Source organism: Fukomys damarensis, unplaced genomic scaffold (assembly GCF_012274545.1).
Source record: "Fukomys damarensis isolate Sample0158 unplaced genomic scaffold, DMR_v1.0_HiC HiC_scaffold_14, whole genome shotgun sequence".
In the NCBI taxonomy this organism is placed as follows: Eukaryota; Metazoa; Chordata; class Mammalia; order Rodentia; family Bathyergidae; genus Fukomys; species Fukomys damarensis.
The window spans coordinates 48,478,591-48,540,957 of record NW_022900926.1 but is presented as its reverse complement, the minus strand read 5'-3'; the positions used below and the strand labels follow the sequence as shown (position 1 = coordinate 48,540,957).

At 35.7% G+C, this 62,367-nt stretch overlaps 1 long non-coding RNA gene and 1 pseudogene across 1 annotated transcript; both read right to left on the bottom strand.

Annotated features, from left to right (window-relative positions):
• Positions 1 to 3,926: 3,926 nt before the first annotated feature.
• On the bottom strand, positions 3,927 to 15,801 carry LOC104866931 (annotated as a pseudogene).
• A 9,637-nt stretch (positions 15,802 to 25,438) lies between these two features.
• Positions 25,439 to 29,455, bottom strand: LOC104866892. Its single transcript, XR_781599.1, has 3 exons — positions 29,381 to 29,455; positions 27,688 to 27,811; positions 25,439 to 27,001 (listed from the first exon to the last, which is right to left on the bottom strand). It is a non-coding gene; the product is annotated as an uncharacterized LOC104866892 (long non-coding RNA).
• Positions 29,456 to 62,367: the final 32,912 nt, after the last annotated feature.

Here is a 62,367-nt window from a genome sequence, read left to right as displayed (position 1 = left end):
ATTTTTTTTTTTTTTTTTTTTTTTACTGAAGGATGGTAAAATCAGGTAAGAAAAATAATAGCCCATAATAATAAAATTTCATATGTACTAATATAAGGTTAAATATAAAGTACTAGGGGAGCCATAGAACACCACCTACCTCAATGTAGGGGTTTAGGTGTTCAAAGATAGCATTTCTGAAATTTGAAGAATGAAGGAGGTCTGGCCAAGGAAAGAGGAGAGAATAATGGGAGTGTAATCTAGAAAAGGGCAGCAGTAAATCTAGGTGTCAATAGAATGGCAAAGCTCAGGGTAGCTGTAAAGGGTAAAAGACCATAAACTGTAAAGGGTAAAAGAGGTCTTGTTTGCAAACTTGGGAACAGATTTCTTTGCAACTTTCAGGATGCCAGTTTAAGTGGTGGCTAGAGACTAAAAAGCATTTGGGCTTAGGATTCCTGAGCACAAATTTCATGGCTGTATAAGCCTGTCTATAGAGGAGGAATAAAGTTTCTGCTGAGATTTCTTTCTAGATTGGTTTTACTAGATATATTTCTTTCTCACAATCTTGTAGCCAGGAGCATAGAATCTATTACGTAGCAAAATGGGAATTTTCCAAGATTCTTTGTGTTGTGACAGATTGAAGGAATTTATGAAAGTGTTTCTATATGTCCCAAAGATCTAGGTATTTTGCCAGGGACTTTTGTAAACAAAGAAATGAAGACCAGGTAGTATGAAGCAATAGAAAGATAGCTATAATTTGTCTATTTGATTTTAGGAAGAATGTTCATGGAGTACCATGCCAATGACCTTCAAGGTGGAGGAGCTGAGTGTCCTAAACACTATTCCTGTGATCTGGAGCATGTGTCCTGCCAAACAGAAAGAAATGAAGATGAAATAGCAGCCAGAGTATCACAAGTGAGGATGTATCTTGGTGGCCCACATTTTGGCATTTTATAATATAAACCAAACATTTTTTAATTGTTCAAATAAACATAGTTCAAGAAAGGCCAAATTAGTTACTTTGATCATCTGAGCAGTTATAAATAACTTATAAACATTTTGATCAATTTTTGTTATTTACAGAAAGCCGAAAACTTTTAATTAGTGCATCTCATAATACTTCATTGAAAATGATGCATAGCCCCCAAAGCAATGTATCATTTAAATTACTTATGAGTAAAGCCATTCACCTCTCTCAGCTTTGTGTTTGAGTATAAAATAGCCTTTTTCTTAGGATAATTTGTACATATGTTTGTGTATTAGTTTTCAAAATAGAATATGAAGGGAAGGAACAAATAATCCTAAGTTCTCCACCCCTTGGTGACTAGGTGTTTGCAAAAACATTGAGGTATATTAGAGTGATGGTCATGAACATCTGTCAGGCTCAAATCTCAGCTCTGCAAAGTTGAGCAGGTTACCTAAACTCTCTGAGAACCTTAGTATTAGTTTGCCTATGAGATAGGCAGTTTTTAAAAAATTTAAATAGAATATATTGGTACATTCTAGGTAGATAGTACAGTTACATTCATTACTGGGATCTTGTACCTTTACATGCCAGGTCTTGGTTCTCATTTTTTCCCCTTGTCCCCACCCTCCCTTCACCCCCTCCTCCCCTCCCCACCTTCAAACACTTTAATTCCACTTTTACATTTTCTCATATATTTTCCTTTTCCTTTGTTCCCCTTTCCCTATCCTTCTCACTGTCCCTACACCTTTGGTCCTTTTCTTCCTCTTTCACATTGCTAATTGTCACATTGCTAATAGGATCTTGAGTGCTATTTTAGCTTTTCACACCGGAGAAACTATTCGGTATTTGTATATGTGTGACTTATTTATTTCACTTAGGAGTATATCCTCAAAATGTACCCATTTACCTATAATGATATAGGCAGTTTAATAGTACTTTCATCATATGATTGTGTTGAAAATTGACCAATTTATACTAGCACTAGAAACATAATAAAGGCTCAATAAGTGATTAAAATTATTATTCATATATCCTAGAATAACGGGGCTATGTTTTTTAGTTCTCTGTGATTTTATAAAAGTTATGGATGCTTCCTGAGGAATAGATATAAATAGGCAAAAAATTCTGTATATACTTTCAGAAATCTTTCAGCTTCTTGAGAGGCTTTTTCATTTCAGGTGGTCTGACTTTCTGACCAGATTCTGTATTTTATTTCATGGTAAATCCTTTCCTTGGCATATTTACAACTCAAGACTGAAGTTCCTATTGAAAATGCCTGTACCATGCCTAGTAAATCACTCCTTATAGAAACTTATCTGCTTTTTAAAAATAATTTTATTGGTACATTTTAGACATACATAATGATAGCATTTATCATATGAAATTTATATCTGTAACTGATATATATTGATTCTTTTTTCCTCTTCCCTTCCTTTCCTTTCAACCCTTCTTCCCCTCCTTATTTACATAAAGCTTTGTTTCCATGTTTTTATTCTATTCTATTTTTTCCTTTTTCCTTCCTTTTACCCTCCTCCCTCCTAGTTCCTCTTCCCACTTGAACATTTTCTTCTCATTTCATAATATCTGTTATACATTTTGGATCTTATTTACACTTTTAGTTTCTCATACTAGAGAAACCATGTGATATTTGAACACGTGTATCCACTTTATTTCACTTAAGAGTATAGTCTCAAGGGGCATTCATTTACCTAGAAATGTCTTAAGCTTGTCCTTCTTTTTACAAAGTAGCACTGTATTAAAAAAAAAAAATCTAGGGCTGGGGATTTAGCTCAGTGGCACTGTGCCTGTTTCACATGCACAAGGTCCTGAGTTTGATCCCTGGTACAAAAAAAAAAAAAAATCCATATTTTCTTTATCCAGTCACCAGCTGAGGGTCATTGAGCTGTTTCCAAGATTTAGTTATTACAAACTGTGCTGCTGCAAACATGGATTTACATATATCACTATGGTAATATATTTTAATTTTTTTGTCTTCCATATTTGAGATTTTATTGGTTGTGTTGAGGATCAGAACAGACATTTCACTTTGTACATAATTCTTAACATACATACTGAAAATCTAAAAAAAAAAAAAAAAAACAAACAAAAAAACCAAACCATGTATTGTTTCTTTTTCCGTTATTCCAGTGACTTTCCAGCTTCAAATGTGCAGGCAAATTTTCTGTAAGAAGATTAACTACCAGTATCTTTGAATGTTGATAAAATGATACTTAAATCCCACTGATTCACAATTTCATATCATATATACTACATAGGTAATTTTTTAATCTTTTATAGCACATTAACAAAATCAGGCAAACTGGACTACCACAGCAAAAAAGGTGATACAAGTTGGGTGTGGTGGCGCATGCCTGTAATCCCAGCACTCCGGAGGCTGGGGCAGGAGGATCACTGGAAGTTTGAGACCAGCCTGGGCTACATAGTGAATTCCAGTTCAGTCTCAACTACATAGTGAGACCCTGTCTCAAAAAACAAACAAACAAACAAAAAGCAAAAAACAAACAAACTGGTGTTATAGAATGAACATGATTCTGACAGGACAACAATTAGGAAGTAGTTTTCTTTAGGAAACAATTCTACTAAAAACAACATGGGAATAGAAGTCATTTAAAATATCCAAGACATATTAAATGCATGACTTTAGCTCCAAATTGCCACTTAGTATGCTTTAAACTACAGGATATAAAACTAACTCTCATCTATGGAATGTTAAACTGACAGCCATGACAGTCAAAGCCTGCCATAATTCAATATCCCACTATTTTTGTGTTATACCAAAAAATGAACAACCAGCAAATGATTTTACCTCTAAAAAAAGTCATTTACACTTTAAAAATGTAGTAAGGTAGGATTTACTTCTTTAAAAAACATTTCTAGAGCTACTAAAAAACTTGCATTTACAAAATAGTTGGTAAAAATGTTCCTCTGGATTGTACAGGAAGGGAGACAGGGACTACTGCTAAGACATGGAGTGTGATTGATCATACTTGGTTTCTTTCTCCTCAGCTTCTTCAGAGGCTGCACTCTCCTCATTTTTAATTTCTCCATTTTCTGAGGATCAGTAGTCTTCCTTAGTTTCTTGATCAGCTACTTTGGCCCTTTGCTTCCTTTTTCCCTTTTTCTTGAAAGTTCTTGTCCAAAGTTTTATTATTTCCCACTGTCTTTTTTGGCTTTGCTTCCACGTTTTCAGAAGCAGATTTAGCCAACAACCTTGTTGCTCTCCTCTTGGGCTCCTCCTTCCCTGCCCCTTCAGCTGAGCTGATCTTCCTCTTGGGTGTCTAGGTAGTGTCAGGGAGCCTTGCGAAGCTATGCTGCTCCACTGCTGCCGCTCCCCCACTGCTGGAGCTGCCTGATGCTCTTAATTCTTTTGAAACCATACCAAGAATGGAAATAGCTGGGTCAAATGGATCCTCTAGTTTTTTTGTTTTGTTTTGTTTTTGAGGAACCTCCACACTGATTTCCACAATGGATGCACCATTTCACATATCCACCAGCAGTGGAGAAGGGTTCCCTTTCCCCTTTTCCAGCATTTGTTATTGGGTGATTTCTTGATACCAGCCATTTTTTTTCTTTTTCTGGAGTGAGATGGAATCTCTATGTTTTTTTCATTTGTATCTCTCGAATGTCCAGTGATGTTGAACATTGTTCATGTATTTGTTTGCCATCTCTGCTTCCTCATCTGAAAGTATCTATGCATTTCAGATGCGCATTTTTTAGATTAGGTCTTTACATTTTGGGGGCCTGATTTTTTTGAGTTTTTTATATATTCTATATATTAATCCTTTGTCTGAGGCAAAAAAAAATTCCTGCTTTGTAGGTTGTCTCTTCATTCTGTTGGTGGTTTCTTTTACTGTGTGAAAGCTTTCTAATAAGCTGAGATACCAGTTGTTGATTCTATCTGATAGTTCCTGTGTGATTGGCATTTTGTTCATAAAGTCTTTGCCTGCGTTTATATCTTCAAGAGTTCTACTTATTTTATCTTCCAGAAGATTTAGTGTTTCTGGTTTAATATTTAGATCTTTAATCATTTCAATTTCAGTTTAGTGCATGTGAGAGATGTAGATCTAGTTTTGATCTTTGGCATGTGGAAAGCCAGTTTTTCCAGCACCATTTATTAAAAAGGCTATCTTTCTTCCAGTAAAGATGTTTGGTTCCTATGTCAATGATCAGGTGGCAGAGTATGTTTGGAGTTGTTTCTGCATCTTCTAATCTGTTCTATTGATCCTCAGGTCTGTTTTTGTTTTTTTCCTGAACACCATGTGGTTTTTATCACAGTAGCTTTGCAGTGTAATTTCAAGTTAGGGATTGTGATGCCCCCTGCTTTGCCTTTGTTCTCCAGAATTGATTTTGCTATTTTAGGTCTATTCTGGTTCCAAATGAATTTTAGGATTGTTTTCTCTAATTCTGTGAGATATGATATTTATATTTTTAATTGAGATTGCATTAAATCTGTATAACAATTTTGGAAGTATGGCCATTTTCACTACATTGGTTCTTCCAACCCAAGAACAAGGGATATCTTTCCAGTTTTTGATATTTGCTTTAATCTCCTTTTTCAGAGTACTATAGTTTTCAGTGCAAAGGTCTTTTACTTCCTTCATTAGATTGATTGTGAGGTATTTATTTTTTGGGGGATGCTATTATAAAAGATATTGTTTCCCTAGTTTCTCTCTCATTGAGTTTGTTTTTTGTGTATAGGAAGGCTGTTGATTTTTGAGTGTAGACTTTGTATCCAGCTATGCCACTGAATTTGGTTATTAAATCTAGAAAATTTTTGGTGGAATTTTTGGGGTCTTCTATGTAGAGTATTAAGTCATCCACAAGTGATATTCCTTTTATTTTGTCCTCTTGTCTAATTGTTCTGGATAATGTTTCCAGAACTGTATTGAGTAAGAGCGGTGACAGTGGGCATCCTTGTCTTGTTCCTGAATTTTGAGTGAAAACTTTCAATTTTATTTTCTGCTTAGTATGATATTGGCTGTTGGTTTGTCATAGGTGGCTCTATCAGATTGAGATAAAGACCATACATTCCAATTTTCTGTAGTTTTCTTTTTTTATCATGAATGGGTGGTGGAATTTATCAAATGCTTGTTCTGCATCTATTGAGATGATCATATGGTTTTTGTCCTTGGCTCTCTTACTGTGGTGTATTACATTTATAGATTTGCATATATTGAACCATTCCTGCATCTTTGGGGTAAATCCTATTTGGTTATGATGTATAATCTTGATGGCTTGCTGCATTATTTACCAGTATCTTATTGAGGATTTTTGCATGAATTTGGAAGTATTGCTTTCCTTTCAATTTCATTAGGGAAAGTGGGAAGGGTAGGGGAAAGGTAATAAAGGAAAAGAAAAAAAGTATGAGAAAATGAAAAAATGGAAATAAAGTGTCTGTAAATGGGGATGGGAGGAGGGGGTGAAGGGAGGGCAGGTACAAGGGGAAAAAATGAGAACCAAGGCCTGTCATGTAAAGGTACAAGATCCCAATGATGAATGTAATTGTACTGTATATCTAAAATGTACCAATAATTTCAGCGAGAGAAAAAAACGAATTAGAGAAGTGCAGCATTAGGCTTCTAATTTTCTTGTAGAACTCATCAGTGAACTTATGAAAAAGTTAGGGCCTGAACTTTTCTTTATTGGTAGGTTTTTAATTACATTGTCAATTTCATTGACTGATATTGGTTTATTTAGGAGTTTTATATGTTTTTGATTCAGCTTTAGTAATTCATATATATCTAGGAATGTGTCCTTTTCTTCCATGTTTTCCAGCTTATTAAAGTACAGGTTCTTGAAGTCTGATGATCTGGATTTCTCCAGGATCTTTTGTGATTTCACCTTTTACACTCCTAAGTGCCTGAATTAAGTCTTTTATTCTCTTTTTTTTTTAAAATAAGTTTGAATAAGAGTTTGTCAATTTTTGTTTAATCTTTCAAAGAACCAACTCTGATCCATCAATTCTTTTCTTGGTCTCCATTGCATTGATTTCTGCTCTGATGTTTATAATTTCCTCCTTTGTACAGGCTTTGGGTTTGACTTGCTCTTCTTCTAGAAGCTTGAAGTTTAACATTAGGTTGTTTATTTGAACTTGCCCTGTTTTTCTGTTATGAAAATTCACTACTATAAATGTCCCCTGTAGGACTGCTTTCATTGCATGCCATAAGTTCTGATATGTTTTTTTGGTATTATTGTTTAATTGTAAAAACTGTCTAGTTTCTTCTTTAATTTCATCTGTGATCCATTGGTTATTCAGGAGAGTGTTACTTAATTTCCATGTATTTATGAAGTTCTTCTGGTTTCTATAGCCGTTGATTTCCAATTTCATTGCACTGTTGATAATATGCATGGGATAATTTCATTTCTTTTTCATGTGCTTAAGCATGTCCTACAAGCTAGTATGTGGTCTGTTTTGGAGAACATCCTGTGTGCACCTGAGAAGAATGTGTATTCTGATGTGAGGTGGAACACTCTGTAGACATCTACTAAGTCCATTTGTACAAAATTTGCTTCAATTCCACTTCTTTGTTGACTTTTTTGTCTAGTTTATCTGTCTCTTTGTGATAGTGGGGTATTAAGGTCTTCCATTACAATTGTATTAGTGTTCATTTGACTTTTCATGTTTTTATATAGTTGGGGTGCTGGTATTTGGTGCATATATAGTTATTATTGTTTTATCTCCCTCTTGGATTATTCTCTTTACAAGGATGTAGTGACCTTCTTTGTCTCTCTCTCTCTCTCTCTCTCTCTCTCTCTCTCTCTTTCTCTCTCTCTCTCTTTGGTACTAGGAACCAAACTCAGGGCCTTGCTCTTTCCAGGCAGGCATTCTGCCACTAAGCTTAAGCTACATCCTTGGTCTCCTTCTTTGTCTTTCTTAATCAGTCTTGGCTTGAAATTCACTTTGCATGCAAATAGAATAGCTAGCTACCCCTGTATTTTTCAGAGTTCCTGTTGCATGTAGTATTGTTTTCCATCCTTTGATTTTCAGTCTATGAATTTCTTTTTGAATTAAATGTGTTTCTTTTATGCAGTCTATTGTTGGATCTTGCTTCTTGATCCATTCTGCCAGTCTATTTCTTTTAATTTGTGAGTTGAGATCATTTACATTGATGGTTATAACTGGATGTATTTACTTATCCTTGTCATGTTATTTTCCTGTTTTTTGTTACCCCCCCCAATTTAATTACTTGCCTAGTCTGATGAATTGATTCTGTTGGGCTTCATTGAGTTGTATTCCCCATTATCTCTTTCTAGAATGTCCTTCAGAATATTTTAGAGTTCTGGTTTGGTGGTCATGAGTTTCTTCAAGTATTCTTTGTCTTTGAAGTGTCTTACTTTTGAAAGATAGTTTTGTCAATCTGGGTTGGAGTTTGTTTTCTGTTAGGACCTGAAATACTTCACTCTAATCTCTCCTTGACTTCAGGATTTTTGCTGAGAAGTCTGCTGTGATTCTGATAGGGATTCCTTTATAAGTGATTTGTTTCTTTTTCTCTAACAGTTTTTAATATTCTCTTCTTATGCTGAATTTCTGAAATCTTAACTACTATATATGCCTTGGGGTAGATTTTTTTGATCATGGCAATTGGAATTTGATATGTTTCACTTATCTGTATGCCAAATTCTTGTTCATTGCTTGGGAAGTTTTCTGCCATTACTTTTGTGAACAGATTTTTAAATGTTATTTGCACTATCTCTTGTTTCTTCACTTTGATCATTCTTATGTTATTCTTCTTTGTATTATCTAGCAGCTGTTGGATTGATTTTTTTTTATGCTTACTTGCTACTTTTAAGAAATCTTTCTTTTCATGATTGCTAACAGCAATCCTGTCTTCTATATCTAATATTCTGTCCTCACATTGTTTCACTCTGCTGTGTATACTTTTAATGAAATTTTAAATCTCTTGGATATCTGATTTAATCTGTTCCATGGATTTTTTTTTTTCTTTCCTATGTTGGGCATTCATGGTTTCCATCATTTTCCTAAGCTTCTCTATTTAAAAAAAAAATCTGTATTTTCTCTAGATTCACTAGTCATGCCTTTTGTTATGGTCATCATCTCTAAAGTTATCTGAGATTAAGTCTGATTTGATTTTTTTAATAGAACATCATTCATCTGCTTTGTTATTTCTGCTATCACCACTCAAAAAGTCCAGATGTGTGACTTTTGATTTGTTCCACCTTATTGCTCAGTAGGTTTGCCTTTGGCAGGCTGAAAGTTTGATATTCTATCTTGCTTTTGTGTTTTTTCATTTTCTTTTTCTTTTTTTTTTCTTTTCTGTTTTTTAGTTTAATTCCTGTGTTGATGCTTGTGAATGTTGATGGTAGGTAACTTTATTGCTAGGATTGTGAGCTCTTCAGAAATGACTGTCTCTCAGAGATGCCTTCCTAGTGTGGCTGGTTTTTGGGTTTTGAGTCTGTTGCAAGATCCTACCTTTTCAATTTATTAGGGATGAGAAATTGTTGCCTGTTTGGCCTAGTCCTTGCTTCTTTGGCTGTGGCTTATAGTATTGTTTATGACCCTCAGGCAATCTCAGTCTTGACATATGAAGGAGAACAACTGATTAGACAAGATTGGGCATGTTCAGGGTGGTTTGGCCGTAGATGAGAACAACTGATTAGAACTGATTAGTTATATGATGTTGGCTAACATAGTACAGTCAGTAATTACAACAGCATCAAGCCCACCCTAGAAAATGACAAACTGACTGTTATTAATTTGCTACCTTTAACCATATGAACAGGATTTGTACTTATATACAAAATCTAAAACAAACTGTGTACAGTAAATGTCCTCTCAGTATGGTGAGTTTACCCTCAGAGGAGAAAATTTAAAAAAGGTTAGAAGAAAAATGGAGAAATAAAAGAAGAGAGAGGGATGAGAAGCAAGGCTGCAGGATAAAGAATGACTGTGCAAGATTTGGGAACTGGTGAAGAAGAAGGAAGAAGAAGAAGGAGGGAAAGAAAGAAGGAAGAAACAGAAGCAAGAACAGAACAAAATAGCAACAATAAGGAAAAACCCTAGAAACAACGTTCTCCCTGGTATAAAAGCAAGAACAGTCAACAAAAACAGAAAAAATAGAAAAAAAAAATAGGAAGCAAAGAAAGGCAGAGAAGCAGAAAAAAATATTCCACTTCAGAGCATATTTCTGCTGTCACTGATTGACAGAAAGGGCAGAAAGAGCCCAGATCCATGTTGATTGATCCCAGCAAGGCAGTAGTAGAATTGTGTTGGTAGATAATCCCAGCAACCTAGGAAAATTGGTAGACTAAAGTTTGGGCTGATTCTGGTATCTGGCTGTGAGGCTGGGACCTGAGAGTTTTCAGCCCACAACCCTCCAACTGCCTCCTGAAGGCTTGAACTCAGCTCTCTGATCTCCTGTCAGCTTGAAATTTGTTACTTCCTCTGACACTTGGAGGCACTAAATGGAACCAATCTGCAGCTTCTTTGAGTTCTGGCTTCTGGTTGACCCCTTTCTAAAATGACTCTTGGGCCAAGTGCCCTCTCCTGGGGTTACGGGTGTCTGAACTCATTAGCCACTGCAGTCTGCAGCATCTGGGGTTCCATTCCACTGGTGCATGACTCTGTGCATTGGGAGGCCTCTGGCATTGCCAGTAGTCACTGTGCCTCTGCAGATCCAAGTTGCCTCCCCACTTCCCTGAGAATTGTGGCTCAGGGAGAAAGTGCCACTTGCCTCCTCACTCTTCTGCTTTGTGGTCCCTCTCTTTACTCTCCTGTGGGCTCTAATTCATTTTTCAGATCTTTTCTGGATCTCTGGGACTTACTTCCCTCCTTCTCTTCCTCACCATTGCTATAGTCCAGTCTAGATTTCAAATATTGGAGAGGGTGTTTCTTTGCTGCTCACCATTCCACCATCATCTTGTATCACTCAGGAACCCATCTTTTTATCTTTTTAAAAAAATTACTAACATTGGCATTGACTTTGCTAAATCCAAAACTCAATAATGTTCAGTTAATCCCTATACATTTGTCCAAATTCTTTTCAATTCCTGTTTTATTTTTACCCTCATCATGCAGGATCTGTACTCAGTGGAGGAAATGAGGTAAGGGCAGAGGAAGCAGTCTGTGTATGTTCAGTCTGAGATGCTTCAAAGAAAAGCCAGAGTTATAGTTATGTTAATTCCTTAAGAATGATGCTATTGAGGAAAGGCCTTAGTTTACAGGTTGCTCCTCATCTTCAGCAAGAAAGAGAGGGGACATTTGCTTTGTTTTGTGGAGTTTCTGCTTCTGAGGAAAGGAGAGACGTTATGTTCCTGTAATCACATTCTCATCAGTGAATAATTGCAGAACTTTGAAGCATAGTCCAATTTTTCAAAAACACAAATTAAAATGGATTTACTGTTTTTCTCTCCTGACAGCTACTATATGTCATAATCTGTCAAATTCTTTCCCTTTAGACAAGGAACATGTGTTACCATGGAGAGGATAAAATAGGCTCCTTTTCTACATTCTCTTGCAAAGTTAATCTCTATCCCTACTTGGAGAGAATAATGACATTAAATTTGGCATCTATAGATGCCAATTTTAAAACATTTCATGTGCATTCAAAGTACTAATAAGAGTAAAAAAATCTAAGTGACATTATTATCATGATCTTAGCCAACACTGGTGGAGTACATACTATGTACCAGATATTGAGTGCAGTTTAACTTGCTTAGTCTTAAAAATCTGTTAGAGAGTAAGTGATCTTATTATTCATTGTTGAAGCTGCGCTTAGAGGAGTTAACTAATTTTCTTAAGTTTACTCAGTCAACAAACATCAGGACTATACTCAACTATGCCACTCTGTCTCCCTAGCTCCTACTATTAACCACTTCCAAAATAGTTGGGATCCTTCCACACTTAGCAATACACTCTGTGGACTCTAGGATAGTACATAAATAGTATTACCTCTCTTATCTTGATAACTATTCATTTACTGTTTCTTTGCTTGGCTCATTTTTCACTCTCCTATTCCTTTTCATAATTTCAGAGTCCTGTCTACTTGGAGGGAGGTGCATACTAGCAAGGATAGGTTTGATGAAACGAGAGTGGGAAATTGTATTTTATGAATTAAATGAGATCAATTTTAGAGGGCCAAGAAAAATTCTGGGAGGCCTAGAAAAGAGGGACCCATGGTCTTTTCAGACAAAAAGTTGCATGGTGCCACCTTAGTAATAAGTCAATACCACTGTTAAGTCATATATGAGGGAATGGGGCTGTGGACACTCACAAAGATCCTGCTCCTTGTCTTCATTGGTGAATTCTACAAATGTCTAAAGTAAGAATGAATCCCAATTCCTTTTAAATTATCCCCCCAAATGAAGAAGAGGTAATACCTTGATACCAAAGCCAGACAAGAACACTATGAGAAAGGATATTGTGTTTTTTCTATTTTGTCATTTTTTATATATGCATATTTTTAGTTTCTCATATAAGAGAAACCCATGATATTGAAGCTTGTGTGTCTGACTTATTTCACTTAACATTATGTTCTCAAGTTGCATTCATTTTGCTGCTAATGCCTTAAATTTATCTTTATGACAGAGTATACACCATTATGTATAAATACAATGTTTTTTTTATCCATTCATCTATTGATGGACATATGTGTTGTTTGCAAGGTTTAGCTATTATAAAATTGTGCTGCTATAAACAATGGCATGCATGTATCCATATAATACAATAAATCATTCTTTTGGAAAGATAATTGGAAGGGGGAGAGCTGGGTAAAATGGAATTTCTATTTTTATGTTTTGGATGAATCTCCACATTGATTCCCATAGTGGGTGTAGTAGTTCATATTCCCACCAACAATATACAAGATTTCCTTTCTTCTCCATATCCTCACCAGCATTTGTTATTATTTGAATTTTTAATGATAGTCTTTCTTTCTGAGGTAAGACTATATCTCAATGAGTTTTAATTTGCATTTCTCTAATTGCCAGTGAGGTTGAACGTTTTTTCAACTTCAGTATATTTATCTTTATACTGCTTTCTACTTTTGCTGAGAAGTGTCTGTTCATTTCAGTTGCCCATTTTTTGGATTGGGTCTTTTATTTTTGGATGCCTAAATTTTTTGAGTTCTTTATATATTCTGGATGTTAGTCCTCTGTTCAAGGAATAGCTGGGAAAAAATTTACTCATTCTGTAGATTGATTCTTCACTCTTGGTTGTGTCCTTTGCTGGGCAGATACTTTTAAATTTGATATTATGCCATTTGTTTATTCTCAGTATTATTATTGTGCCATGGGGGTTCTATTCAGAAAGTCCTCAAGAATTTGACCTATTTTATCTTCTAGCAGATTGTTTTCATTAGAACATTCAGATTTTTTATCTATTTTTATTATACTTTAGTACTTGTTGAGATATATGGATCTAGACTTAAATCTTATTCATGTAAATATCCAATTTTTCCAATACTATTTATTAATGAGGCTCTCTTTCCTCAAGTTTATGTCTTTGGCCTCTTTGTTAAATGTGCCTGAGGTTGTTCCTGCTTCTTTTATTCTGTTCCATTGAGTTACATGCCTGTTTTTGTTCCAGTAGCATGCTATTTAAATCATAGTAACTTTGTAGTATAACTTCAAATCTGGGATTGTGATGCCTTTTGCTTTGCTTTTGTTATCCATGGTTACTTGTAATATTCTGGGTCCTTTCTGTTTCAATATGAATTTTACGATTTTTTTTTCTCTAGATCTGTGCTAAATGTTATTGGTATTTTGACTGAGATTATGTTAAACCTGTACATCAGTTTTGGAAGTATAGCCATTCTGTTATATTGGTTCTGCCTATCCAGGAACAGTGGATATATTTCTATTTTCTGATGTCCTCCTCAATTTCCTTTTTCAGAGTGGTATGACTTTCACTGTAGAGGTCTTCACTTCCTCAACTAGGTCGATTCCTACAAATTTAATTTTTCTTGATGTTATTTTGAATGGTACTATTTTCTTAAATTCTCTCTCAATGAGCTCATAATTTGTGTGGAACATTATTGATTATTGTGCATTTATTTTTATCCTACTATATTGCTAAATTTGGTTATAAGTTCTAGGAGTGTTTTGGTGGAATTTTTTGTAAGAGGATCATATCATCTGTAAATAATGATAATTTGACTTTCTCTTTTCTTATACATACCCCTGCTCTTGCCTGAGTGCTCTAGCTAATGTTTCAATGATTATGTTGAACAGTGGTTGTAGTAGTGGACATCTTTGGCTTGTTTCTGATTTTAGAGAGAAAGCTTTTAATTTTTTCTTCATTTAATGTGATGTTGGAAATAGGTTGGTCATAAGTGGCTTTCATCATATTGAGATAAGGTCCTTCCATATCTATTTTTGTTTTTTTTTAGTTTCTTTCAAAGACTTTTTTCTGTGTTTATAGAGATAATCATGTGACTTTTTTTTCTTGCTTATGTTTATGTGATGAATTATTAATTCGCATATATTGAACTACTCTTGCATCCCTGGGATGAAGCTCATTTGGTCATAGTATATGATATTTTTGATCTGTTTCATTCTGTTTGCTAGTATATGGTTGAGAATTTTTGTATTTATATTTATTGGAGAGATTGGCCTGTAGTTCTTCTTTTTGGTTGGATCTTTGTTTGGTTTTAGATCAGTGTAGGGCTTGCTTCCAAGAATGATCTTGGGAGTACTCCTTCCTTCTTGATTTCAAGAGTTTGAGGAGTATTGGTGTTATATCCTCCCTGAAGTTCTTGTAGAATTTAACAGTGATTGCATTAGGTCCTGGGCTTTTCTTAATTGGAAGGTTTTTTGGTTACTGCTTCAGTTTCATTGCCCATTATTGGATTATTCAAGATTTTAGTCTTTGGGTTCAGTAATTCATATGTATCTAGAACTCTCTCCATTTCTTCTGAGTTCTCTAATGTTGTGGCATATGTGTTTGTGAAGTAGAGGCTAATAACTTTCTGGATTTCAGCGGTGTCCATTGTGATTTTATTTTTTTCATTTTTAATTGTATGATTTGTATCTTTCCTTTATTTTGGTAAGATTGGCTAAGGGTTTATCTACTTTGTTTATTCTTTCAGAGAACCAGTTCTTCATTTCATTGATTCATTTTATCTTTTGTTCAATCTCCATTTCATTGGTTTCTACTTTGATCTTTATAATTTTCTTTCTTGCATAAGCTCTGGGTTTGGATTGTTTCTGTTTTTCTAACACCTTAAGATGTATCATTAAGTTGTTTATTTAGACTTATTCTGTTTTTCTGATGTGGGAATTCACAGCTATAAACTTTGCTTATAAGACTGATTTCATTGTATCTCATAAGTTCTGGCATGTTGTACTGACATTATCATTTAATTCTAGGAGCTGTCATTTCTTCCTTATTTTCTACTGTGACCCATTAATTATTCAAGAGTGTATTCATTAATTTCCATACATTTGCATAGTTCCTGTGTTTTCTTTTGCTTTTGCTTTCTACTCTCATTGCACTGTGATCTGATAATAGTCACAGTAAAATTTGGATTATTTTTCATTTACTTAATCAGGCCTTATTAGCTAATATATAGTTTATTTTGGAGAAAATATTCTGTGCTGCTGAAAAGAATATGTATTCTGTTGTTGGGTGGGGTATTTTGTGGTTATCTATTAAGTCCATTTGTCAAAATCTTGGTTCAAGTTTGATATTTCTTTGTTAATATTTTATTTATTTGATATGTTTACTTGTGATAATGGGATATTGTGCTCCCCCACTATAGTTATATTGATGTTTATCTGATCGTGTATGTCCACTAGTGTTTGGGTGCAGCAACATTTGGTGCATATATGTTTATAATTGTTACCTTGTCCTCTTGAATAGTTCCATTAATCAACATGTAGTATCCCCCCCCTTTTTGTTTTACCATCTTTGGCTTTAAAATACACTTTGTTTGAGTATAAGATATCTATCTACTTCTGCTTGTTTTCAAGTTCCCATTGGATGGAATATTGTTTTCCGGTGATCTTTCTGCCTTGACCTTGAGCTTCTCAGGGATCACAGGAGATCTTTGCCTAGCTCTCACACTCTCCAATCTTGTCTTCTAAGCTGTCTGTTGGCCAGTCTCTGTGGTAGAGTAACACTTCAGTCCTGGAGTGAAACTCCCTGGGAGTCAGTCTCATCCTCAGTCAGGCCAGTCTTTTGGTTGTCACCTCTGCTACCTTGTACTGTGGGGCTCAAGAGGGACCAGTGTTAGTGATGGGAGTGCAGCAGAGGCTCTCTCCTGTCCCACAGGGCCCCAAAGGTGATGATGCAGCAGCAGGGAAGGGGTCTCTCCTCACTCATGGGGTCTGTGAAGTGCTGGTGTCATATATGTGGAAAAGAAGTAAGGTGTGGTGGCCCGTGGCCTCTTTCCTCTCACACTTTTATATTTTCTCACTATTGAGTCTCAGTTGTCTCATCTATTAAATGGAAAAATTAGATTTTTAAGTTTTCTTCCTCTAATATCCTACAGCATCTGTGGTGGGACTATTCTGGGAAGAAGATCAAAGGATTTTGCTAATGGAGTGCTGCATTTTGAGTAGGAAATGAGTTTCTGAAAAAGCATGCATACAGAAAACTATTTTAAACATGCAAAAAGTGGTTTTTGATGGAATTTTTTTATCCAAAAAGGATATTGGATTTATGAAACACAAGAGGAAAGGGAGAGGACTTCTCTATTTGAGAAGGCTTGGGCATCTGATGACATCTGGAAGATGAAGACAGATATGGGCTTAGCTTATTCTAAGGAAGATTCAGTTTCCTTTATTGAAGTAGGAAGAAAAATGGCAATCGGAATTTCTAAGTGTTAAGGCCTCTCCAAGCAAACGTTGTCTACAAATTCTTCCTGGGAGTCCTACTTTAGGGACACTGGGTGCCCTAGGTCTTTGGGTTCTCACTGGGTTTCTAAAAGCTTACCATTCATAAAGAAGCAGGTATAGTGTCAGACTAAGAAATCTAGAGTCAACCAAGATCCTCAACTTTTTACTACTCAGTCCAAAGGTGAGAGCAGTTCTAAAGCAATGGATTCTAGCAACCCCAAGTTACTTCTCTTGGTATAAAAGGGGAAAAAGATAAAACTTTTTAAATCTAGCTTGCCATATTAGTGAATGCGAGGAGCCTGAAAAACATCATAAGGCCTTAGAATGTTATCTCTGTAACATAGCCAAACCATCCCTTCCATCATAGGCACTTTATTTGTAAGGAAAAAAAGTTCCTTCAATTACCTAAGTTTTAAAATGTGTTTATCAAGGCCACAGAGAAGTCCCAAGGAAGTCCTGAAAATGCTGAAAAACTAGTCATTAGAAGGAGAGTCACTGGGACAGCTTTGGGGGAGCTCAGTGAAAGTTCACAGACTTCCTATTATCTCTTTACTTAGTAGCATTCCATTTTCTTTTTCTTGCAATCAGTTTAGGTTCTGAGCTTCCTATGGCAGGCTTCTAGAAAAATTATTTGATTGTTTCCCCTCTCTACCCTATTTTAATGGTCCTTGGAACAGCCATCTCACTTGTAAGAATCACATGGAATAAGGATGGCTACCTAGGAAGGGGCGTTTATCAAGTGCCATGACAGATAGTTCCAGTGCAGCAGTCAGGAAGGCTATATCTAGCCCACTCATTTACATGTTTCACTCCTGCTACTCCCCCTCATACCTTTTCCTACCCTTCAATCTTTTGTTCCTCCATTGGTATCTCATTTTTGCTTTGCTATCTCACTTTAACCTTACCACATCTTTTCAGATACTGCTTTTCTTTTCTTCTTTAACTCACAGTGGTGAGATATTCTGCCCTGTATCTTTTTGGGGGGGCACTGTAAACTGACAGTTCAGCTCATTTCTTGTCCTTACTACCTTATACTTACTATAAGGAGCAGTAGATACTTAATTATTTCATTTTTTAAATAGCACCAGCTCTCCATTCTATAGGTGTAGACCCAATTTTGTGTCTATAAAATATCATTCTGGATGCTCTATGATGAATATAAACCATAAAATAGCAATTGACATGGTAACATGGCTATCTTAGCAACTATTACAAAGGTTAAAGGGAAATGGCTGTGGCTTAGACCAGTACGGTAGATACAGAAATTATGAGTTTATTGGAAATTATGAGAAGTGATCATATTTGCCACATATTGTGAAAATCAAGTCAATAGTATTTTGTTGTTGCTGTTGTTGTTGCCTGAATGTGCAGGGTGAAAGAGATGAATTAAAAATAATTTGACTAAAGATTAATTAAGAAATTTTTTGATTTGACTAGCTGAAAAAATATTGGTGTCATTTACTGACCAAAAAATAGTCAGGAAGAAAAAAGTTTGGAGGAATAAGAGTCGTCTCAATTGAACATTTAATATACATGATTGCTCCTTTCATGAAATGTTTTCTTTACTTTTATTTGGCTTGGGGAAACATTTTCTTTTGATTTCTTGCCTATTCACCATTAATTCTGCTTCATTTCTGAATTCTCTTCTTCCTTATCCACAAAGATTGTTGTAATTCAATGCTCATACTTTATTTTTCTGCTGATGTTATCCTTCCAAGGTACAAATATTATCTCCTTGTTATTTCTAAATTCATGTCTACAGCCTAAACATCTCCCTTTAATTACAGAATCATATACACAACTTTCTTAACATTCCAATTTCTCTACCTAACAAGTATCTCAAATGCTTGATTTTTTTTTTTGAGTAAAGATTTATTATCTCAATGAATCTAGGTTTTATGTGGTGGGCCTTTCTATTTTCTTCAAACTGTATCCTTAGATTGTGCTATGGGCTTCTCTAAATTCCTTAAACTTTATGTAATATAAGCTCACTGGTTAAGATTCTTCCTTGGCCATTATACATCAGATTTGGTTCATGAATGAAATGCTGCTAGACACCTTTGTTAGGGCTTTCATATCCAAGACTGTTCTGTAAATGGTTTCTTGAAAGTGCTGTCATGTAGAAGTAATGTGACTGATGATGTGCAGCTTGTATGGATGTGTTCATCAGGTTAATTTGATTGGAAAAGTTTAAATCTCTTCATTGTTACTGTTGGGGTTGGTAGCGGGTATTGATAATATCACAAATGTTCATGTTTGGAGACCTATCTGATTCTCTCTTATTAACTCTAATATTGAACAAAATATTTTTGCATGTAAGTCACAGGAAGTAGGTTTACTAGTAAGAAGTGTTTCTTTGATAAGTTGATGATTTTTCTTCATTGTAGGTAGACCATTGGGTTCATATTCGAATTCTGCAAGATATTAAGGTCAAGACTGATGTCAAAATATGACTCCCAGGGCACTCTACTTATGGAGTGCAGAAGGGTGCATTAATATTTACAAGAGCTTTTAGGGCTGGGCAAAGCTCCTCAAAAGGCTGCACATACTCTGAGTCAGATTTAATGCAAGACACAGAAATTTATAAGATTGGCCTACAGTGGCCACCCACAGAGTCAAATGTAGAAGAGTGGGAAAGATCGGTTTGTATGCTAGAGATCCAAAGGGTCCCGCTGAAGGTCTGGAGCAATGTCCCATTGGAGTCTGCATTGGGAGGCCAAAGGATCCTTGACAGAAGACTGACATGTCTGCACTGGGAGGTTGAAGGGACAGCACTAGAAGCTAAAAAGTCCACATGGGTAGGCTGAAAGGCCAGAGCTGGAAGCTGAAGAATCTGTGAATGCCAGGAGACAAGCCCAAGATGAAGGCAAAGACCAAAGCGCTTCCAAAGAGAGCAGCAGCCATACTTGGCAATAGCAAGGACTGGAGCTCCTCCAAAGAGAACTGCCAAATCTCCTCCGAGGAAAATCAGCAACTATGAAGGAAAATCAACTGAAATCCCTCCCTTCTTCCCTCCTATTATACTGTTCAGACAACAATCCTACTTAAAATGGGTCTTCCAAGCCCAGAACCACACTGACTCAATTCAACTAGGCATTCCCCACTCAAATTGACAATCAATTAACCATGACAAAGAGCATGGACTTCAGAATCAGAAATACCAGAATTTAAATTTTAGACTGCCATTTACCAATTATGTGAACTTGGACCAGTTGTTTCTTTTCTCCAGTTTCCTCATCTATATAAAGGAGGTAATAGGCCCTCTTGCAGTGAGGAATCACTCCATGTCTGTTAACAGACCAGCACACTGCTGGGAACCCATTATTCTCTTTTCTTTTTCATTTCCTTTGTTTTCTGCATGTGCAAGTTCATTCAAACTTCAGGGTAGAGTTTTTTTTTATCAAGATATATAAATTAGATTCCTATGCATGTTGTTTAGCTTTAGTTTTTGTTGTCAAAAATATAATTACCAACAAAAAATTAAATATTTAAATAACTCTGTTACCAGGGGTCCCAGATTAAATATGAATTACTTTCTCACTGGATCTTGGGAGAGTTGCTGATGGGTTTACTTTTTCAAACCAACGATTACATAGGAAAGAATTCAATAAACAAAAGGGAGAATAAGTGTAAAGGCCCAAGTCAGTGAACTAAGGCTTGATGGAGCTCTGGTTCAGATTTTGATATCAATCAAGAAAGAAATTTTTTTTTTAATTAGAAAGTGGGTTTTGAATAAGACCCTGAGAAAATTTTGAATATTATCTCTTTATATTATATAGTCTCGGACTGAGTGACAATTTAATTTAGAGGTCAAAATGGATAATATTTATGCTATTATGCTACTGCTGTTCTCATATGCCTATAATGTTTCATACTATAAGATTTACTCTTATCTAACATTCAATAGGATTTTCATTTCTATTTAAACTTATAGGTTGTGACTAATATTCATCAATAAATTAATATGCACACAGAATCCCTAATATACTTGAGTTTCTAGCTGTGCTTGTATACCTATGTTTCTTTGTTAACCAGTTATTTCCACTATTCCTGTATCAAGATGGTTTTCTTCAGATGTTAAAAGTTTGTGTATTTATCTCCACTTTCTAATATTGGGTTTTGGAAAACATTCTTTTGATATCATATCTATTTCTCTAAGATCTGAAATCATTTCTTTGCTTTTTAAAAATTGCCTTGGTTAAACCATCCCACTACTTTAGATCTCTATTTGAAATATAGTAATTTCCCCCTTTCTGTCACTTCAAAGCATTGGCTACCTACTCAAAAACCAAAAGGATAAATCAAATTGTATAACTTCTAATGGATTGAGACCCATCAAACACAGCCCACAGAGCAATTTAAACTTGTTGGACATAGTCACAAATTAAGCAAGCATGATTAAGCAAGACTCTCTTTTTTTTTTTCTTGAAAGAAAAAGAGTCATAGTGACCTCAGGAGGTGACTACATGTTATTGAGATTAGCCAATCTTCTTTTACATAAAAAAAGACGAAGAAATGTTACATGAGGTCTTGGCAAATCTTAAATATCTTAAAACATATTTTCATATTGTGGTATTTAGAGTTGTCCTTTCTGCACTGAGTCTCTTCCACAGAACAGTACAATAGTCCTCAATACTTACAGTCTTCTGGGGAGGTGGTAAGACATTCTGATGCTCATGCTCTACCTCAGATTAGTTAGAATTTATATCAGAACTTTCCCATATAATTCTAGTATGCTATCAGGAATGAAGGCCACTGATGAGTTGAATTCAACATTCTGATAATAGGCAAATATGTCTCACAAGGCATCTGGTGAGTTTTTCTATATCTAGATTAGTGGCTTGCCCAAAGCATTCAAAATTTTATGTAGAAAGGGCTCTAAACACTTATTGATTGGATTTCCTAATATATTAATGTATGTACATGTAGTTGTCCTCCCAAAGCCTCCTACACTCATAGGTGGGCTTTTGGAAGTGGCTGTATCATTCATGAGTGATAGTGGGTTGTGGACATGTGATAACTGATTGATTTAGCATACTTGTGGGTGATGGGATTACTGAAGAGGGAAGCTCCACCTTGGTGTAGGCAGCACAAACTGATAGGCTTGTAGTCTGAATGGAATAAAAAGGGAAGGGGAGGCTTGCTGCTTCTTTGCTGCCTGCCTTGTCATGACCTGTTTTTTCTGTTTTGCCCCTCTGCCATGCTCCCCTGCCACATTGCCCTACCCTGGAGCCAGCCAACTATGGACTGAAATCTCTATGAACTATGAACTAAAATAAACCTTTCCTCCTTTAACTTATGCATGTCAGGTATTTTCTTCCAACAAGAAAGTATCACAGACAATCAATGATTTTCTGAAGAGAATTGCTGCTAGAATGATAGTAACAGAAATACAGTTCATAGGCTTTTTTGGGTATTTCTTTCACTTGACGATGAATTCAGATTCATATCTCAGACCATTTACCCATACAATGGGAAACAACTGGCCAAAGAAAATGAAAGCTATGCACTCATTTAGTAGTTAATAGCCAGTGTGCATACCAGCAGTTTCTTCAAAGTTGCTATGGAGGCTGCTGTGTTCTATCCTGGGAAGTTTTTGGCCAAAATAAATAAGGCTCATTAGGAGAGTGAAAATGGATTGCCTATTTTGCTTCCTTCTCATATCCTTGCATCTGCATTAGTTTTACAAACATATCATTGGCTGCTGGTTCTGATTCTCACTCTTGTTTGAGGATTTCTTGCCTTTTACCTAGTTTAGCCAGTTCCATCTTTGCCTCCGCTTCGCTGCCCTCAGGTTACCTGGTAACCTTACTTTCTTGACTCTTCCACTTGTCCTCTATTCTTGCTTGCAAAACTTGCAACTCTAGTCAACCATTCTTGCTTTTGCTATTTTCTTGCTAATATATACTTTATATATTGTCTTAGTTACATTCCTGTTGCTGAGACACAATACACAACACCCACAAATTAAAGGAGGGAAGGTTTATTTTAATTCACAATTTGTGGAGGTTTCAGTTTAGAGTTGGCCAGCTCCCAGTCAGGTTGGCATGACAAAGGAGGCTTGCTTACAGCATGGCAGTCAGGAAAAGGAGAGACGGTGAAAGGAAGAGTGGGTTAGCAATAAACTCTTGCAGGCCACATCCCATAACCCACCTCCTCCTACCAGACTTCACCTCCCAATGTTACATTTAGCTATAAACTCATCAGTGGGTTAATCACTGATGAGTATCATGCACCCACGATCCAATCAGCTTCCAAGAGCATTAGTTGTCAATACATGGGGTGTTAAGGGGACATCCTACAATAACTGATTACATGTATCTTGACTCTCATCTGTCCTGATGCTTTCTACTCTTAATCCCAAATTCTGTACCTATTCCCTCTCTCGATCTGTTTAACTTTTGCTAGCTTCCATTTACTCAGGAACAAAGTTAAGAATTTCTACTGGATTATGTGTAAAAAAATGTTTTCATTTCCTAAAATTGATTTTAATCAATTTTTCACTATTGATGTAAAAAGCTTTGATATCTATGCCTGCCTGCATCTCAGCAAAAGAGCTTTTTGACAGAACAATTTAAAATTCTCTCATGTGCCAAATTATATATAAGCATAGAGCAGTGGGGCAGTAGGGAGCAATCATTATGCAAAGTACAACCTGTAATGGCAAATAACAAAATATTACTACTACTAATAATAATACATGTGGAAATGCTTAATTTTTCTTATGAAATATACAACTAAAATAAATCTAAAACTGAGGTCTAAGTTCCAGGAGGAGTTATGCTAAATTTAATAAATGTCAGTCTTTTGATAAATCAGGTTTTTATTTAAAAGGTTAGATTGTGAAACACTTCATCAGACTGAATGATAGTTTCTGCCCTTATGGACAACATTATGTGCACCATAAAATTATACCAAAAGTTCAGACTTGTGGATAAGATTGAAGGTCTCTGTAGTTCAGAGTTGTGTCTGATATTGTATTGAGAACTTCACATGTAGTCTGGCTCAGAGAGAGGGAAAAAGGCACGCCATTGTAGGTAAAACATCATTCTTGTGAACTCCATAAGGTATATTGAATTAGGCATTGTGGTTCTGTGGCAGCTTCTAGGAACTAGGATTTAGACTGTTTAAACTTCTGAGTAGTGTGGGTCCATATGAAAACAGAATACCCACCACTGCAAAGTTTTTAAAAAATTTATGGTAATCAAACAAAATTTTAGATGTGACAAGTAACTAATAGAATCAGAACTATAAATTAAGGAAGGCCAAGAATAATCTCTCCAAGGAAAGCTACAATGCACCATGAATGTTAAGTTCAGTGTTCAAAAGTTTAAGAAATTCTTTTATAGATTTTTCTAATTAAGCAATTCTGGTCTTCTTAGAAAGTGCCTAGAAAACAAGCAAAAAATATTCTCCTTTAGGGATAGTTGGCAGAATGTAAAAATGATGTTTTTCTTTTCTATTATAAGGGTTAAAAGATAACAGGCAGTCATAAATTCTTTAAGTGGCTGCTCCTCCAGGTAATAGACAGAAACATAGTCTTCTTTATCTAATTCTCAATCACTTCAGGAGGGGTAGTTTGAGTTTTGTTTCATTGTGATTTTAAAGGAGACCAGTTTGGGACAAAATAATATAAATTTTATGGATTTAAAAATGTTATTGTATCATTGAAAGATCAAACTTTGAACAGAAAATGATGATTCACACTTTATTAAGTTTTTCTTACACATAGTGGATATAATAAGTCAGGCAAACATCTTTTCTGAAAAGCTTCCAGGAGACTAATAGGCAAAACTTATGTATTGGGTTATGTTTCAGTGTTCAGGGAATTTCCATGTAAATGAGGCACTGATTCTCAAATTGAACCTGCTGACCCAGTAGCACTGGGATTACCTGGGTAGTGGTTAGGTATGTAGAGACTCAGCACCCAACTCACAGCTACTGAATTAGAAATTCTTGAGTGGAGCTCAGTTATCTACATTTGATGAGTTTAAGGTGACTCTTCTGTATAATCAAGTTTGAGAAATGAATAGATATACCTGACAATTTCTTTATTCATTGAACAAATATTTATTGCTGTATCAGATATATACTAGATATTGTTCTAAATAGATATGAAGAGATGAGAAATAAAGAAAGTGAGAGAAACAAGGAGATCAATTTTTGTACATTCAGATCACATTTGAAGATTTGTCAACATAAAGAGTGCGTAAATTCTACTGAATCACCATCTTCCATTTATTAGGTACGCTTCCACTTAAGGAATAGGGTCAGGCAGAATGGGGAAAGTTTTCCTAGCATCGAAAGAAAGGACAAAATATTGATGTTAGACCTCTTCTCTTTCCAGGTTAAGTCTGAATATAGAGCATTCAGAGGCATCATGTGGTAGCAAACTTACCTACTGCATTTGAAGTAAGGAACAGAGATAGAGATAACAGAGTTTCTAAGGGATGCACATTAAGTCTTTAGGTTCACTTAACTTAGTATGTGCTTTATCCTGTAGAGGTTTACAAATTTTTTTCTCATCACTTGGATACAAAGCACAGGAATCTAGCAGAGCAGGTGTAGAGTTTTATAAGATGTCCTTAGATTCTAGCCAAACTGGACCATTGTTTATTTCCTCAAGCTTTTCCAACTCCTCCCATTTCCTGGACCTTAGCTGACCCTTTTCTGCTGTCTGAAATGTCTCTGCCTCATTTCTATTTGTCAAAATTCCATAATTTCACTTTAAAGGGAGTAAAAGTGTGTGATAGTGGGCTGATCCCTCTGTTCCCCAATGTAATATGATTTTTACTTCCTTCAGTGTCCCCACACTTGGTGTGTCCATCTTTGTTGTAGGTACAATGTATACACTATTGGGAAAATATAAATCATTTCCGATAAATTATCTAACTTACCCATCTGCTACCAATTCAGTCTAGAAAATGTTTGATCTGTCTACTTCAAGTCTGCTCAGTCACTAGTGAAATTTGGACTTAAAATCTGTCGACTGAGGTTCACACTCTGTGCTCCTTCTATGTTCCTCCTCTGCCTCCTGGTTTGAGTTGTTTGCCTCACAGCCTAGGCTCGGGGTCACATTTCACTATACCGTAGCATTTTTCCAAAATGCTAAAGGTATGAGAACTCTTTACACACTGTGCAAGTTAATCTTGATTGTCAATTTGACTGAATTAAGAGACTCCTGGGGAGATGTTTGGATTGAAAGAGCACTAACCTCACTGATGAGATCACAGCTGAATGGGCTGTTAGGAAGTGGGGCCTAGAGCAGGAAGTGGGGGCTAGTGGAGGAAGTGGGGCTAGTTGGATGGAGTAGGTAATACAATGTGACCTTGGGGACTATATATGGTCCCTGGCTTCTTCATCTCTGCCTTTCCTCTTGCTCTCCACTTCTGGCTGCCATGAGGCGATCAGCTTTGCTCCACCGTATCCTTTGCCATGATGATTTGTCCTTGGAGCCAGGTCAGCCATGGATTGAAATCTCTAAAACTGTGAACCAAAAGAAGTCTCTCCTCTTTTAAAATGTGAGTGTCAAATATTTTCCCAGAAATGGAAACAGCTAGTTATTACACAAACTGATATTCTCCATTCTCCATTGTCTTCCTTGTTGCTCTGACAGGACTATAGTGGAATATTTGGATTGTTTTCACTTTTGTGCTGAAGTGGAAAGTAAGGATCTATTTAAGATACTTTCAGATTAAACAGTTCTACCCTGGCACAGGTGGTTCAATTTACTTATCAGGTGATCCCTTTCAAGACTTTCTAAAGAGAAATGGTACTCCAGCCTCTGCATTCTTGACCTACCTGGGTTTTGTTTTCTCCCACAGAAGGTTTTTAGTCCCAGAGCTACCAAAGTCAGAATTATCTCAACTCTGTCTCTTCTCTCCCTTTCTAAGCGTACTGCTCCAGGTAAGAATGGGCTTACCTCAAATCTCTACACATTTTTCCTATTCCACATCTCCCTACTCTATGTTTATACTTAGAATTCTATAGTTCAGTTTTTTATGCTCAGTGAGTTGGTATTTCAAAGCCCATCTTTGAGATTTCTGAGAAAACAACTTTCTCTTTTAAATATCCAGCCCTTACATTTGAAAGTTGGGGGATTTCATGTCTCTTGTCAACCCTCTAAATTGAGAAAATAATTGCGTGGTTTTGACTCCATTATTCTTGGAAGATCTGCTCTCTCCCTGAAGACAATGAGCACCTCAGTCTCTGTGTGTGGAGAGTCACAGGACAGCAAAACTGTGAATAAAAACAGAGATAAGGAAAACCAAATGAAAAATATTCCTGCTACATGTCTTTGGTTTAGCACATTGTACCTTTTATGATACTTGGGTACCTTCTTGTTTTCACATACTTCTTCCACTTTTTTGTACCTCTCTTATAGATTATCACTTTAAAGTAAAGACAAGATTGAAGTCCTATTCATCTCTATGTAGTCTTCAGCACCTAATGTGATATCACCCATGACATCAGCCTTCAGAAGCAATTGTCATATAGTATTGAGTTGATAATATTTTACTTAATTTCTCCTATAAAATAACTGTTTGTTTATTACTGCAAAGATTTCTTTCTTGCTTCTCTTTTCTTTGAGTTGCTTATTTAAAACCAGAGTAGAAAATAAAATTATCTTAAGAATTTACTTAAATTAAACTAGCTTTATTTATAAAAATGACACTTAAAATGACTGCCTGGAGACACCTACTAAAAGTATTAAAAGGACACAGGCACTCGTGAGTTTTGTTTAATGAAAAGACTGCTCACATAGGTTTCCTGCAGCTATTAACTTCCTCTGTGCATCTTCTGTCTTTATTTGGCCTGAATACACAGTTTAAATTCAGGTGTATAGACCCAGAGGAACTCCTTAAACATACTGGTGTATAAAGAATGGCATGGCCTTAGGTAGTCATGATGACAGATAGGGATACCTGGCTTGCTCATCTGGGGGGTTCACATGTCCCAGGTTCTATTGCGGCCAATGAGAACCTTGAGTCTTGGTCTCTGAATCTTCCAGGTTGAAGAATATGGCAGCTTTTTGGGGGGAACAGGATGCTAAAAACACAGAATAATATTATTCAAACTCAGAAAAACTCATGAGTATCAAACAAAATACCTCTTACCTATAGTGTTAGAGTAGCTACATATTCTTACCCACCTATAGTATTTTTTTGTCATTTTATAGGTCAAGATTTACACCTGTAGTTCTCATTGATTTTGGTCATCAAAATATAAAACCTGTATGTATCAGTCAGGTTCTTAGTTTCAAATGACTTAAGCAGAAAGAAGAATTATTGAAAGTAGAGTGGGTTATGAATGCCAGAAGTCTGGAGGACTGACTCTGACTCAGAGGCACAATAAAGACTGTTGTCACCGCAGCTACAGAATGCTAGGGGCTGTACCTAGGCTGCCACAGTGGACCCTGCTGGGAGAAAGCTCTACATGCTACGGATACTACTGTTACCCTAGGAGCCAGTGTGTGCCAAAGCTGCCAATACTATACAAGTGGGCTTTCCTTCCCTCTAAGATCCTTGCTCCTTCATGTTAGCTGGAGCAGGTGAATCTGATTTTGTCAGGTGCCAATACTCCCCTCCCCTCACTCCCAAAGATTGGCTTGGGAAAGTAAGACTCTGACAGACTCAGTCACTAATAGTGGGACAACTCAGCCTCTGACCAGCACCTGCAATGTGGGGAACTTCTCTGATGGAGGAAGACTGGGAGGTTGTTCAGATACATGGAAGCCAAGTGAGAAGAGATGTGAGCTTGAGTTCAGCTAAATGGATGGTGGTGGCAGGGCCTGTTTGAGAGTTAGTTACATCAAACAGAGGCTTATGTTACCCCAGGAGAGGGCTGTATGATCTTACTCTTAGAATACAGATGATACTGTGAAGAAATGAACTCTCCTATAAAATTTGGTGTCTGTTTCCTTCTTATTTTCTTCATTGCTGTTAGTGTTTGAAAAAGAAAAAAAAAAAAAAAAAAAAAAAAAAAAAACTTTGATTCAAATCCCATAGCCATTCATACAGATTTTAGCTTCTCATGGTATAATTCTCTTTAACATTTTGAGCATTGTATTGTGTTTCAGTTTCTCTCTCATTGATATAATGGAGTTAGCTCAAAGGGTCAGAAGAACCTCAAGAGAGGGTGGGGGGAGGGAGGGAGGGAGAGAACAACAGTGTTTCCTAACAGCTTTTCTGACTTTGTATGGAATTGATAGCTAAATAAGGAAATAATATGTCATTTTAGTAAGAAATCATGCTTAGAACACTAAGAAATATAAATACAATAGGCTGTCTCCAATTAGAAGAGAATCAATTTCTATCTTCACTTAGGGAAACAAACAGGAATCTCTCCTATATTAAGAAGATGCTCTATCACTTAGGAGATGGACTGCAAAACAAATGCTCTCTGCCAATTATCCTTTCAGAAATACCACAAAACAAGAATAATAATAACAGCGCCAAAATTGCAGGTGTCCCCTTTATCTTTGATCGAGCCAGGAAGCATCTGAAACTACAGTCTATAACACAGGAAAATGGAAAGTGGGTGACTGAACATCAAGCCATTTTGCAGATCAAAGGAAGGTCAAATTTAAAAGTGTTTATTTGTAGTGGAGGAGGTTACCTGGTCAAATTCCAGGAATTCATAGAAATTGGAAACATGAGGCACCCTGGTGCATGAGAAGAGAGTCAGGAGGCTGAAAAACAAAGGAAGTATTTGTTTAAGGAGCAATTGGACTCCAACCCTCACCTCCATTCTGAGAAGTTAGATAACTTTCTCTCCTGTGTACAAGGAGTTAAGTGATCTATTTCTTGGAAGAAATTGTGGAAGCAGCCTATGGAGTTGTAGATACACGAAGCACAGAGACAGGCAGTGATTGGGTGCTGCATAGAAAATAGAAATACAAGAAACTGCATAGTTCACATGGAGTCTTTCCATCGGCTAAGTTGAGCATAACAACAGCCAGGCTCTGAGCCGCAGGGGGAGATTGAAAACTTCTTTTGCTAGGAAACTCAGGAATTGATCAGACCTGCAAATAAAGTCCTACAAATAAAAGAGCTATCCACACCTGACATTCCACAGTGAGATTCATTATTTGTCAAAGATGTCTGCTGGAATTTGAAAGTTTCCCCTTCAAAACTCCTAATAGCTTGGTCACTTTCTTGTCATATGATACAATACTTGACAACCACAACTTAAAGGAGAAGAGATTTACTTTGGTCCATGCTTTCAGTGCATAGTTGGCTGACTCTAAAGCAGGAAGGCATGGCAAAGGGGCATAGCAGAGGAAAAGCTGCTCACATAGCACCAAAAAATTAGACAGCAAAAAGAGGATCCAGGGAGGGAAGTATACCCTTCTACACCATGTGCCCAGTGATCCCTTTTCCTACTAAGCTCCATCTCCCAATACCAAGGAAGTTGTAGCAGTCTCATAATCTAATCAGCTTCCACAAGCCTCCCCCTCTGAGCATGAGACCACAGGTCTGGGGGTGCGGGACACATCTAGATATAAACCATATCAGCTAATGTGGTAATATTAAAGAAGTGGGACCTTTAAGAGGTGATTAACATCACCTTAGAGGCCCCAGAGAGTGTTGGTTCTTTTTTGCCTTTTCACCTTATGCCACTTGAGGAAAAAGTGAGATGGCCCACACCAGATACCAGCACCTTGATCTTGGCTTTCCCAGCCACTAGAATTGCAAGAGGATAGATTTCACAAAATGAACTAAGGCACCTGTGTATATAGCAGGGCTGGGAATCAGCATTTTAGTGCATTGCTTAAATAAGTAAAGCCTTCAAAGTGAAAGGTAGACCTGACTAAATTAAAGTAATACTAAGTAAATATACTGATAGGTAACAGAGACAATGCAGACAATTGAAAAAGACTTCAAATTATTTTTAGTAAATATCTTCAGTAAAATAGAATAATGTAAAGCAATAAAACAAGCCTAGTCAGGGCAAAGAGCACTTAGAAGTTAAAAATTATATTTGAAATTTAAGTTGCTCACCCTGGTTTGGAAGAATAAGTTAAGCAAAGTACCCAGAAATAAGAAACTATTAGTAAAGGAATAGACATTAAGAGAGAACAGTTAAGACAATTAGAGGCTTAATGTAACTATACCCAGTATCCTAACCAATGGGAGTTTCATAAAGAGAAAGTAGGAAAATGAAAAGTGTTAATGAGATTTTACTTGGAAATTTGGGCTAGGATCCATCCTGTTTCTGAGTGGTCGATATAATCTCTGATGGTGAATCTTGATTGTGCATTTGACTAGATAAAGGGATGCCTAAGAGATTAGTAAAGCACATTTCTGGGTGTTTCTAGGTTTTTTTGTTTTGTTTTGTTTTGTTGTTTTTAGTATGTTTCTAGAGAGATGACTGGAACGTAGCACAGCAAACTGAGAAGGGAGGACTTTTTCTGAATATACATGGCAGCATCCAATGTGTCCTGACCTGAATGGGCTAGAAGGAAAAGAGGAAAAAGTCAGCAGCCCATGTTCTTATTTGTTCCCGGCTGTTCTAAAGTGAGCAGATCTCCATCAAATGCTCTACATCGTGATGGTTCTGCCACATCACAAGCCCAGAAGCAACAGAGCAAAGGGACCATGGTCTGAAGTTTTAAGCCAAAATAACCTTTCTTTCTTTAAATTGTCTATGTCAGGTATTTCATTCCAGAAATAAAAAGCTACTTCACACAACCCGTTACTCAGATTACATGGATACAAGTTTGTTGCTTCTGTTTCATTTGTTTACGTCATGTTCTGTGTACAAATGTGAATAGGAATTGTGGTCAGGCATATTCAGTGGCTTAGGAATCTTAGGTAGATTTTTATCTTTACCTTGGGCTTGTAGTGGTGTTCAGAAAATGGCCTCAATTGTAAATGGTGGCTGCATTAGTCAGCTTTCTATAAAGGCAGAAGCATCATAGTGACAGAAATGTTTGGCAGAGGAAAGTCAGTCACTTCACGACAGCTGGTGGCATTGGGGGGCAGATCCCAAAAGGAAGGGGCCTTAGACATGATGGAGTCCTCATAGCTACACACTTATGACCCAGTAGGCCTCGAGGTTTTCATCACTTCTAAATAATGGCATCAAATTGTGATCTCATAGGGGGATTAATCTACTGATGAAGTTAAAGCCCTTCCTATCCAATTACCTTCCAAAAGGCCATCATCCACAATCAATCCTTCAACACATTGAGCATTTGGGATCCCAAGCATGACAGTGGCAGTTCACCAAAGATGGCAGGGGCTGAAGTGAATGGCCTTGGAGCCCAGACGACAATTGATAGTAAGGCTCTGGCTGGTGTGGTATTTACAGGCTCCCAGTCATATTTTAATTTAACTTAAAAATAAAATATTTTAAACAAAGTATTTTATCTCTTGCCATGAAGTCTCGAAATTTTAAGTAATGATAAAAAAAATACGTAAAGAAAAACTGTTTTCTTAAATCTATTGCTATCTTATCTATACAGGAAATGTATTTGTGATTTATAGGTTTAAAAAGATACACTTTTACCCAACATTTTATGATAAATATTTTCAGTGAGGACCAAGACCTGTCGTGTAAAGGTACAAGATCCCAGTGATGAATGTAACTGTACTGTATACCTAAAATGTACCAATAAACTCAATGAGAAAATAAATAAATAAATATTTTCCGAGCATACAACAAACTTCAAGGAATTTTGCAGTAAACATCTGTAGGCTCACAATCAATCGATCTTATTTTTAAATGCATTTTAAAAATAATGTACAGTTTCAATACATAATAGTGACACACATTTTTGGGAATTGTATGTGCACCTAACATATCTTGATCATTTTTGATCCATCTCAGATTAAACTGTGGACATCACTATACCTCCATTCTAATTACATACTTAAGCATATACAATCATGTGCTGTGTAGTGGTTTCCATTAGTGAGGGACTGCAGAATCGGAAGCAATCCTGAAAGATTGCACCACTTCATGATGTCGTAGCTGTCTCAGTTTAGGTAAGAACACAAAGTGGTCTTTGTGAGGAGACAAAAATCTGCTAGTGACTTGCTTCTCAGCACGTATCTCCTGTCTGTATGTGATGCATAGTAGTATATTGGAATTCTGTATTTGTTTACATTTGTTGAAGTGATTTTTATTATAAAAGTAAGAAATATTCATTGTATAAATTGAATTAATAGATAGAATTAATAGATAAAAATTTTACAAATCTGTTATGTAGAATTCATTTGTACCAGATAGTGTGCTATGTACCATGTTAACATCATCTCACCTGAGAAGGAACATTATCCCCTTTTTGCGGATGAGGAAAGTGTATTAAGTTGCTACAGTGGTAGAGTGAAGATTCACACCCAGGTGTATCCCACACTGAGTCTTAACTTTGTGCCGTTCTGCTATCTTTGTTTCCATCTCACTCCACTCTGAGATGACCTCAGAGTGACTGGATTCCTCCCCAGAACTTTGATGGGTGCATGTGTTTCACAAATATATTTTTCCACAGAAATGGGGTCATATTTTGTGCTGATTTGTGTCTAGGTTTTCTCTATGTATGTAAACCTGTTTCTGCAGCCACTTGTTAATGGCCTCAGGGTATTCTGTCAAGTGACAACACCACACTTAATAATGACTGTTTTGTAGAATAGAGCAAAACCTTGGTTTGAGAGTATACTTTGTTCTGGAAACATGCTTATAACCCCAAATACTTGTATACTGAAGCAAATTTCCCCATAAGAAACAATGGAAACTCAGATGATTTGTATTACAACCCAAAAATATTCATATAAAAGTGATTACAATACTGTAATATAAGATGACAAAGAAAATGCAAAATATGAGAAAAATAAACAAATTAAGTTGCGTTTACCTTTGAAAATATTTGTGGCTGGTGTGAGAGAGATAAGAGAAGAGGATTATTGTGTAGGATGACTTTCACTGTCACTAATAGGATCACCGATGTCTATTGGCTTAACGGAATCTTTTTCTTTTTGTGCAATTTTAACAAGGACCCTGTCCAGTGACACTTGCTTTTTCCTCCTTTGAAGAGTTTTGCAGAAATGTGATGTTACATTGTCATTAAACATATTCATAACTTGCGTTGATCAGGTGGTGCTTTTCTACAAAATTTACACATTTCTATGAAAATTTCCCATGTTTTGCACATCTCCCTAATCTTATTTGAAGTAAGGCATTCTTCTGTCTTTTTCTCTTCCTCCTCCTCTGTAGATGAGATTTCCTCCATTACCTCTGGCTGTTGGGAGACGATCACCCATAATCCCACCCACTGGTTTAGTAATGATTATCTGATGTTTGACATCATCCTAAAAGTTGTATTACAAGACATTGCTCATTTATGAATAGAAATATTTGCTCATCTTTTGGAACAGTTGAGGAACACATTACTCTCAGCCCAAAGTTTTACTGCATTTCCCTAGTTTTTGCTATTAACTGTGGAGATATCATTTATCATGCACACTATAAATTACAACCTTATAGTCACAAGTATAATTGCTGGATCAGAGATTTTGCATTTTTAACAGTCAACACAAATGCCTAAATTTGTTTTTTTTTTCTTCTTTTTATTGAGTTTATTGGTACAATCTAGGTATACAATACAGTTACATTCATCATTGGGATTCTGTACCTTTACATAATAGGTCTTGATTCTCATTTTTTCCCCTGTCCCTGCCCTCCCTTCACCCCCTCCTTCCCTCCCCATTTACAAACACTTTATTTCCATTTTTTCATTTTCTCATATTATTTTCCTCTCCTTTATTACCTAAATTTGTTTTTACCAGTCTCCCTGGTGGTTTCCTCTGCAACCTACACTAATGCTGCTTATACATTAACAAACAAACAAACTTCTTTTAGAGAAACATAACATTTGCATTTTGTTTTGCATACTTTTGATTATTAATGAGTCAAACCTATTTTTGCATATTTCTTCATCAAATAGATTTCTCCTTTCAGACACTTCCTGTTTGTATTCACACAATGCAGTTTTAAATTATTCCTTTTGAATTTCAACCCACTTCTTGTTTGAAAGCCAGTGTTAAGACTGAGTTTTATTTTTCATGCAGAGTTTAGTCTCTCAAAAGAAGAAGTGGCAGTCACACTTAGAGTAGCTTAGTGACAGCAGAAAGATTTATATTTCCCTCTCTCTGATAAATCTTTGTGAGATTGCTGTGAAGGAAGGGAGGCTTTTGGAATTAATTTGTACAGAGGTTCCCAGAGCTTCTCATTTGACACACGTGGTCTCAGAAGATACTTGGGCAAACCACAAGGGCAAAGTGTTGTCTAATTTAGTGGCTGGCTGTGGGCAGTGGAAGGTCCTGGGCATGCTCTTCAGGGGGCTGCTGAGCAGCTGAGGAGAGCAGCCTAGGGGAAGAATGGCAAGGCTGGTAAAGGAATTTTTTAAGAAGCACAGGAGAGACAGCTGCTGGTTTATCTCACTTCGATTGAATTCTCATCCCTTCTGACTGCCCTGCTCAACTGGAAAGAAAATCAAAAGTGTGCAGCTGAGGAGGCCCTGCATCCTGTTTCCAGGATGGAAGGCACTAGGTGGGAGTCCTAGTGCCTCTCATCCTGCCGGAGCTCTCAGAGATAGGGGAGAGAGCATTTCTTGTGGTGTAAAAATATTTGTCCAAAATTCACTTTAGAATTTCAACTACTTGAATTTTCTATAGAAGTGTGATAGTAAGACACAAATGGTAGGAGAATAAAGATGGAAAGAAATGGCTTAAAATGTTGATATTGCTATAATTTGGGTGACATTTATTTTTATTCTGTTTTCCTTGTGTTTCATAACAGGTACATTTACATGTATAATAGAAATACTAATAAATAGTGTATAAAATTTCTTCCTCTGGGTGAGAATTTGTTCTGGTTCTCAGTGAGGTAAAGAAGCAGGAAATCTTGTTTGTAAATATTTCTTTAGAAAGACGTTTCAGCTCATGAATATATGAATTCTGCACTGGTACACTGGGAATTTATGCCTTAAAAGGCAGAACTCCTGTAGTGGTTTTTATTTAAATCCAGACCTGATCATTCCAGGTCCCCAAGACCTTGTGTGGACAATGTGACAGCCACATGTGCTTTTAACAGGGACTCTGGGTGCCAAGAAAAATCCATGTTGACATGTGTACCATTTGCTCCAGCCTAGTGTGACCCTAGCAGTATGTAACTTAATCTCACTAAGTATACATATATCTCTTCCTGATGATTTCACCAAAAAGCTTCCACAAGAAAAGGTTGTGCAAGGGAAATTTGCATAAGCTGACGCCATTATTTCCCCCCACCGACTGGTGGTACTGAGTAGGCAGCAGGGTGACCCTCTGGACTGAACTTGAAGCCAGACCCTGCAGTGAGCTGGTTAGATCAGAGCAGCCAAGGCCAAAGTGTAAAAGGTGCTTGAAGCAGACGTGAAAACGTTCTTGAAAACTGAAAAATAATACAATTGTAACTTTTGTCGTCTTTAAAAGCTTGGCATGTTAATTAATGTATAAAAAGGCCTTGCCAATTTCATGATGCAAATTCTGAAAGCCTCAGGCCTTTAAACTTGAAGTAGCACTGAAGGACAGAGCTCACACAGAATGTTCACAATGTGTTGCAAAATGTGACAAAAGTTGATTAATTACATATATTGACTAATTTAAAGTGACGATATTAACATCTGAAACCAGCCATTTCCTTCATTTGCTTCTTGTGGTTCTTCCTTCTCTGTTCATTTCTTAAATGAGCCATCTTTCATTTTTCCCTCTTGTTTTGGTAACCTGTTTCTTCCAAGCACTATAATTATTTGCAATTCACTTATCTCATCAACATTTCTATCTTCATAAAGATTCTAGAAAGATCAGGGTCAAAAATTAGTTCTGACTCAGAATCAGAATCTGAAATTATTAAAAAATATAAAAATGGAAGACAGCAAGGTATTTTTTGGGCTGTGGGTAGGATGTTTGCAACAATTCAATTAAATACAATGTGTTTAAACATGTCACCTCATATCAGCCTCCATTGCCTCCATCAGTCAACCGCTTGAATTTAAAGAAAATAATCTTAGAGCTGTTTTGGTTAACAGCATGTTTTATTTCCAAAAATTATCTGTCGTATCTGTAAATGATATAGGTGCTTAAACAAATTTAAGATATGTAACATACTTATAACATGTTATCTATAATAAGTACTCAATTAAAAGTAGCAATTATTTGGGTGCCTTGATGAAGACATTTCTGTCTTGTCCCTGGTGTGAGTGACAAACCATGAGACTGCCTTCTCCAACGTGTTATAGTTGTCTTGGACACCAGGACCTCCTGGATGACTAGTGCAGGGAGCTAAGAACTCTTCTTTTTAGTTTTATTTTTTTAGCTAAGAACTCCACCGTAGCCATTTCTCCCTCAAGGTATACATATAAAAATTGCAAACCTCAGTTTGTTTAGTCTGGCTTTCTGTTACCTATAGTGAAAGCCATTCCTGTGAGATGTACTTATGAAAAAACTAGGAAATACTGGAAATACATGAATGTAATTCTGTTTCAAAAATTTGTTATGGAACTATTCAGTTATTACAATGTGATGACACAGTTGATATAGGGTATAGCCAGGGAGCCAGGGGAGCCCCAAAGAAGGAGTTCCTAAGACAGGAGCCTTGATCTAATTCTGCAACACGAATGAGGGGTTTACAAGTGGACACAGGTAGGGGTGGGGGAACTAAAGCCTTCCATGGAAGTTGGAAGAACATGTGCAGACTCGTGACTAGTTCGGTATCTGTAAGCGCTGGTAAGTTACCAAGGGTGGGGAGGAAATCAACAGTAGATGAGCCTGCAGGGATAGCTAGGGCTAGACCTTAAAGAACCTTCTTTCCATGCTAAGGGATTTAGAAATAATCTTGTGGGTCAGTGAATCTGCATCATACAAATCACTGTGGGCTTTAAAAACAGTTCCTATTCTCTATCCTTATTAGAATCTATGTGTTTAATCCTAGAAATCTGTGCTTTCAAAAGGTTTCCTAGGCGATACTGGTTAAGAATCACTCACAGACAACATAGTGAAAAATGTTGATTAGAGGAATGATGAGATCAGATCTACCTTTAAACATATCCAGTTGCTGAGGTACTCATTGTTTTAAAATACAGATTCCTGAATATATTGAGTTGAACATTCCCCGGTTGTACTTTGTCAGTAGTTTCCTCATTGCCACCATTTGTTGGCTTAGTTGTCACAAGCTTTATTTAAAAGATACCTCATTACCCACAGATCCACTGGTCGACTGGAATGCTGCTTCATTCCACTTAGAATGCATAACTTTGGACAAATTGAAGAGCCTATATCAACAATAATTTGTTAATATGTTGCCATCTTAACACTAAGCCAGTTATAATAAAAATCATAATTTAAAAAAAATATCTAGTTGCATGCCTGTTATATTTAATGCACAGAATACTTCATTTAAAAAATATTTATTTTGAATTGGCAGATAGCCATTGGACATACATACTGGGGTACAGAGTGATGTTTCATTGCATTTATACAGTCAGATTGTGGTAATTTTCCTATCTATCACATGTGCATCTCATGTTTTTGTGAGGTCTGGAAACATTCCCAATTTTCTCTTTTGGCCATTTTTTAGTGTACAATGAATTGTCAACCGGAGTTACCCTTCTGTGCTGCAGAGCATTAGCAGTTATTCCTCCTGTGTAGATGCCCCCCTTTACCTATTGACCATCTTCTCTGCATCTCCTCTTCCCCACAATCTTCCCAATCTCTGGTAACCGGTATTGTACTCTCTACTTTTGTAATAACACATTTTTAGCTTCCATATGTAATTGAGAACATACAATATTTGTCTTTCTATGCCTGACTTATTCCACTTAATATGTCAACCAGTTCCATTCATGTTGCTGCAAGAGATAGAATTTCATTTTTTTATTCCTGAAGAGTATTACACTGTTTGTATATACCACATTTTCATTATCTGCTTAACAGCCAGTGACACTTAGGTTGGCTCTATAACTTGGCTATTATGAATTTGCTACAATAAACAGAGTACATATCTTTTTAAAATGCCTGTCTCGAAAGAGAAATAAGGGAAAAAATTCCTTTTACAATAGCATCCAAGAAAATGAAGTATCTAGGAATCAATCTAACAAAAGAAACAAAAGATCTCTACACTGAAAACTACAGCACTCTGAAAAAAGAAATCGAAGAGGATATAAAAAAATGGAAAGATATCCCCTGCTCCTGGGTAGGAAGAATCAACATAGTGAAAATGGCCATACTACCAAAACTGCTATATACATTCAATGCAATACCAATTGAAATTCCAACACTATATTTCACAGAACTAGAAAAAAGAATCCAAAAATTCATTTGGAACCACAAGAGACCTAGAATAGCAAAAGCCATTATAGGCAACAGTCACATGGCACCAGGTGTAACAATTCCCAATTTGAAACTATACTACAAAGCCACTGTGATAAAATCAGCATGGTACTGGCAAAGAAATAGGCCTGAGGATCAATGGAACAGACTGGAAGACACAAAAACAAATGCAGATGTACTCAGCTACCTCATCTTCGACAAAGGAGCTCACCATCCTCAGTGGAGGAAAGATAGCCTCTTTAATAAATGGTGTTGGAAAAACTGGATATCAACCTGTCACAGATTAAAATTAGACCCTTATCTTTCGCCATGCACTAAATTAAAATCCAAATGGATTAAAGATCTAAATATTAAAACAGAAACATTAAACTTGCTGGAAAGTAAGTTAGGCAGAACTCTGGAAGACATTGGTATAGGAAAAGACTTTATGAACAAATCCTCAGTAGCACGGGAACTAGCAGAAAGAATCAACAACTGGGATCTCATCTTACTAAAAAGCTTCTGTACTTCAAAAGAAACCATTAGCAGAACTAAGAGACAATCTACAATGTGGGAAAAAATTTTTACCAGCTGTACCTCAGACAAAGGACTATTATCAAGGATATATAAAGAACTCAAAACAATCAGTCCCCCCAAATATAAAGACCCGATCCAAAAATGGGCATCCGAAATGAACAGACATTTCTCATACAAAGAAGTGAAAGCAGCAAGAAAATATATGAAAAAATGTTCCACATCACTGGTCATTCGAGAGATGCAGATGAAAACAACACTGAGATTCCACCTCACCCCACAAAGAATGGCTGCTATCAAGAAATCACACAATAACAAATGTTGGCGGGGTTGTGGGGAGAAAGGAACCCTCCTCCATTGTTGGTGGGAGTGCAGACTAGTGCAACCACTATGGAAATCAATATGGAGATACCTCAAAGAGCTTGGACTGGAGGTTCCATTTGACCCAGCCATCCCTCTGTTGGGTATCTTTCCAAGAGAACTAAAAGAATCATATCACAGAGAAGTATGTGCACCCATGTTTATAGCGGCACAGTTTGTAATAGCTAAATCTTGGAAACAACCTATTTGCCCATCCGTTGGAAACTGGATAAAGAAGTTGTGGTTTTTCTATAAAATGGAATATTACTCAGCCATAAAGAGCGAGAGAATAGATTCATTCATAGGAAAATGGATACATATTGAAGATATACTCCTAAGTGAAATAAATAAGTCCCACATGTGTAAATACCAAATAGTTTCCCTGGTGTGAATATTCTGCAACAATGCATAAGATTCTAATAAGATTACTGACATTTAGAAATGAGAGGAAAGGAGCTAAAGGTGTAGGGAAGGTGTGATACGTAGGGGAAGAACAAAAAGGGAAAAGAAAAAAATGTGAGAGAATGAAAAGATGAAAATAAAGTGTTTGTAGATGGGGAGGGGAGGAGGGGGTGAAGGGAGGGCAGAGGTAAGGGGAAAAAATGAGAATCAAGACTTGCCATGTAAAGGTACATGATCCCAACAATGAATGTAACTGTACTGTATCCCTAAATGTACCAATAAACTCAATAAAAAAATAAAATAAAATAAAATAAAATGCCTGTCTCTGCTATGACAAAATTATTTTCAGTAAAAATATAACATTGTTAAAGAAATCAATAATTGAAAAATGAGTAAGTTTCATTTTACAGACATTCAAATTCAAGAAAAGATTTCATGTATGCACTTAAAATAACACCTCACCATTTGCCCTTGCTTCCCTGTTTGAAAATTAAACATAGAGCAGAGTGTGGTGGTGCACGCCTTTAATCTCAGCACTCAGGAGGCTGAGACAGGAGGATTTCTGTGAGTTTGAGACCAGCCTGGGCTATATAGTGGTTAGACCTTGTCTCAAAAAACAAAAAAACAAAAAGAAAGAAAATTAAACACAAATCAAAACATTGAGGGATCACACAGAATGACAAAGTGGGAGTAACTCAAGTTCTGTGTATTCATCCTTGCAGTCACTGTGCTGTTATTGTTTGTAGTGAATTTACTACAGGCAGTCCTTGCTTTACACAGTAAAGTACTGATGGACATGAGTTTCAGTTATTATAGTTTCATCAAATAGTACCAGTCCTTCAACATGGCTCTCATTTCATTTACTAGTTCAGTTTATTAATTGTGAGTAATTGTGTGAAGTATAAGCTTTACAACCAGTTTTTCATCTCACAAATCACTACATCAGTAACTGGTGTGCATCATGATTGGCTTTTTAAAATGGTTTGTTAACAATCGATCAACGTGTCGGTTATTCAGCTCCTGCGTCGATAGTAGAGTGTGTAGTTGTGTCCATGTTTCCCAGTGACAATCCACATGACATTTTACAGAAATAGATAATCAAAGGTCGGAGATTTAGCTCAGTGGTTCCGCCGCCTGCCTTGCAAGTTCAAGGTCCCGAGTTCGATCGCAGGTACAAAAATAAAATTAAAAAAAAAAAATCAGAAGAGAACATTGGCCCACAAAAACGAAACTGCAGCAAAGAAATAAAAGTTATAGTGCTGAAAATGAAATTAAAGTCTAACATGAACCAAGATACAGAAGAAAGAGCTAACTATGGGAATACTGACACATGCTGTCATTTGAGACTCTTAGATATGCAACCAGAGAATCGGTGAAGGTTAACTATTGACATAAATGAGGTGATAAAGACATCCCAGAAAAAGTGACAGAAGCAAAAAATTCACATTAAGGAAGCCCTTGGAGAAATTTCCTAGTATTTGTTTTAACCTGTGATGCAAAGATAAAATGTCAAGGATAAAAATGCTAGAAGATAAGCCAAACATTTGAAGGATTGTGACAATTTGTCGGGGCATTGAAAAAAATGTTCATTATATAAAATAAATGATAGGACAAAATTAAGGCAAACATATTCAAACTATTCCTGACATTTGTTTATAAAGAAAGAAAATTCACAATTTTTCTAGTATGTTAAATTATAGTATACTAAATAAATGTGTTTTCATTTTCCTAGTCACTTAAAATCAACAGTAAGAGGTTTTAATGTTTCAATAAAAAAGTTTATAAGTCATGGGTGATTTACTTCCCCTCAGTGCTTATGAATATCTTTTTGCATGGGTTTCTTGCATAGCAATTTTTACAGTTTCACAGTGCTGTGTAAGCCAAAGACTGCTTGTATCTAAAATAGAGGAATGTGTGATACCATTGGGGTTAGATATAAACTGCTCTTGAATTGGGCTTGCTCAGTGCTTGAATCATGAACTTATTCATCAGATAAACACATTTAGAGTACTGGCTGTATGGGTGAGAAATCTCTGCATTAATTTCCATGTAGTAATGTTTATTAGAGAATGTGCAATTCAAAATGTGCTAATTTAAAGTTCATGTGTATCACATTAAAACTCGGTAATAATCACAGCAGTTTTTTAGAATTTCTACTAAAAATATTTTTGGGGAAAGAGTAGTTTATTACTGGCATTGTTTAGATTTACTGATTCACAGGTAGATTAAAAAGCAGACTAACTTTAGATGGGATTCTACCTCGCCCCACAAAGAATGGCTGCTATCAAGAAATCAACCAGTAACAAATGTTGGCAGGGTTGTGGGGAGAGAGGAACCCTTCTCCGTTGTTGGTGGGAGTGCAGACTGGTGCTACCGCTATGGAGATCAATATGGAGCTACCTCAAAGAGCTGGGACTAGAGGATCCATTTGACCCAGCTATCCCTGTGCTGGGTATCTTTCCAAAAGAATTAAAAGAATCATATCACAGTGATATATGCATACCTATGTTTATAGTGGCACAGTTCGTAATAGCTAAAACTTGGAAACAGCCCATCTGCCCATCAGTTGGAAACTGGATAAAGAAGATGTGTTTTTTCTATAAAATGGAATACTACTGAGCCATAAGAATGACAAATTAGATTCATTCATAGTAAAATGGATACATATTGAGGATATACTCTTAAGTGAAATAAATATGTCACACATGTGTAAATACAGAATAGTTTCTCTGGTGTGAAAAACTATAGTAGTACATAAGATCCTAATGAGATAATTGACCATGTGAAATAGGAAGAAAAGGGCTAAAGGTGTAGCAAAAGTGCAAAGGGTAGGGGAAAGCTAATAAGGGAAAAGAAAAAAATATGAGAAAATGTAAAAATGGAAATAAAGTGTTTGTAAATGGGGAGGGGAGGAGGGGTTGAAGGGAGGGCAGGGACAAGGGGAGAAAATGAGAACCAAGACCTGTCATATAAAGGTACAAGATCCGAATAATGAATGTAACTGTACTGTATCCCTAAAATGTACCAATAAACTCAATAAAAAAAATAAATATTCTCTGTGGATTTGCTTAGCTTACGGCTTGCAATTGGATGGGCCACTCCCATGGTCAAACCTTTGATAGACTCCTGGAGAAATAATGTGGTGGGAGGGTAACAAAAAGGCAGCTAGAGAGGAGTCTAACACATGTGAAATTCAGAGAAACTGATGGAGAGGACATGTGCTAGAGTAGTCATGATGAATATCCGTCTATTTTAGGTTATTGGTCTTTGTAATGATGACCAAATTTAATTCCGGTCTGAGATTTCCACTTCCTCTTGAAATTTCTGCCATAACTGAGATCTACCCTTCTGTAGCTTGCATTACTGACAGCTTTTGAATCTCCATTGTGTTTAGCTGTGAATTTACTGGTTGTTCATTAACTTTGCATTGATCTTTCAACTCTCTCTTATCTGCACCCAGCCCTCAATAATCGTCTATACCCTCAGTTGGGTCGACGGTCTAAACAGTTTAGATATTAAATTATACAGCTTCTAGAATTCACTTATTTTTAATATCTTTTAAAACCTACCAGTTTTTGAAGTCAGAATTTTGCCCCCACCTCTGCTCTGAGACGTTATTTCTCTTGTGATGACTGTGCCTTGCAAGTGGTCATTGTATAGCAACTTTTTCTAAATTTATTCTTTCATGACACTGAAGACACAAACATTTTGATTGCATATCTGAATATCTTAAAAAAAGTCCAACAGCAACAGCAGCAAAAACGCAAAGTTATAGTAATACATTTCATTCAGAAGTTACAAATTGATGGCCTTAAGTCTAAATTCATACCATGAATGTATTTAATTTGCTTCATACAGAGTTTTTAAAAATTGATAACTGGTAGCTAAGATTTTAAAAAATTTCACACAAAAATCAAGATTTTCTTTATCTTAAAAATATTTATAAGGGCCGAAGTTTTAGCTCAGTGGTTCCACTGCCTGCCTCACAAGCATAAGGTCCTGAGTTCAATCCCCGGTACCAAAAAAAAAAAATTGCTAATATTTGGATTGTATTTGCCTAAGGTAGCAGTCAATTGGTATATGTTATTGCTACTACCTTTAGAAACAGTCCTTCAAAAACTGATTCTGTTTTCTTTTATTTCAGTCTCTGACAACTACTTGAACTTGGTAGACAGTTAAATTCATAACATATAAGTTTGAATTTAGAGATTTAATTCATTATCAAGAATAGCCAAGATAATTTCCTTCAGTATAAATAATCTGGCTGTCCACTGATTATAAATCAGTATAAATGATCAGGAGTAGACCCATCTATTCCACTATCTACTATAATTTATTTATCACAGAATAAATTACTACTTTTTTTTTTTTGCTCAAATAATTTCAGTTTTGGCCTTGGGGATGATTTCAGGTTGACTCATGTGTCATTTTAATATTTTCCCCATCATTTCCTTTGCTGAGCACTTCCATACTCTGGCACTATATGCTGCTTCAGGCTTATCCTGCCCATTTTCTGTTCAGCCCTAGAATCATCCTCAAGTATCCTTGGTTCCTTACACTGGAAAATGATATTAGAAACCAAAATCTGGAACCTGAGTATGATTATTGCTCCTGGAATGTTGTTGCTTCTAAGCAGTCTCAATATGTAGAACTAAAAGATAAATGCTTATACACTAATCCATATGTTCACACATACAAAATCATCTCTGCATCCACCTGTATCTTTTTTAAGTCAAACATGAATTCATAATGATATTTCTAACCATAATCCAGTAGTACCATATGGTTCATCCTAGTTTACAATTTGCTTGCCTATAACCTCTTCACAGAGAGCAACCTGGATCTATCCACTACCAATTTACTCATGTGTCCAATCCCAGTGTAAAAATTTTTAATCTCCTTAGTCTGTATTATCACAGTTTTTACAGGTTCAAGAAAGATATCGGGCATACGTTCAGAAACATTTTTAGGTCTTTCTAAATAAAGATGTAGGCATCAAAGCATAATTGGCCACATTGCAAAATAAATCTCTCAATATGTTTTCTTTTATTGAAACAGATAAAGATGCACTAGCAAATAACATATCTTTGCACACCTGGGATGCTATGAATGCTAATTAGGAGTATAAGGTCTAGAGGATTTTGGAAGGCAAGTGATTAGACAGGTAAATATAGATTTTAGTCATTCAGCATTTCAGGGCCACAATTTTGTTTTTATATGGAATAAAAACCCCATGGAATCTTTAGTTCTCCTCATTACTCAGCTGCTGAAAAGAATTTTATTAAAGGATATTTTGTAAAGTTGCACAAATGAAATTTTACACTTTGGGAGTAACAAACATCAAGGTGAATGATATTTAGTAAATGAAATAGCATAAGTTTGGGATGTACTGAACTATTGCATTAAGAGTTGTTTGAAAGCAGAAACAACTTAATGTCCTTCTGGAGTAAAATAAATTTTAGGTTTTTTGAAAAATGTTAATGCAAACATATTATAAAAGTTTCCTTTATCATTAGATAGAAGCAACTAAAATAATGTGCTTCTGGAAAGGCCTTCAGTGTTTCTGGAAGAATTGATCATGTTTGCCAATGTGAGCTTTGCCCTGACGTTTGTAACTATTCCAAAAGTGAGGTGTGAAGCTGCTTTTAGTGTGGAGAGATGGAGGGCCAATGTTAACAAGCACAAGGAGGCCATTGAGGAAATAACCAAAGAAGACCTCAAAATTCTCCATCTGTGTAAAGTACTGGTGGAGTGTAAGATGAAATAAAATGCTATGAAATGATTCCACAGACCATCTTCAGCGCCAGAGAGTCTTTTCAGCCATGCCCTCCCCAGCAGCGTTCCCACTATCTTTAGTGCCAGAGGACCTGTTCAGCCCGGCCCTCCCCAGCTGGCTCCTCTGCCGCCATTTTCAGTGCCAGAAAGGTAGCCGCGCGGGCACCCCTGAACCACCCTCCAACCTTCCCCTCATGCTTCTAGACCTCCTGATTGTGCCAGTCTTTGGACCTACTCTGTAGAGGCAGAGTTGATCATAAAGAGTATTTTCTGGCGCTTTTAACTTTGAACATCTTTAAAGAAGTGGTGGGGGAAATTTATAGTAGCACTGAGTGGAGTTCAACCCTTCCGGAGGTCAGGGAACTCAGTCTGAGCCTTGCAGCCTGAGCTCACTCTGCTTTGTGGGGTTCTGCCACCAGCTAGCTGAGATCAGGGGACTTGGCTCTGCACATGGAAGCACATATTGTATATTATGACAGCAGTGGTATAGTCTGAAAGAGGCCCTTCAAATTCTTCTTTTTCTTTTTTTCTTTTCTTTTTCTGTCTTCTTTCTCCAACTCAGTTTCTTACTCCACTATAGTATCCCTCATCTCCCTTTCTGTTTTTGCTCTTGTCCTAACTCAGATTTCTTCTTTTACTATTTTTTTCTCTTTTCTTTATGTTCTTTTTCTTATGTTATTCTACCTCACTCAAGGGTTATTATACTTCTATTTTGTTTGTTCTTTTTGAATTTAACAGTTTCCTGACGAATCTCTGGTCATTCTACATCTTTTGGCTTCATATGAAACCTTCTCTAATTCTTTTATTTATCTACTCCTCTTGTCTTAACTCTGTCTTAAGCCCCCATTCTAAATGGTAAATATCCTTATTGAAAAGTTTACTCACTGTAAGCGTATTTTGGATTGCTTCTTGATTTTAATTTAATTCACATGATTTGAAGGTGATAGACTGATGACTACCATAAGTAGTCAATTTGCAAATTGTGGTTGATCATATTGAGTTGCTGATTGTATCAATTAGCATAAAGGATTGTGATTGATTCAATGAGCTGTTTTCTTCAGTATTACAAAAATGAGAATGTCTATGAGTCATTAGAGACCCATGGGCTGCAGCCCAACTATATCAGGAAGATTTAAGTAATAACCTAAAGGTTAAACTAAGGACAACCCAACAACAATAGTGAAAATGAGAAAACGCTTCAGCAAGATACAGGGACAGACTTCCAGTTCACCAATGGCAAATAGTGGGGCAAATGAGGATGAAAAGCCTGACAGTGAATCATCAGGTCACCCTGAACTCAAAGCACAGGAAGTAACAGAAATGATCAATCAGGCTCTAGAGAAACATAAAACAGAAGTAATTTCCCAGATATCATAGAGATGAGCAAAATGAAAGTTATAATTGTGATTCTAGAACAGAAACTGAGGGGAAAATAGATGAGCTCAGGGCCATGATAGAAGCCATGAATGAATGCCAAGCATAAGAAAGAATTGGAAACAATAAATGCCCAATACAAGAAAGAAATAGAATCCATAGGACAAATTCGAGCAGATATCCAGGAGATTAAAAACTCCATTGAGAGTGTTCACAAAAGAATAAAAGAGTACAAAGATAGAATCTCAGATACAGAAGATAAAATTGCAGTAAGTGACAGTGAAAAGAGAGGTCTCTTAGAAACAGTAGGGGATCATGAAAATTGATACAACAACTCTTAGACAATACAAAGAAGAATAACATAAGACTGATAGGAATTCAAGAAGTGGTAGGAGAAAATGCAAATGACTTAAAAAAGCTGTTCACAGAATTAATTATAGAAAACTTCCCAAACAGAGGGGAAGAATTTGACATACAGATAAGTGAGGCATATAGGACTCCAACTAGCTGTGAACAAAAAAAAATCTACACCTAGACATATAATACTCAAGATCCCAGAAACCCAACAGAAGAACAAAATACTACAAGCAGTAAGAGACAAGAAACAAATTACGTGCAAAGGAAAGCCCATCAGAAGAATCACAGCAGACCTTTCAATACAAACCCTTAGGTTAAGGAGAGCCTGGAATGAGACATTTCAAGTATTAAAAGAAAACAACCTCCAACCTAGACTGATGTATCCTGCAAAACTTTCTTTCAAATGGATGGGGAAATAAGATATTTCCATGGTAAAGAACACATGAGAAACTTTATGAATACCAAACCAGCACTACAACGAATTCTAAACAATATTCTAGAAAAAGACAATGAAGGTAAGAATACAATGAGGCCCAATAGAGCAAATCAAATAGGCAAGCCAAGAAACTAAAAGGAGAAAGAAAAAAAACATGACAATAATAAGTTAGTACATATCAGTTATAACCATCAATATCAATGGCCTCAATTCACCAATTAAGAGAAATAGGCAGAATGGAATAAGAAGAAAAATCCAATAATATATTGTATGCAAGACACATTTAGTGCAAAAAGAAGCCCATAGACTGAAAATGAAAGGACAGAAAACTGCATGCAATAGGAGCCCAGAAAAAAAGCAGGGGTAATAATCTTATTCACAGACAAAGTAAGTTTCAAACCTAAACTGATTGAAAGAGACAAAGAAGTTCACTATATCCTTGTGAAGGGAATAATTCAAGAGGAAGAGATGACAAATAATTTATTTTTAATTTATTGAGTATGTCAGAAAGTACATATGCTTTTTTTCCCTCGTTTCTTCTTTTTTCTTTTTTCTTTTTCTTCCTCTGATGCTGGGGATTAAACTCAGCACATTGTTCTGGCTAAGTAGGTGCAGCACTACCGAGCTAAATCTCAGGCTTTACATTTCATATTTTAAAAATTTATCAACACATTAATCCTTGTCTTTATATGTTGGTCTACCAAATTGATGAGTTATTTTGGTTCTTATTTTCCTTGCTTTCTTATTTGTGAATTTATGAAATCTGTATATATGAATAGTATGAAAAGTATTAAGGCCCATCTATATTTTCCTCTTTCGTATCTGCTTTCTACAAACTTCCTTTTCTGTCATTACTGCTTGTTTGGTTGGAAATTTGTTAAGACAAATGTTGTTATATTATCAGTATATCTTTGTACATATTTTCTACTGAAGATGAATATTAATTAATTTTATTATAACTATACTTAAATAAATCATTAATATCATTTAGTGTCTGGTACATATTACAAATTCTCCAACTCCCTCAAAGATGATATTTGTTTTTTATCAAGTCACACAAATCACCAACATTCTACACATCACTGCACTATTTTATTAAACCAAAGTATACATTGTATTGTAGAAAACATGCATTGTGTATATGTGTGGGGAGTATGTTTTTACACATATGTGTGCACTATTAAATGAGAGACATGGTCATGAATGTGGTAGGATTGTGCACATTTGGAATATTGATAGTTTCTCTGGCACTCTTATGATTTCTCTAAATTACATGCTTGACTTAATTTATAGTCATTCATTTGGGAAGAATATTACATATGCATTGGTGTTAAATTCTATCATTATGCTTATAAAATATAATAAAAATAAGTATGGGATATAATAAAATAGAAACAGAAAAATCTAATCTTAAAAATGCGAATTATTTTAGTTGCTTTTGGATTTCAACTATAAGCATATTTATTTTTCCTGTGGGAAGTTTTGTTAGAAAATGTAAGTGGTAAAATCAACAAGCATATGATATTTATCAATTCATAAAATGAGGAGTTTATAAATCATAAAATTTTGAGGTCAGTTTCTCAACTATAATATGTAACTAAGTTTTATTTGTAATTACATTATTTCAAAAATATTATATGATAAGAAAATGAGAAAGAACATAATGTTTGAAGATCATATCAAACTAATAATGTATTTCAATTATTGTTCTGTGTTATATAAATTTTTGTTTATTTCATATCCTTTTTTGCTGTCATTTATATGTATATTTGAAATTTTTATTTAGTATCTTCATTTCTTGTTATCATGTATCTTTGCAATCTTTAATAATAAAAAAATGATTCCACAAAACTTTCATGGCAAATATGGCTCACCACTTACTGCTATAATTAGCGGCCATATCATCAAAGTCAATAGCTAGTTAGTTCCAGGTTGGTAAACAAATGGAAAATTATAAGTGGTGACATCAACTTTTAAGAAGGGTCTTGAAGTTATCTCCAGTTCTCTTCCCTACTGGGTGATTATGTACCTATTACTGATCTTATAGTCATCACCTTGGGGAAGCAAAAAATAAAAAAATAAAAAATAAATAAATAAAAATTCTTATGTTCTCTTTCCAGATATTAAAATTAAATCTTTTAAAAGGTAAAGTACATCTTTGCTAAAAAAAGAGATTATAAGGTATTTCTTATTGATGTGTTGTGAATCTGTCAAATTGGGTAAGTACAAGAATAGATTTATCTTTTTACCCTCAGTAGTGAAATTTCTCTGTTTAAGGTTCCAAACCAAGAAAATGATATTCCTTGTTATTCTACTAAATATTTTAAACATATGTTTGCATAATGATGTGCATTTTGTAAACATTTGAACAACTGTTATGTCATCTGGATTTACCAAATGAGAAATACGAGTTCTAAAATATATTTTTTTGGAAATTCTGGAATGTGCTTAGTACCATATACCTGGGAAATGATGGAGTCAAGACAAGCTGAGGTATAACTTGAAATTGGATATTGTAAAACCTCCAACAATGATCTTTGTGCTTAGGATTGGTTTGGTTTTTCTGAGTCTTTTGCTTCCATATATGAATCTTAGGAATTCTCAGTGGGTTCCTTATTGACATACAGAAAAGCTATTGATTTTGTATGTTCATTTTGCATTTTACTGAATTTTTTTAGATCTAAAAACCTTGTGATGTTTGCCTTCTTTTAAAAATTTTTTTGTTTACAGTCTGTTAAGGATCATGTCATAAATATAGATAATTTAACTTTTTCTTTTTTTTTTTCTTTTTTGTGGTACTAGGGATTGACCTTGTGCCTACAAGGCAGGTGGCAATGCCACTGAACTAAATTCCTGGCCCAAATTTTCACTTCTTATATTTATTATTTTTTATTTCTTTCTCCCACCTAATTGTTCTGGCTAAAATTTTAAATATTGTATTGAACAGAAGTGCTGAGGGTGGACAGCCTTGTCTCATTTCTGCTTTTAGAGATACTTTCAGTTTTTCCTCATTCAATATGATGTTGGCTGTGGGTTTGTTACATTTAGCCCTAATTTTATTGAAATAAAAGATCTGTCTATACCTAATTTATTCAGGGGCTTTAATATGAAGGGATGTTGAATTTTGTTGAAAAAATTTTCAGCACTTATTGAAATGATCATGTGACTTTATACTACAAAGCCAGAGTAACAAGAACTGAATGTTACTGGCACAAAAATAGACATGTATACCAATAGAATATAATAGAGCACATAGAGACAAACACATATAATGACAACCATTTGATTATCGGCAAAGGGACCAAAAATATATGAGGAAGAGAAAACATCCTCTTTAATGGTGTTGGGAAAAACTGGATATCCATCCATGTGTAGAATATTAAAATTAGATCCCTATCCCTTATCCTCCTTAAAATCAATTAAAATGGATCAATAACCTATTCCTAATATCTAGCTTATAACTTTGAAACTGGCACTAGAAAACATGGGAAACAGTTGAAACTACAGACATAAAGACTTTCTGAATAGAACTCCAATAACATGAGAAATTGGAGCAAGAATCCACAAATAGGACGAAATTAAATCAAAAAGTTTCTGTACAGCAAGGGAAATAGCCAACAGTGTGAAGAGACAGCCTACATAATTGGAGATCTTTGCCAGCTTCTCTTCTGACAGAAAATTAAAATCTAGAATATATAAAGAACTAAAAAAATTTAACACCAAAAAGTGAACTAGCCCAATCAACAAATGGGCAAATGAATTGAATAGACACCCTTCCAAGAAAGAAGTAGGTACTAATGGGCAGTAAGTATATAAAAAATGTTCAGTATCTTTAGTTATCAGGAAAATTAAAATTAAAAATAAAATGAAATTTCATCTTATCCTAGTCAGAATGGCTATCATCAAGAATACAAAACAGGGCTGGGGATTTAGCTCAGCAGTTTGGTGGCCTGCCTTGCAAGCACAAGGACCTGAGTTCAATCCCCAGTACCAAAAAAAAAAACAAAAAAACAAACAAAAAAAAACAAACATACCCCTCCAAAGAAATAAATTCTGGAGATGTAGGGAAAAAGTAACTCTCGTACACTTGGTAGGAATGTAAATTAGTACATCTATTATAAAGTTTGATATAAAGATTATTTAAAAAAACAAAGTAGGGCTTCCATTTGATCCAGTTATATCACTTTTTGTAAAATAATTAAAGAGAATTACAGTCAGCCTAATATAGAGATACATGCATATCTATTCTTAATGCAACACACTTCACAATAGCTGAACTACACAAAGTGCCCATGAACAGATGAATATATTAAAAAAATTGTGGCATTCATAACACAATATTATTTAGCCATAAAGAAGGATGAAATTATGTCATGTATAGAAAAATAATGAAACTGGTAAGCATCTTGTGAAGTGAAATAAATTAGATTCAAAATGTCAAATATTGTGATTTCTCTTGTATTAGGAACCTTTTTTAAAAAAATTAATAAAAGTTTTAAAAGGAGGAGGAATGCCCAGCTGCGCAGGGAGCTCATGAACACTCAGTCCCCTCATCAGACCAGACCGGTGAGAAATGCACAGCCCAGCTACATGGGGAGCTTGCCAGCGCCCCAGGCTTTCATCAGAGCAGTCTGGTGAGGACTGCCCAGCTCTATGGGTGCCTCTTCAGCACCCCCACCCCGTGCTTTCGGGCCTCCTGCTTGTGCCAATACCTGGACCCACACTGCAGAGGCACAGGTAGTCATAAAGGCCAGTTTATTGAGCTACAGAAGATAGAATGGAAGTAAACCACTGCAATAAAGGCACATCAGATCTCTATAGTTGGTAAGTTGGAGGGATCACAGCCTTCTATCAGAACTTGGACTATCTTCAGGGGAAGGGCAGTGGGAACCTGTAGTAGAACCTTGCATAGTTCAACTATGCAGGAGGTCAGGGAGCTCAACTTGGGTCTTGTAGCCAAAATTCAGCCTGAATCTAAGGAGTCTACCATTGGCTAGCCAAGATTAATTGACTTAGTTGTACAATTTGCTGTCCAAATTGTCTATTGTGACAGTAAAGATATACCCTGAAAGAAACTCTTCAAATGTGTTTTCTTTATTTTCCTCATAATTTTAATTTTTAAATATTAGTTTGAAAATTTTATTTTTTCACATTCTGCAAATTCTTCCTTTTTTCTTTCTTCTTTTCCCTCTCAGTCTCTTGCTGCCCATGTTATTCTTCATTACCCATTTTGTTCCTGTTCCTGCCCTAATACAGGTTTCTTCTTCATTCTTTCTTTTCTCTTTTTATTTCACATGAGTGTCATTAGTTTCAAAGGAAAGTGAGTACAATTTATAGCTTCCCCATTACTGTTAAGTTGCTCCATTCCTGTCTTTGTTCTTGCACTCTGTCTTTCCCTCATCTTCAATAGTTTCCTAGAGTTTGCGTAATCATCCTAGGTCCTCTGACTTCATGTTAAACCTTCTCCTATTCTTCTACCTATGTATTCCCCTCCTACTAACTCCTTCTAAGTCCATAACCTGAAGGGTAAAGTTGCTATACTAAAGAATTTATTGACTATAAACATATTTTTGGCTGGTACTTGATTTTTATTTAATTCATGTGGTTAAAGGTGATAGCTTAGTAACTAACACAAACGGTCAATTTCTAAGCTGTGTTTGATGGTGTTGTGCTGTTTATTGTACCAATTGGGCTAAAGAGTTGTGATTGATTTAATGAGTTGTCCTTTCTGATATTATGAAAATGAGAGTGTCTCTGAGTCATTAGAGGCTCAAAAACCTAAAGAGCAGCTATATCAGGAAGATCAAAGTACTAACCCAGGAATTAAACCAAGGACAGCCCAACAACAAAGATAAAAATGAGAAAACACTTAAGCAAGACACAAAGACAGACTTCCAGTTCACCAATGGCAAATTCCAGGAGAAACAAGGTGGAAAAGTCTGTAATGAACCATGAGAACACCCTGAACTCATAGCACAGAAGTAACAAAACAGATCAATCAGTCTCTAGAAAAAATTCAAAATAGAAATAATTTCCCAGATAACTACAGAGATAGTGAGCACAGTGAAAGACATGATTAGAGACTCTAGAAGAGAAACTGAAAAAAAATAGATGATCTCAGGACCATGATAGAAGCCATAAATGCTCAACATAGGAAAGAAATGAAATCCATGAAACAGATTCAAATAGATATCCAGATTTAAAACTCTATTGAAAGCATTCATAGCAGGGTAAATGATTGTGAATATAGAATTTCAGATATAGAAGATAAGATTGCACTTGGTGACCCTGAAAAGAGAGATCTCTTACAAACAGTAAGGAATCATGAGAAATTGATCCAACAACAACCTAGATGATGCAAGGAAGAAAACACAAGACTGATAGGAATTCATGAAGTAGTAGGAGAAAATACAAATGAGTTTAAAAAAAGCTACTCACATAATTAGTGACAGAAAACTTCCCACACGGAGAGAAAGAATTTGACATACAGATAAGTGAGAAATATATGACTTCAACTAGTCATGATAAAAAAAAATCTATACCTAGAAATATTTTAGTGAAGATCCCAGAAATCTAACAGAAGAACAAAATACTACAAAAAGTTAGAGAAAAGTAACAAATCACATGCAAAGGAAAGCCCATCAGAATCACAGCAGACTTTTCCACACAAACTCTCTGTTCAAGGAGAGCCTGGCATGAGGTATTTCAAATCCTAAGAGAAAACAACCTGCAACCTAGACTGATGTATCCTGAAAAACTCTCTTTTAAAATTGGTGAGGAAATATGATACTTTCATGACAAAGAATACCTGAGAAACTTCATACATACTACCAAACCAGCACTCTAAACAATATCCTAGAAAAAGACAATGAAGGTCACAACACCATGAGGCCCAACAGAGCAAATCATCTAGGCAAGGGAGAAACTAAAGGGAGAGGGGGAAAAATTAAAAATATTCAACAACAGGACAATAAATGATAATAATAAGTCAATATGGATTAGTTATAAACATAAAGTAAATGGCCTCAATTCACCAAACAAAAGAAATAGAGTGGCAGAATGGATTAAGAAGCAAAATCCAACAATATATTGTATACAAGAAAAACACCTAGTTCAAAAAGAAATTCATAGACTGAAAGTGAAAGGATGCAAAACTCTTCTCCATGTGACAGGAACTCAGAAAAAGCAGGGTAAACTATTTTATTCTCAGACAAAGTAAATTTCAATCCAAAACTGATTAAGAAAGACAAAGAAGGCCACTACATCCATGTAAAGGGAACAATTACAGAGAAAGAGATGACAATTATAAATATATATGCACCAAATATAATGCCCCAAACTGTATAAAACAAATATTAAGCGACATGAAAACCAAATAAGCAATAATATAATTGTAGTGGAGAACCTAAATACATCTCTATCACAAGTAGACAGATCATCTAGACAAAAAATGAACAACAAAATACTAGAATTCAACCAAGCTTTTGAATAAATGGACTTAATAGATGTCTATAGCATGTTTCAACACAAAAAAAATCATAATATTCTTTTTGGCTGTGCAGGGGTGATTCTCCAGAATAGACCACATATAGCTCATAGAACAGGTTTAAATAAACGCAAAGGATTCCAAGTTAGCCCATGTATATTATCAGACCATAGTGCAATTAAGCTGGAGATCAATGGCATAAGAAACTCAAGAACTTCACAAACACATGGAAATTGAAGAAAACTCTTATGTACAATCAATGGATCACAGAGGATATTAAAGAAGAAATCAGTCAGTTTTTACAAATAAATGATAATGCCAATACAATATACAGGAATCAATGGAACACAGTTAAAGCAGTTCTACATGGAAAATGCATAGCAGTGAATAGTCACTCTAGGAAAACAGAATGATCTCAAATAAACAACCTAATGATGAATCTTAGGCTCCTAAAAAAAGAAGAAGAAAACCCAAAAGTTTGTACAAGGGATGAAATTATAAAGATCAGAGCAGATATCAATGCAATGCAAACTAAGAGAACAATACAAAAAAAAATCAATGAATCAGAGAGTAGGTTTTTCAAAAGAATAAATAAAATTAATAAACCCTTAGCCAAGCTGCTAAAAAAAACAAAGGAAAGGAAAGGCTCAGATCCATGCAAGTAGGAACAAAAAAGTTGAAGTCACAACAGATCTGGCAGAAATGCAGAGATTCATTAATACCTACTTGAAGAACATCTACCGTAAAAAAATGGAAAACACAAAAGAAATGGACAGATTTACTGATACTTATGAATTGTCAAAGTTGAATGAAGAAGATTAAAAAAATTCTAAACACCCCAATTACAATGAGTGAAAGTGAAAACATAATTAAAAGTTTAGCAACAAAACAAAGCCCAGGTCCTGATGGATTCACTGCTGAATTCTAAAAGACATTTAGAAAATAATGACTGGCACTACTCTTTAAACTTTCCAATGAAATTGAAAGGGAAGCAATTCTTCCAAATTCATTCCTGGAAGCAAGTGTTTCTTTGATTCCAAAACCAGGAAAGACCCAACCAAGAAAGAGAACTATAAGCCAATCTCTAATGAACATAGATGCAAAAATCCTCAATAAGATATGGACAAACAAAATACAGAGGATCATGAAGAAGATCATACACCCTGACCAAGTTTGATTTATCCCAGGGATGCAAGGATGGGTCAACATACATAAATCAATAAATGTAATATATTATGCTAACAGAGTCAAGGTCAAAAAACATATGATCATCTCAATAGATGCAGAAAAATCATTTGACAAAATTCAGCACCCATTCATGATAAAAACCCTGCAGAAAACTGGAACAGACGGTCTTAATCTCAACTTGATAAAGAAAGGCTATCTATGAAAAAGCCAACATCATGTTAAATGGCCAAAAACTGAAAACCATGTTAAAATCAGGAACAAGATAAGGATGTCTACTATCACCACTCCTGTTCAATATAGTTCTGGAAACATTAACCACAGCAATTAGACAAGAGAAAGAAATTAAAGCAATGAAGATAGGAAAGGAAGAAGTTAAACTGTCATTATTTGCTGATAGAAGACCCCAAAACCCTTCCAGACTTAATTGGCACTTTCAGCAGAGTAGCTGGATACAAAGTCAACACTCAAAAATCAATATCCTTCTTGTACACAAATAACAGACTCACTGAGAGAGAAATTAGAGAGAAACAATTCCTTTCACAATAGCATAAAAAAAAAGAAGTATCTAGGAATCAATCTAATGAGAGAAGCAAAAACCTCTAAACTGAATACTATAGCACTCTGGAAAAAGAGATCAAGGAGGATATAAGAAAATGGAAAGATATCCCCTGCTCCTGGGTAGGAAGAATCAACATAGTGAAAATGGTCATACTACCAAAACTGCTATACAGATTCAGTGCAATACCAATTAAAATTCCAACAGTATATTTTACAGAACTAGAGAAAATAATCCAAAAATTCACTAGGAACTGCAAAAGACCTAGAATAGCAAAAGCAATTCTAGGCAACAGAGACATGGCAGGGCATATCACAGTCCCCAATTTGAAACTATACTACAAAGCCACAGTGATAAAATCAGCATGGTACTGGCAAAGAAAAAGACCAGAGGATCAATGCAATAGATTAAAAGATACAGAAACAACTCCAGATGTACTCAGCTACCTCATCTTTGACAAAGGAGCCAACCATCCTCACTGGAGGAAAGATAGCCTCTTTAGTAGCCTCTTTGGAAAAACTGGATTTCAATCCACCAGAGATTAAAACTAGATCCTTATCTTTCACCATGCACTAAACTAAAATCGAAGTGGATTAAAGATCTAAATACTAAAACAGAAACAATAAACTTGCTGGAAGATGTTAGGAAGAACTCTGAAAGACACTGGTGTAAGGAAAGACTTTATGAACAAATTCTCAGTAGCATGAGAACTAGCACAAATAATCAACAACTGGGATCTCATCTTATTAAAAAGCTTCTGCACTTCAAAACAAACCACTAACAGAGCTAAGAGATAACCTACAATTTGGCAAAATATGTTTACCTGCTTCTCCTCAGAAAAAGCGCTATTATCTAGAATACATAAAGAACTCAAAAGAATCAGACCCCCAAATATAAAGACCTGATTCAAAAATGGGCATCTGAAATGAACAGACATTTCTCAGACAAAGAAGTAAAAGCAGCAAGTAAATATATGAAAAACTGTTCCACAACCCTGGTCATTCTAGAGATGCAGATGAAAACAGCACTGAGATTCTACCTCACCCCAGAAAGAATGGCTGCTATAAAAAAATCAACAAATAACAAATGTTGGTGCTGCTGTGGGGATAAAGGAACCCTTCTCCTTTATTGGTGGGAGTGCAGTCTGGTGCAACCACTGTGGAAATCAATATGGAGATGCCTCAAAGAGCTCGGACTAGAGGTTCCATTTGACCCAGCCATCCCTCTGCTGGGTTATCTTTCCAAAAGAATTAAAAGAATCATACCACAATGATCTATGTACACCCATGTTTATATTGGCACAGTTAGTAATAGCTGAAACCTGGAAACAGCCCAATTGTGCATCAGTTGGAGTCTGGATAAAGAAGATGTGGTTTTTCTATACAATGGAATACTACTCAGCCATAAAGAATGAGAAACTAGAGTCATTCATAGGAAAATGGATGTATACTGAGGCTACACTCTGAAGTGAAATAAATAAGACACGTATGTATAAATGCCAAATAGTTCCTCTGGTGTGAAAAATTAAAAGTGTAAATAAGATCCAAATTGTTTAACTGGTAATGTGAAATAGGAAGAAAAAGTCTAAAGGTGTAGGCAAAGTGGGAAGGGCAAGGGAAAGGAAATAAGGGAAAATTTTTAAAAATTAGAAAAGAATAAAATGGAAACAAAGTCTTTATAAATATGTGAGGGAGCAGGGCATGAAGGGAGGGCAGGGTTATGAGGAAAAATGAGAACCAAGATCTGTCCTGTAAAGGTACAAGATCCCAATGATGAATGTAACTGTACTGTATACTTAAAAGTACCAATAAACTCAATGAGAAAAAAAGTTTTAAAAAGAAAGATGACATGAAATTAAAAGGGAGAGTAGTAGTAGAGAAGAGGAAAGGATTCAGGGAAGGAAAAGGAAAGGAAGAAATGGAAGAAAAATGATCAAAATATGTTATTTGGATGATAGGCCAAAATGAAACCCACTGTCATACATTAATTTGTGGAGAGAGGGAGGGTGGGAGGCAGGGAAGAGGGAGAGGGAGAGGGAACACGTTGCCGAGTTGGCTTTGCAATGGCAGTTTGTGACAGTTACAATAGTCCCCTGTTACATGGTATGCAGTTCTTGTAATCCCTTTAAAACTACTTTTCCTTTTACTTTAAGACAAAGGAAATGTTTACAATACACACCAATCATTCAGGTTAGGCTTCCTGTAATATTTGATCTGTAGGCTTTGGATAAAACAAAGAGGATTTTTTAAAATTTTGAAACAAAGCACAAAGTTTGTGATTGCATCAGGGGTATATTTTTTAGCGCTTCCCATCAGTCTAAATCCACTGGCTCACAGCTGTCATCATGCAGGGTGGCCTCTCCTAGCCTATCTCTGTTACTTTTCCTTTACTTGTGTCACAGAGACTTGAACATCAGGTAAAGCTCCTGTGCACAGGCAGGTAGGAAATATAGTATCTTGCTGTCTTTATAGCAGTGAGCTTTCCTGATGGCCGAATGTGGTAAGATTTGTAAAAGAGATGTCCAAGGAACTTTCAGTTTTAGAAAATAAGAAAAACAAAATGGAGATTTTTCCAAATAAAGTTTCAAACATACAGACAGGTGTCCAGATAAAGGCAGACAATTCTCTCAGGATATTGCCTTTGTTTTAGTTTTAATTAAAGTTTCAAGGTTAGTCCCGCTCCTTAGCTGTGCTCTAATTATTCTCCCAATGTTGTCTTATGATCCCTTTAACCAACAGGAGGAAATAGATATTTAATTAACCAGATGTCAGTCAATAAATCTTAAGTGTTATCATCTGTATCTGAAAAAGCAAATGCAAACCAGTTAAAACAGTGCCTGAATTTTTACATTATTAGCATGGCACAGTTTACAGTTATTATGAAAACAATGCTCTTCAAATTAAAACCTATAAAGTTCTATAAAACACGATGTAAAAAAGAGTTGCCAATGGGTTAGATGGGCAGTACCAGTAAAAGAGAGCTAAATTATTATGTTAACCATCTTTCTATATGTTTACATATTGATTTATTGGCTCTAATTTGTTACTTTCTTCAAGTAAAGGAGGCTGATTATAGAGTGAGACTCAACAAAACAAAATTGAGAGGTGCCAGACACTTGAAGTTTTATCAACCCACATTCCCTGATAGCTGTTCACCCTCTTCCTAGGTGAATTTCTTTCAAGGGTAACTGGCTCTTCTTCCTCATACTGGGAAGTTACTTTTGATTGTCTGATATCAAGGGGTACAAATATTGTGTTATACGATAAGAATATATTTGGCTCTGTAAGAAACTGTCAAATTGTCTTCCAAAGTGACCTTTTCATTTTGAATTTCCACCAGCCGTGAGACTTTATGTTGCTCCTATTAAGTGTGGTCAGAATCATTTCTCCAAGTAATTGATCTTACTATGTCCAATTTACAAAGTTCTGGCCAATAAGACACAAATATGTATTTACTGAGAGTTCTGAGAAGTTATCAGTAAAAAAGGACAAAGGATGGATTAGACCTGTTTAATGACATGTGGAGTACTTGAAACTGAATCAGATATCTTGAAGCTGAGAGAGAGACCATCAAGGTAAGAGTCAGTACACTGAAGAACTGTAAATAACACAGTCCAAAATGGAAGGAACTGATTTTTTAAAATGAAATTGTTGAACCACTGTATTACTTACTCATAAAACTGATCGACCTTCTAGTCTTTTAGTCATGTGAGATGATAGCATCCTTTCACTATAAGCCTCATGTGGCTCTGATTTCTCTATCACAGAATTTTTTTGAGGGCAAGATCATACTTTTTTGTTTTGATTCCATGACAGCACTCAACATAGTGCCTTACACAATGTTTGTTAATAAGAGATGACTGAATAATTACAAGAAGGCAAATATGATGTTTTTGATAAAGAGCATTTTATTATCTCAAGATTCAAAATTCAATAAGATAAAAGGGTTCTGTCTTTGCTAATGGCTGAATAGTTCTTATTTTACCAATACTTTTACAGATAACTAAACATTCTAAATAAGATACTATAATATAAAAGTAACTACTGAAGATAACGGAAAGTGAACAAAAAGGGGCAAATAATGGAATGGAGTTAACAGTGGAAATAATATGTGATTTGGTTATTTTGTTTTGCTTTGTTTTGTTTTTTGTGTCCATACTGATAATAGTCAACTATGCAAGGTTGCTATTTTAAAAAAAATAAGCACATCAACATTATTAGTAAAGGAATAGAATAAAGAATAACCACAGCCACTGTAAGGTGAATTGCTCCAAAAAGCCTCTGAACTCTGATATTTCAGACCCTTTCTTCTCTAATCCCTGGCAACCACTAATATTTTTACTTTCTGCATTACTTTGCCTTTTCCGTGATGTCATATAATTGGAATCATATAGAATGTAGCATTTCAGTTTGACTTATTTTATGTAGCAATATGGATTTAAGTTTCCTCTGTGTCTTTTTGTGCTTTCTTGTTTCCTTTCCATTTTGAACAATATTGTGCTTGGATGTACCTAGTTGATTTATCCATTCGTTTACTAAAAGACTTCTTGGTTGCTTCCAAGTTTTGCAATTATGAATAAAGCTTATGTAAATATTCATTTTCCAGGTTTTGTGTGGACATAAGTTTTCAGATTATTGGAACAAATGTCAATAATTATTATTACTGGATTGAATGATAAGGGTATGTTTGGTTTTGTAAGAAATTGCCTGTCTTCCAAAGTGATTTGTACATTTTGTGTTCCCATTAGCAATGATTAAGAATTCCTTTTTTGCCACATCTTTGGTAGCATTT